This window comes from Diaporthe batatas, assembly GCF_019321695.1.
Source record: "Diaporthe batatas strain CRI 302-4 chromosome Unknown Contig00024, whole genome shotgun sequence".
In the NCBI taxonomy this organism is placed as follows: domain Eukaryota; kingdom Fungi; phylum Ascomycota; class Sordariomycetes; order Diaporthales; family Diaporthaceae; genus Diaporthe; species Diaporthe batatas.
In genome coordinates, this window is record NW_025408571.1 from 315,865 (window position 1) to 372,534 (window position 56,670).

The following is a 56,670-nucleotide window of genomic DNA, read 5'->3' on the forward strand; positions in this document are numbered from 1 at the left end:
TCAACTGTCAGTCCGCCCAGCACGCACCAGAGCAGACTACTGATGAGGCTTTGCGCTGCGGCCTCGCTCTAACCACCTGGGCACACAAACCTCGTCACGGAACACGCAGCCTCTTGTCAAAACGTGAAACTTGTGGGATGTTGTCTGTCCGAGGTTTACGTGGCCCTCTTTTGCGAGTGAGCCATTTTCCCCATAGGGACTAATTCTTTTCATTCCATTCCGTGTGCACGCCTGCTGCAGGTCACGGGTAATTTCCTCTGCATGTAGCTTGTTGAGTAGACATGAGTCTGGCCGCAGCAATGTGCAGACCACAGACAAGCATCATCCTTCTCGAGGGCAATCTGTGTGAGGAACTGGTGGTCCTGCAGTTACAGTACTGAATGTCCATGAAACTGTGGGAAAATTCAACGGGCTGGGCTGGGCTGGGCTGGGCCACCGACGGGCCCCACCCGCAATGTCCGTTTTGAGACGGTCCGTTTGGGGCCAGAAGTTCTGGCCCAGAACTAGAAACTGCGACGGGCCCCTTCTGGCAGCTGCAAGCATGCTCGGCGCATACTGTACAAAGCGAATACTACATGGTAAGTAACAGGGAGGCATGAACAAAGCACGGAGTCACTGTACGGAGCATGCAGTGCAGTGCCAGTGCAGTGCCAGTGCAGTGCCAGTGCAGTGCACCCATTGCGCATGTACGGAGTATGTACATCTGTACACAAATTTAGTAGGAGCACTCACTGCTTTGGGTAGGTGCTCTACCTGGGCCACCGACGGGGAGGAGGATCAAATCCAAATCCTAATCCTCTTTGCGCAGTCGTCGGCAGTGTCACAGGTTCAGGCAGTCGGGATTGATTGAGCACAATAAACCCCGCTGCCAGAGGTAAACCCCCTGGTCGCAAAGGAACAGACCCGATAATTGCATCTCAAGCCTCTCCGACCCACCTGCTCACCCCGTCAGGCCGGTCCGTGTGTCTGGGATTGCAACTGTCTCAGTACGCACTGCCAGGAGACCCCTGGCACTGCCCCTCCTCGCCCTGGCGAGCTGGGCGCGCACCAGAATGCTACCTGGGTACGTGGGTACGTACTCCGCAGGTACGTACCCGCCGCCAAGATGGTGTCTGGACCGGCGTCGAAAAAGGTACGTACCTGCCGTCCCCTGCCCTCCCTCCCCATTTCTAGTTCCTGCTCTGCCGATCTCCCATGTTCTAATCCTGTGCCCGGATGTACACCAGATTTCTCGATCCATAAGACCCTCCCACGGCCCCCTTCCTTCTTTGACTGCTTTATCACTTGGCCTTCCCACACCCTTCACGACCAAGCTCTGCGAAACTGCTACAATCCAGCACAGCACAAACAGCACAAAACTCTACCACACCCATCAGAAGCACCCCGTGTCTTCAGCAGCCCAGCTCAACTACCGGCCATCGGCAACATCCACCTCAGCCCCAGCACTCTCAAAGTTGTCGACCTTTCGAACAGAGTCAACAGGCAGTGGGCCTTCCTTGACCAGCAACGCAGCAACAGCAGCCGCAATGATGGTGTCTCCGGTACGGCCCTCAAAGAAGCACTACGACAGCTCCTCGTCAGCGTCCTCCTACGGCTCCTTCTCCTCGTCAGACTCGGATGTCTCAGCAAGCTCCGTACGAGCAAGCATGGAGCGCCCCATCGCCTCGATCGAGATCATCCGCTGTCTCCGCTGCGCTCGCTGCGTCGAGATGACAACAACCGACGACGCCAGCATGTACGGCATGATCAGGGTCGGCACTGGCATCTACTACTGCGACAGGTGCGCGAGGATGACCGGCTACGGCAAGTGAGCGACAGCATGAGCTGCAGTACCTCAGCACTGCGTCGCCGCCAACCACCACCACTACCAGGACCACTACTCCATACCCAGACGACACACGCTGGACAGGACCACCCCTCGGCACTCTTGGACCGCCCCACTCTGCACCTCGTCTAACACCCCTCCGCTGAAGTCCTCAGGCCCGTGCGTGTGGAGTTGAAGGATTCAATGGTGAGGTCGCCAAGGCCACTGCCCCAGATACAGCCGTGGCCTGATCGACCTGAGGTCGTTATTTCGACGACAGATTCTCCAGAGAAAGTGGCCGCCACGCACCTGGTATCAGTGCTGCTGATCCTGGTTGGCGCCCTGCCGTGCCTTTCTTTTGCAGGTTGGGGAGGCATTGCAAGGGGCTCGGCTAGCAGGAGGGAGCCTGCGGTTAAGGTTCGTCTAGTCGATCGCGATCTGCCGACAGGACAGGGCAAGATTTACCCCAACTGGCCACGGACCACACAACCACACGAGGGCGAACCACACAGCGGCGACGAGACGGAGGCTTCCTGAAGTGTGTCGCCCAAAGCCGACCCGCCCCGGAAAGCTTGACCATTTGTGCGGCTGCACTCTACTACGGATGGGACAGCAAAGCAAGCCTGCACGGGATCGACGAATGGCTGCCACCTATCTCAGTCAGTAGCCGCGCTGCGACCCGCCCGCCCTTACCCGCTGCATGACTGCGACGAGACAACTGCCTGCAGCTCGACTCAATTGCAGCACATTGGACGACAATTGAGTTCTTCTGGAAAGCCTAACACCCTGTCCTACCTACACTACTGGTGTGTAGCCAGACAGGTTGCATCGGCTCTGCGCTAGATACCACGGGTGAATTGTCCAATGGGAGACGACACCTGATTCATTCCCGCACACGCATGCTGAATCGCGGAGTCTCCATGCCCAGAAGTGATCAGCACGCCCTGCATCTTGGATCTGGCATCATCTCACCTGGGGGGTCCGAAAGCCTTCATTTTCTTCGCTTCATCTCAGCGTCGCCCCCACAGCGCAGGCATCACCCGGAGAATACGACTTTGGATCAGCGTCTTCCCGACTCGGACCCAACTGGCAGCCCTTCCAGGATGCCACGGGTCGAAGAACACTTCACTCGGCCTTGCAGTGACTTCATCGTCATCTCCCATCGATGGAACAAGACATTCCGCGGCTGGCTTCGACGAATCAATCGTCCACCCCGGGCTGCCAAGCAACCAATTCCGGCCTCCACCCATACCGAGGCGTCGGGATTCAGCGGCTCCACTGGACCCCCTTGATTAGGATCAAAAAGCCCACAGTCTCATTCGATTTTCCAATCCTGGTGTGGCCTGTCTTGTCTGAGGATCTTTTGCCCATCCACGACCCAGCTCTGACGTCTGTATGACATCCTTCGCTGGCAGTTGCGGGTGGGCTGCAAACCACGCGCGGTGGTGGGGTCGTCCCCCATCTCACATCTTCATCACCTGTCACACACACACTGACACAAACTCAATTGCCGGGGCTGGATCTCATCTGCAACGTTGTGGGACGGAAATGAAAAAAATTTGTTCATATTACACAGCGGGTCTTGTACTATCTATCTTCTTCTTGTTCTACCTCTTACTTCCTTGTTCTTGACGACGCACAATGTTTGGTCTTTTGGCTGGCGAATACCCCCTCATTGCGACTGTGGAGACTCCAAAACGGAGGAACCTTGTGGACAGACTGTTGTACCGAGCAAGGCGTTTTGCATTTTACTTGTTACCTGCGTTTTGTTGTGTGAGGAATGGAGGACAGGACTCTCCCGAGTACATAAGCATGCACAGAAGAAGAAGCATTTTGCCATTTCCAAACCTCAACTGCGAATCATCATAGCATACGGAGTACATCATTGAGAGACAAGGCATAGATATACGATTTGCCCAGGCAAAATAAGATATTGCACACACATACACACACCACATACAAAGTAACCAACCAATTTTGAGCAAGTGACAAGCGGAATGTGAAGGTGCGCATACAGCTGGTGCGGTTGAAGGGGGACTGGCTTCTGCGTATGACAGACAGCCTGACCCCGTCCGTCAGCACTCACCCACTGGACCTCGGGACCAGCACGAGCCAGTTCGTAGTAGTAGTTGGTGAGACACCGACCCGGGACCACTACACAAGATCCAAGCTCGTCTCACACGGGGACCCCCCAAGACATAAATCAGGCTTCGATGCATACATAGTCTACATTGTCTCTGAAATTGCCCGAGGCCGGCACGGTAGGGGCGATAAAAAGACAGAAATTCCTGTCAGCTCCAGCTGCTCAGGCGGGTGGTTTGTTTGTCTTGTGTTACTCTCAAACAAGCTGAGGAATGCTGTGGGAGCACCCAGCCAACCCGTCGTGGTGAGGCGGGCCAACCGGGCGTGCGCCCGCCAAGAGCACCTGAGAGACAACAGACAACAACAAAAAACCCTTGATCGATCTCGGGTCGGGATCTTGAAAAATATGTATTTTATTTATTTACTTTTTCCCGATCGTGTCTCAGCCTCTAACCTGCTGTTCTATAGATCTCTGTCTTCTGAGACATGATGGCTAGGTGGCTTGCCCGCGTGGCGTCGCGGACCTTTGGCAGATGTGTGTGCGGATGGATGCGAGGTCGGCGGTGCCGGCAGGGCCAAGGAGTCCCAGCAGGCAGGCAGGCAGGCAAGGCATCGACGAGGAGGGGGAGGGGAGGGGAGGGGAGGGGAATGGATGAGTGAACAGAGAAAGTTTCATCCCCGGCCTCATGCTGTGATCCCGTCAGGCAGCGAGCGCCACCGCCGCCGCCGCCGCCGCCGCAGCGTCAGGCGTCGATGTGTAACTCAAAACTGTCGGTAGTGTCTAGATAGCAGGCGCGAGTGTGTGAGGCGGGTTACACGGCGGCTGCTGCTGCTGGTTGCTGCTCGGGCAGCCAGCCAGCCAGCCAGCGTGGCAGTCGGCCGGATGTATGTAAGTGGGCTGGCATGCTTGTTTGTTGGGCGCCGCTGGGGACGAGAGTGGGATTGATCGAGTACAGCAAAAGCACAGAGACATGGGATGTTGATGCCCGCCCCTACGTCGGTCGGCCGGTTGGGTTGGGTTGGCGGGAGTATGTACTAATGCGATCGATGCCTCTCCCAATAGACCCTCTCTCCCTCCCTCCCTCGTCCCTGTCGAACGAGCCTCGGAACCCAGGCCAGCACGTGCTGTCGCGCCGCGCCTCGTACCGCCCAGGCCCAAAAGTTCACCCCAGGGGGGCCCACCTGCCTGTCTGTTCTATCTACGTCCTGCCCGCGACTCGGACGTCGTGATCGAGGTGGTCGAGGGAGTACTAGCGCGATCAGGGAGGAAGGGCCCGGGGGAGATATGCTATAGTAGTAGGCATATCCATATCCGATGCCACAGGCCGGGCCAGAACCTTGCGGGCAGGTGGGTGGGCTGAGCATGAATCTCGTCGGACGGACAGACAGACAGACAGCAATGGGCAGAGCTGAAAGAAAGAGGAGAGGGGAGAGGAAAAAAAAAACTCCACATCGGCGCCTGGCAAGGAGTTGGTGATCGAGCCCGTCGCTGGCTGGATCGCTCATCGCTCGCCAGCACCGAGGGCCAAGCCTCCCTCCCGCCGGATTTCACCCACCGGGCCAAGGGGCGCACGGGTGGGTTTCGTTGCCCGTTCATGCACCGAGGGTATAGTGCAGAGGGAGAGGAGATTATTGATCACGATGCTTCTTCTTGTTGTTGTTTTTCGCGCCGGGAGTGCTTCGGCAGATACCAGCAGGAGGGGCCTGGACACCTCAAGAATTCCCCGAGGGGAGAGCGTAGGGAGGGGTTGCCTGCCTGCCTGCCTGCCTCCTGCCTGCCTGCCTCCTCGTGAGCTGTCAGGCACGTGCGGTCGCGCGGCGCATGTGTGATCTGCCGTTTCCATCCGGCCGCTGGGTACACGTAACTTCCCCCTCCCCCAAAAGAGGGCACCGAGGGCAGGCCAGGCCAGGCCAGGCCGGCAGGCGAGGAGGGAGGAGGGAAGGAAGCAAGCTCAAGCTCAAGCTCCCGCTCCCGTCGCAGGTGGCGAGAGGGGGGGGGGAGGAGGAAGTCTGGGGCAGATAGGCTACCCCAGCAGCACCAGCCAGCCCTGCAGGCAAGGCAGGGCAGGTGGTCTAGACCCGTCTGTTCTGGTGATCATGCTTCGGGTATCAGGTATGTGCCCACCTGTGCCCAGGTGTGGGGACGGACTCGGAGGGCCTGCCAGCCCCAGCCCAAGCCCGTCAACAAAGCGAGCACGCCCCGGAGACAGCTGTCTGTTCGGGGGCAGGAGGATGGGCTGGATGGATGGATTGGGACGGGTTTTGGCAGAAAAATGCGACGCTCAGAGTTTGGGTGTTGGGTGGGACTCCCGGTGGACTGGTCCAGATCCCCGTGGAGCCTCCCTTCTGCCCGCTTTGGGAAGTTTGACGGCGAGCGCAGGCTGGCAGGGCATGGCGTGGCGACGGCGAGGAGGCTCGGACAAGACCAGGGCAGGGCAGGGCAGGGCAGGAGACATGCGTGACCTACAACGGTTTATGTGCATGCGTCTTTGCGTGGCTTGCAGAGTGAGCCTGCACGTCCGTCTCAATCCAGATGTTCATAGACTATTACTCCGTACTATTCCCCCAACCGGCACCACGTACATGTAATGTGCACATACAGTCAGACAGTCAGACAAAGTCAGACAGAAATGTCCGCCAAGTACAGGTACTGGCAGACTGACTAATAATAATAATAAACGGCAAGTTGTGGCTCCCTTTTCTCTCGTGTCTGCATAGGCATTACTCAAAGGACCAGAGGCTGCCCCAACCTGCACCTTGGCCCCAGTTGCGGTTGGTGGTGGTCCATTTGTACGGAGTACAGCACTACACAGTATATGTATGTCCTCGGCCTGCAGATGGGCTGGCTGCCATGCGAGAAGACGGATTCGTTGGAACCGACTTTGATGACTTGATGACTTTATGACGGGCCTGTTTTCTCCTCTTTTCCCCAGCCCCCCTTTCTCCGTCCGGCCGCCGAAAACCGTCGATTGATATTTTCGCGCCGAGACGCACGAGGTTTGCCGACTTGGACAACGTGCTCGGCCGGCTGTCCCGGCTCGAAACCCCTGTGCCGTGCCATCATCACGTTGTGACTGCTTGGTGACTCAACCCATGCATGCATGCACGAGCAGAGGAGGCCATTCCAAGGTTCCTCAGGCCTGGACGGCAGCTTGAGCTTGGCCTGGTGTTCCAGACCCCTTGACGCCCATCAGTCCTGCCCGGGTCCAAGAACAGGGCACACGACAAAACCTCGACCTTTTTCCGGGATATGCAATCTGTCGGGGCGGTGGTGGGCGGCATCAACACATTTCCAGCCAATTTCATCTATTGCTGCAGTCCTGCAACATGCACGCAAACTTGGAAGTTGTACCACCACCATCCCCCTCTTCCCCCCAACCAGACACCACAACGCTTTGAGGCCATGTTCCCGTCTGCCGGTTCCAAGGCGCTGCAAGCCTGCCTCTGAATCGACACCAGCGCACGACGACATCATACCCCAAGGGCCCCAAGGGGTCCAGAACACCAGCTCTGGCCCCTGGCGCAGCCTGATGTAAGATGGCTGCTGCGTGGGTGTTTCAATGTTCCCTTTCCATCCACATCTCCGCAGCGTCTCTTCTTTCTTGTCTATCCATCTGCTATGGCCAGCCCGGCCCATGTCACTGTTGCACTTTTTTCGTTTCTTCCCCCATGCCGGCGGACAGAAGTCGTGCAACGGTGCCCCCCCCCCATCTCCATCCTATCCCCATCCAGCCACGGTGGACGGATGGGATGTGCGGCAGCCGGCAGATGGGTGAGGCTCCGCCATGCCCTCTATGTAATCTAGCCCGACTCGCACCGGCGTCCAAGCCCAACACGAAGCCATGGAACGGCGTGCGCACTGCCTCTCCACCTGCTGGCCGGTCGGTGAAGGGGGGACAAGTTTCGTCGTCTCGTCTCGGCCGACAGCCCCGACCTCTGGCACCCGCCCCCATTGGGCTGCCGGCGCACGGGATCGTCCTGATCGCCAAACCTTATTGGGCCCATTGTTCGTCACCCGTGGGGACGTCTTGACTACTGTGCCTACTCCCACCGCCAGTGCCAGTGACCACGTCGTTTCTGTTTCGACTGATGGGGCCCGCGGCGCCGCTGCCGCCCGGCCCGTCGATGAGACGACCGCCGCTTTCCCGGCCGAGTCAACACAGACGACAGCGAGGGACATTGGATGAGGCCATCACCGAGCCCGCGAATCAGGGGACCGGTGACGCTATGTGCTCCTAGCGCGGGTAATGCCCGTCGCTGGCAGGGCCGCTGACCTCATCGTGCAGCGAGCTAGTGGCCCGTGGCACCGCGATGGCTTCAAGCCACCCCCCCGGATGAAGAAGCTGGCCTGGAGCAGGGTGCCCATACCTACCTGCCACACGTAGGTAAGCAGGCCGTCTGCTGCCAAGTTTCCTAGGGGGGCTTCTTGCCTGGGAAAAGAAGGCTGCGCAAGCAAGCAAGCAGAGAGTGGGCAGGAAAGGAAAGGGGTTCTTTCTATCTTTGGCAGCTCTTGGGGGTCCCGTCCAGCTTGATTGATGCATGCGCCCGCCCGTCCTTCCGTATTGCTTCCAAGTTTCCCACAGGCGATCCAAGATTCCAGCCCGCACCGCACCCACCACAACCAGGCAGAGGGGAGGGCAGAGCCACAACAACTATTGATTATTGCAGCAGCAGCAGCAACACCACGACAGATCTGCACGATACCCCCCTCGTGTCGCTGCCGATGAAAAGAGACCAAAATAGCTTCGATCCCCGTTGGGATCCAAGGGTCCATCCAGCCCAGCCGCCCGATCGGGCCACGGTGCTGCTGCTAATGACGCAGGGTCCGGTCCCCTGAGGTGTGAGACGTAGCCCTGGTGGCTTTTTCTGTCCTTGGCGGGTGGCTTCCCGCGGGGAGACAGACGGACAGACATGCGGCGCCCGTCATAGCTGTCGTAGTGCGGCGGCTGATCAGAGGCGGTGACTACATGGTACGGTGTGATGCTGTGTCGTGTCGTGTCGTAGACCTACCAACTAGTAGATAGGCCTGACTAGTAGAGTTGATCTGGATAATTGCACATTGTCCTTTCGAGGGACCAGACAGACCTGGCACTGACCCCCGGGGGAGCTGGTGTTGATACGGTGAGGGTATTCAGAGAACCTACCTCGGCGGTGGGGATGCCCTCATGTGACCCAGCCAGACCCTTCCCTACATCATGCGTTGCGAAACGGTCGGTTCTGGTGGTTTCTACGACGAATTGGAAAACGGAGCACCAGGAACAGCAATTGGCGGAAGTGCTCCTGCGGAGAAATATGTCCGCCCATCCACGTGCTGCGCTGCTGCGGCCTGCAAATCAGCCAGCCAGCCAGCCAGCTGCTCGACTCCGCAAGGCCTCAGTAGGCATCTCGGCTCGAACCGATCTCCTCGGCAATAAGCTCCGACTGCCAGGACGACCCTGACAATTCCATTGAATTCCACTGCCCAAAACCCTGACCTCATTTGCATGCCGACCAACGCACGTCGTCGGGCCAGTGCCAGTGCCAGTGCCACGAGGCTGGCCCGTAAAGCGAGGGCATTCACAAATTCGACATGACCCGTGGTGTAGTGTACGGCCTCGCCCTGCCTCGTGTTTTGCATTGATCCCCAGACTGGAGAAACCACCGCCTCTGCCTGCTGGTGCGCCGAGCGGGAACATCCCGAGCCCAGCCCACAGGGCTCTTGTTGCTTCTGCTTTTGTGTTCTCGCTCTTGTTCCCGCCGGGCTGGCTGGCCTGGGCGGATTCCTGCATCACATCACATACCTACATACCTACACACCTACATACGTACATACATACTGTGCTGCCGCCGCCCGTGTCACGCCCGCGTCCGCGGTCGCGTGCACCTCGCAAACAACCCCCCATTGCGTGCATCCAACGGACATGGTCTCCTATCCTCTTTCGAGCGGCCGGCCAGCCAGCCCCATAATCAGCCCAGCCCGGCCCCCCCATCCGCCGCATGTGCAGTCAGTCAGTTGTAACCCATCCCCAGGGGGGTTCCGCTGGCCCGCCCTCCCCCGAGGCCCTCCCACATACATACACACACATACATACACGCGATATCAGCCGAGCGGGCACGTCTCTCCGCCGTGGTCTGTTGGGCCAGCACCACGCTGCATCGTTAGCAGCCCCCACTCCCCGCAGGCCGGGTACGCATTCCGGTATCCATCGTCATACCTTATTTCTGCTGCGGGACTGCGGTTGCTTTTTTTTTTTCTCTTTCTTTTCTGTATTTTGGTTTTCCTGCGGAGGGGAGGGGGTTAAGGGGAGCAGAGTGGGTGCCAAGTGCGGTGCACATGTGCAGTGCCAGTGCAGCAGAAAAGTGACCGACCAACCAACAAGTCCTAAACACTCATTCAGCACTCTGCCCGCAGCCTAGCCTAGCCCTGAGAGGTTGGTGTGGTAATGCCGTCGTCGCAGTCATTAGCCGAGTCCCGCAAAAACCCGTGGGTTTGTTCCGGGACGCGTAGTTGTCGTGTCGACCGTGTGCCCACATCGTTACATACCCCCACCCAAAGTCAGACAAGAGATAGAGAGGGGGGGCGGGGCGGGGGAAAGAGAGAGATACGGACCCCTTAATTCCATACAAGGGCTGTTGGTATGTGCCGGGGCTCATGGTGCCATTCTATCGTGCCGAGTTCAAGATGAAAAGGGTGTGGGGATTCTTTTCGTGTCTTTCTTTTACGAGCAGTATGTACTGTGGCAGCCAGGCCCACCAACGACAACTCTTCAGTTATCTGGTTAACCAAGCCAAGGTTCACTCTCATTTACTAACTTGATAAGAGAGGATTCTTAACCATGTTCTCATTAACCTCTATAAGGTTTACTATATCTAGTACTAGGTATATTACTAGGCTCTAAAATCAATATAAAAGGTTACTTAAGTACCTTCTAATTAAGCCTCTAGAGGTATATTCTAAGTAATTATCCACCTCTATACCCTAAAGCCTATATATATAATTAATCTATATTATATATAATCCCTCCTAGGTATAAAGCTAAAAGACTTATAATTATAATTTTCTAACTAATTTTTATTTAACTATTTTATTATACTATAACTTAATTTAATTTCTAACCTTATTTAAACCTCTCTTTAAACCTATTTAATATTTTCCTCTCTAAGTAAGTTAAATTTAAATTAAAACCCTTAAATTTAAGTTTAAAATTCTTATAAATCTTAATATACTTTAAATTAAACTTATAATCCCTTAGCTTCTTTAAAAATATATTAATTATTTTAAATAATAATAACTTCTCTTTAAAATAAAAATCTACCTTTATATAATTATAAACCTAATTATTAATAACTATTTCTTCTTTTATAAAACTATTAAAACTATAAACTTAAATACTATATATAGTAATAAAATATAGTTACCTTACCTAGAGGTTATTTCTTAGTTTAATAGGTTAACTAAGTGACTACTTTTAAGTAGTTTTACTTATAAAGCTAATAGTCTCTTAAGTTCACTAGATAGATATTTACTTAAATAGAGCTAGAACCTATATATATCTCTTAAAGGAATAATAGCTTTTATTTTAAGAATGGAAATTCGCGCACCTAAAATTAAAAGGCGCGCACTTAAATATAACTAAGTAGTATTCATATATATATATAAATTTATTTTAATTAGGGCCCATTATAGTAATTGGTAAAGTTGTTATATATAACTAGTATTTAGTATTATTTTTTTATTAACTAATAAAAAAAAGGTTAAAAATTATGCAAATTGTATATATTAGGGCCTAAATAAATAGTATTTTAAGTACAATTTATACTTAATTATATATATATTTAAATTTTGGGTTATATACTTTTATTATTGCTAGTAAGATTATTTATAATTAGGTTTATTTATAGCAACTAGTTAATAGTCCTTTATACCTTTATATGCTGCTTTTTAGCTATTAGTAGGGCGTTTAAGGATATATTTAGGGAAGCAAATTATTATTTTAACTAATAATTTACTTGCCTTATAAGCCTTGCTGCTAATTATTAGTTTTGCTAAATAGTCCTTTATTAAGTATTATTATTATAAGTATTTTTTTTATTTAGGAATTATAAGGTTAAATTATTTTATTTTTAAGCTAAATTTACTTATTAAAAAGAGGCTATTATTACCTTTATTTTATTTTTTATCTTGTTTTTTAAATTGGTAATTATTAATTTAATTTGCTTGTTTATTATAGCTATTATTTGGTTTGTATTTTATTTAAAAATATTTACCTTATTAGTTGCAAATATAGCTATTTTATAAGGGCGTTTTTTAGTTAATTTAATTTATTTTAGTAAGTGGATTATAAATAAAGGGTTATTAATTAATAAGTTATAATTAAGCCAAAAAAATTTATATATATTAGCCTTTTTAAAAGGCTATTTAGCCTTTTTTTTATTAGTAATTTAATTAATATAAATTAAGCTATATTATATAAATATAGAATAGGTATAGGTTAATTGCAAATAATTGCCCTATATAACTTTACTTTTAAGCATTTATATAGCCTTTTTTTTAATATTTAAAAGAAGATTTAGGGCTGCCTATAAAACTTATATTAAAAGGCTTTTTAGCTATTTTTATTTATTAAACTTTTAAAAAAAGAATATTTTTTAATATGCTTTTTTTAGTTTAAAGTTGTAAGTAATATTCTTTAAAGCCTTATAAATAGCCCTAGTAAAATAAAGAATATTTTTTATTTTATAGCTTAAATAAATTTTAAACTTTTAATATATATTTTTTATTAAAAATATTATATATAAGCTAAAATTAAAAACTTTATAGGTTTTATAGGCCGCCTATTTAGCTATAATTTTCCTTTTTTTATTTATATAATAGGTTTTTAGGTATTAAATTATTACCTATTAATTTAAAAATTTCTTTTATAAATGGTATTAAGTTAAGTTAAAAACTTAATAATTAGTTAAATATTTTATAAATTTAAATAAATTAAATAGGGCCTAGCAAATATAAAGGACTTTATTTAAAATTTTTAATAAAATGGTTGTCTTGCTTTTTATTAGGGCGTTAAATAAGGCTATATTTAAGTTTTTAACCCTTAAATCCTCTTTATTATTAGCTTTTTTTTTTTTTATACTTTATAAGTTTAGTATTTTTTACTATTTTTTTTTAATATTAAAAATAATATTTATATTAATATAAAAAATATAAAGTTAATAGTAGGTATAAGGAAATATATGCTTAATAGCATTAATTAAAGTAGTATTATAATTAATAATAATAACCCTTAAATTTATAGCTTTATATTTTATTAATAGTAATTTAACTTGCTTTAAAAGCTATTAAAAGCTTGGTTTTTTTTTGTTATTAATAATACCTTAAAATAAAAGCAAGTTTTTTTTTATATATATTATAGCTATACCTTAAAAGTATGGCATTTTTTTATTATTAGTTATATAAATATAATTAAGGGAAAAATATTAAATAAAATATTGCTTTTAAATTTATATAATTTATTATTTTTTATATTAAAAAATGCTAATAATACTTTTTTTTTATTTTAAATATAATAATATTAGTAATTTTGCTTTTAAGTTAGTTTAATATTGCTTATATTAGTATATAAATATTTTATTTTTTTTTTTATTTTATTAGCTAAAACTTTATTATATTAGGTTTTAATATAATTATAAAATATTTTTATTAAAATATAAATTTAAGTTTTTTTAGCTTTATTATAAAAGGGTTATAAGCAATTTAAAAAAGGAATTTATATTAATTTATAATTAATTTAACCTAGCCTTGCTTTACCTTAATTACTACTTAAAGCCTATAATGGGTATATTTTCCTTTTTAAATTATAAGCTTCTACTTACCTATTATAGCCTTAATTATATAGGCAACTTTTTGCTAAAAGCAATTAGTTTTAATTATAATAATATTATAAGTAGTTAAAGCTAAGAGTTACTATATATTATAGCTATAAGCTAAAATTTTCTAATTTACCTTAAAATTATAAAAAATTATTAGCTAGCTAGTTAATTTTATGGCTTTATTTAATTTAATTTTAAGTTTTTTATAAATATTATATTTATTATTAAAAAGCTTTAAAAATATAAAAAAATTAGAAAGTACTAAAAAGTAATAATTGGTAATAATAATATTATAATTTTAGTTGTAATAATTAATTTGCTAATATGGCTTAAGCCTAAAATAATTTAATACTTATATTATTAGCTATAATATTTAAAAAATAATATTTAAATAAATATAATAAAAATTTAGTTTTTAATTAATAATTTTTATTATTTAAATAGTTAATTTAACTTATAGTTGGGTGGTAGTTAATAAATATAATTAGGTAGAAAAAGAAGATTTTACTAGGTATATTAAGTAAAATATAAAAAGTATTACTTAAATAGTTTAATAGGTAAAATAAAATCTTCTAATTGGCTGTAGCCCTGCTTAGTTATATTTGGGTGCGTGCCTTTTAATTTTAGGTGCGCGAATTTCTATTCTCTTTATTTTCACCTATTTTAACTAACTTACTTAAATTATATAATAATATTACATATAATACTTAATAGTATTAAGATTAGACAGCTTATAGTTCGTAATAGCTTCAACCTTTAATAGGCTAATAGTACTAGCCTAAATAGACTAGGCACGGCCTAGCGCACTAATGTAGGAAGGTATCTTCTAATAATAAATAGTATTATAAACATAGATTATAAAGTTACTATAAAAAGTTTTATATAGTAAACTTAACTAAGCTAATCTTTAAAAGATATATTATATTTTATTCCTTTAAAACCCTAACTATTTACTTTTAGCTTAGTAGTAGAACTAAAAAAATATAAATAGTCTATATTATATATAATACATACTAGCACTACAAGATCTCTCTTAGTTGGATAACATACATATGTAATGCTTTGGCGCAGTCACGAGCGAGTCATATGTCTCCCTGTTAGCCCGGCTCGTCAGGGACATCAACAAACTCAAACGACCAGACCAACAACGCGAGGACCACGCGCAGCTCGAGATATCCCAGCCTCTTGCCCCAGCCGCCCCTATTCCCAGCAACTAAAGGCCAGGATCGGCCCAGCCGCGCTGTTAAACGAGGGCCCCGCCAGGCTGAGTAAGACGCGCGTGCCGGCGGGGACGCGGTGGTCGAGGACGGTGGTGTGACGGCGGGTCACGACCATGATGTTGACGACGGGCGTGCCGGGGGAAAGACACGGGCGCGTCAACATCAGCGTCCGGGTGGCCCCCGTTTGTTGTTACCACCGGGCACGTCAGGGCCGGCGTGCCTGACGAGCTCCTTGTTCCGGTGCTGGATGTCACCTCCATCCGGCTGCAGGCCTAGGGCAGCGTTGAGGATGTCGTTAAGTGAGAAGTCGCTAATAATGCCGTCTGTTACGTTAAGGGGGCGGCTTTCGGCCATACACGAGCGGCCTTATATGCTATAGCTCTAGGGAGGGATAGACGGTGTCGTAGATATAAGGGCTTACTTGACTATATATAGGAATGAATAATATTATTATTAGGTCCCTAGCTAGGTCCTGGCTACTGTAGAGGTCTGGGTTGGAGGTCTCCGTGGCCGGGAGGGCGTGCGGGAGGATGCCGCGCATATTGCCGTCCACCTCCACACCCCAAAGTCCACGCACGCAATAGGCATATGCTGCATGTGGTGAATGATCCAACAGTGTCTGCCACCGTGGCAAATCTTGAAGAAATGCACTGCTCCATTTTTTCGTGCCCGTGTAAGTACTGTCCAGCGTATTGGATAATACGCTTGCAATGCTGAGCACGAGCATCACGTCAGAGAATTGGTCGGGATGTCGCTCTCTGATTAAGAGCTTCAAGGCAATCATTCCGCGATCCCAAGCGGATATCGAATCAATTTGTTCCTTGGAGCCCCACTCGCCCATGGTGATGGAAACCGGCGAGAAGCTTTGCTAAGCTCTGTGAGCAGTCGTGGGTACGCTTCTTTGAATTCTTGGCGAATCTGTTGCATGCGACAGTTTCCAGCCTCTCTCAGAAGGACTGAAAGTGTTTTCCGTGCTCCAGGGCCGAAGATGGATCAAAGAGTCTGAGTATCCCCAGTCATTGCTGCCTCCCAAATTATGCTAGCATGTCGGAGATGGTCGGAATTTTGAGCTGCGCTCAATAACTGCCGAACAGATCGAGTGTCTTCAACCTTTGCAGCGCGATCAATACATAATCGGAACACATCGGGCTCAAATGAGCTCAACACCTGAAGGGTTGGTTGAAGAGGTCTGTATGCAGAGTGCTGTGCGGCTATGTAGGCGAGTTTTGTCGGATGAGTAGTGGCCCCGGGCATGGTCGATTTCAGCATCCAGTGGCATCTATTTTTTGCTGCTTCGATGACGACAGTCTCAATATTGCCCCACTTGTAAAGCTTGTGGTTCAAGTAGAAGTCAATGAGGGTCTGTCCGGCATCGTGCATGTCCTTCCAGGGCTTGTAGCTCTCCATGATAAGTCGAAGAAATATTCCATCACGGCTGCAGCCATGTCTAAGTCATTGATGTACGAGGTACTCGGACCCAAACTGGACACCGAACGATTCTGAAATTGTCCTGTAAACGCCGTCGCGAATTGTTCTTTCTTCGAGGAGCGGGAAGGCTATGATTGAGCCTGGACCTTTCAGTTCCATCCCCGGCGCTTCTTCTACTATCGCAGTTGCCATTGAACCAACTTCTGCGACATTGCGTTTGCCGCCTGCATGTTCGCTCAAGGTGGTAAGCTTTTCCTCATAGTGTCTTGACACACTGTCGAGCTCGGCCTCATTGAATTCCTGATCCAGCAGCTCAATGTCTTCCAATGCTTGTGACGCCTGGAAACTTTCCCAATGGTTGAAGCTTATGTGTTGTTGCTCATGCAGGAACATATGCCCGAAACTTGTGAAGACCTCCTCGTCATCAAGGAGCCCATACACAAGGAGCCTCATGCTGGAAAGTAAATAGGCGTCTTGGTGGTTCGCCTGTTCTTTCTGGGTAAGGACCAGCAAATCTTCCGCGAGTGCCTCAAAATTACGCAAAAGCGCGAAACCGTCAACCGAAAAACCGTGCAGGTTAGAGACTGATCCCGCAATATCACAGCCCATTATTCCCGCGATTCTCAAGTATACGGAGGCATGGTAGATGATCAAATCAAACTTCTCTTTGGTTTTGTTGGCAAGTAAAACGAAATGTGACCCGGTGCGACCGTGATTTCGGCAAAGGCATCCATCTGGGCAGGCCCGCGTGTCTCTCGCATCAATGTATTGTCCGTCGCCAAACGAGTCACCCATGTAAGGAATGCTATCCGATGTCAGTCTCAACGCACACAGGTTTGGCAACAATCACAACGGAGACAAATGAGTGAATAGAAGAGGGAGAAACTGCTTACCCGTCTGTACCCAAAGCTTCAACAAGACGGATTGAGCCCGAGCCCATCATCACCATCCAAGTATCTTTGGTAAGAGCAATTTGGTTCATACGACGCCGATAGGAGCCCGTCCTCGAGGCATTGCGTGATGGATGGATGCAACGGACCACATGCTCAAGGCACTAACGTGAAATAAGTGTCCATAACGTATTGTTTGGTGGTGAATCAGTCACAGGTAGCTTGAGACACCGAATGGGAAAATGACAGTATTGGGTATTTGTAGTGCTACCACAGAGAGGTCACCGAAAAGTTAAATGGCTTTCAAGAGTAGGCGGATGTGATCTTTATATCATACCATCCCATGTCAGACTCTCGCTAGCACCAGAGCACGGTTTTCCCCAAATCGGTTGCTTCCTGGTAACACAGGTATGGCACATTTCACCGATGTTTCGAGTGGTGTCGCTCTAAAAAAAAGTCAGCCAGGAGGGCAGCAGATCCCAAAATCAAATCAATCCCAGAGCTTCCTAAGATGGACATGGATGCATGTCAGCAACTCCGCCGACCCCATTTGCAAAAGAAGAGGCGCACGATCCCGTTGACTGGATTCCTAGGCTTCAGCCAATAATCGATCGATGGGTGCATCTAGGATTTCCCAAATATCACTTGTTGCCTGTGGTGGAAACTGGGAATTGTGCTACATCAAAGTAAATGGTCATGGCTAGCCACCCACCCTCCTCGACAGGGCGGGTACGCAGGTTGGTTGCTCATCGTGACCTGCAGGCCTCGCTTCTGTTCACCACCTGGGCACAACTTTGAGATGTGCAAGAAGCCCGTTTTCCGAAGCTCTAGCAACTCGGAGTAGACATCTGGGCTTAGGTCCACAAGCAGGGATACTGGGGTGATTCCTGAAATTGGGATTCACATATGAGCTCAGTCCATGGATACATTGAGGACAATGCCAAAGTGTGTTTTATCTTCTCGAAAACCTATCATATCTTTCACAGTGCATGTGTGCCTCATGCAGTTGCAATCACAAGGGTTGTTGGAGTCGAGTTTTATTGTGACTTTGCCCGTTTGACCTAATGACTTATGAAGAGAGCTGAATATTATTTTTCTATTTTGAGTCGCACCTATGATACAAGATAGCCCTAGACTCTGAGTGCAATTTCCACTGTTATAGCTTCAGGTTGTGTCTCTAAAGATCAGGATCTCGTGATGTAACGTTACCTTGCTTGATATACAGCGCAGCGTCTGCATCGAATTTGAGCTGAGACCCGAACTCGGCATCCGACAGTCCCAAGGTCAGCAGAAATGCACAGGGAAACGGGAGAAATAGGCACACAGTATCATAAGGTAAGCGCACTTACATGGCGCTTCGTTTCAAAGTCGTGCAGAGATGTCAGCAGCCAGATTATCACCACATGTGCATCTAGCCTCCATGTCTAGCAGAGCGAACGGTTAAGGAGAACATCACCAAACCACGCTAGCTATGGGTAAGACTTGAGACTTATGTCTTGAGAAGTTGATGTGTGAGTCTGAACTGGTGAGACTGTAAACAGGCCATCGTGACGGTGACACCACTGGGACCCTCGGAAATTGGTGCCCGCGAGCGAGGCCAGCCTTGCAGCTCTTAGGAATATGGTTCCGAAGTCCAGTGCGGTAGCACAATTTTCTGTAGAGCCTCCTCACAAGCCCGAGAACGTTGTGACGTCTTACGGGGTGTTTTGGCAGTCGAGACGAGAAAAGGAACAGCCAGGGTGTAAGGTGAAGTTGCAATTTGCTTGGCATTGCGGGATATCTGAAGGTGGCCACGCTTGAGCGATCACATCTCAAGCATCAATACCTGTCACATAGAATATACTCAAGGGAATGAATAGAATCCTCAAGAGTCTGAAAAGTTTGTAGTCTCACTATCAACATGAAGTTCCCGATCCTGAAAAGCCCAATACCGGCCCATCTGCGCAGCCTTAAAGTTGCAGTTTTGCACTTCCGAAGCCAACACAGGAGATTCGAGGTGGGAGACTCGGTGCAAAAGCCAATGGGTTCTCATGATGCGTTTGGGGTCCACCCAGGCTCAGCAAGCTCAACTCCTGTCGGTATGAACCCAGGAGCAACTGCGTGTCCAAGATCAGCCAAATACTCGCAATGCACAACCTGGACTTATAGAGTGGGGACTGGTTGTCCTACCTGTGGTCCCAACAAGCGTCCACTCCCCCAGGCTCCTCGCCGACTGCCACTCGCCCCTCTGGATCGCGACCTGCGGCGCCTGGTCCGCATCAAACACGTCCGGGCCGAGCATCCGCCGCCGCAGCGGCTGGCCGTCGTCATACGACAGCGAGAGCACGAGCGGCGCCCCGGCGTAGTAGTGCCAGACCTCGGCGGCGTCGACGCGGTGCCAGACCGAGTCGCCCGCGGCGCCTTCGAGCAGGTAGTAGATGGCCGTGCTGGCGGAGCGATTCAGGCTGGTGATGACGAAAGGGTCCTCGAAGGTCTGGATGTAGTATCCCTTCTCCTCGTTCGGAATTAGGCCCAGCTTGTCGATGACCTCCTGCGCCGTGCGCTTGTTGATGGGGGTGTGAGGGCTCGCCTGTGGGTCTGTCTTTCGGCTTGGCGTGCCAAGGACGGCGTGCGGCGCGCATGTGAGCGCAACCAGGCATAGAAATACGAGGGATGCCCTCATTGAAGCCATGATGCTGATGATTGGTGGCTTTCAGGCGGAGACCGGACGGGTTCCGAACTGCCCGAAGCGTATGCAGCGGTTGTAGCGGGTGTAGTTGATTCCAAACTCATGCAGGTGCCCCCGAGTGCCCCCGATGTGGCTCGGTGGATAACGAGCATGAGAGAATAAAAAGATGCGGTTGGGCACCCCCGTTGTTGAGATAGGAGGGATGTCCAATCATTTATTATGGTTCGGAGATCATTCTGTGAACGTCTAGTGCTGACAGCTTTGCACGCCGGGCTGGGCGGTACTAGCACCTACTCGAGTAGGTGAGTGATTAGGTCTTGTAGATCCGTGTGTGTTGGTGAGCGTGGACGGGGAGGCGTACGACGGCCCCTGGCACTGCCCAGGTACCCTTGCCAAACAGTGAAATCCTGCCACAGTATAGCAACTCTGAGTATTGAATGATGATAGCCTCCTTTCTCTTGACAAAAGTTAATGTTGAGGCCACAACCCCGGTTTCTGGATTCCCGAGGAGCACGAATTCAGACCACGCTTCTCATACATTTCATATGAGAGTTGACCAATTGGGTTGGGAAGCAGACGTTAAGGCAACAAGATCATTTAACATCAGTGATTAATGGGTCTTGAGCGTTTACCGCCGTGTGAAGGTGCCATTTATGTCCTCGGACATATACGGAATAGAAGCGAAACCAGATAAGGGCATAATGATTTCAAATGACCCAGCACAACAAGTAACGCTAGATCTTGCACTGCATGTGTGGCTTGCGTCTTGTACAACGTGGAACCTATCACGTTACACATGCATGAAACCCACCCAAAAGAGGAGCCTAATCAACCAGGACCGGCATCGGGATGCTCTCTGTCTCTCAAGGAGGCTCGCTACTTTCCAAACTGGGAATTGATTCCTGCAAAGTTGTAGTATGGCGTCTCGAGACAGGTTGCAGCCATGGGGAAGCATGGAATCAATCGGGGCAGGCAGATACTTGTCGAGGAGACTTATCTGGAGGAGGGGGCAAAACGAGCAAAATTGTCCCCTCAAGTATATTTAAGAGGTATGATAGCTACATGTGTTTTAGACTAGACCTCGATTCTTGGACCTCAACTTCACAATCAACATGTCATTTACGCTCAACTCAGACACGATGTCCCCTTGGCTGCTTATTGTGGGTGCCATTTTACTTGTATCGATACGTTACTCATGGAATAAGTTTTTCGACAGAAGGACACTTCCACCAGGACCAAAAGGGGTGCCACTGATCGGTAATCTGCATCAAGTTCCCAAACAGCGGCAGTTTGATCAATACTACCAATGGAGCAAGGAATACGGACCTATCATGTATTTCAACATGGCAGGGCGACCGTTGGTCGTCCTCTCGTCCCACAAGGCAGCACATGGTCTACTCTCACTCCGGAGCTCTCGCTATTCGGATCGACCTAGGATGGTGATGGCCTCAGACCTGATAACGAAAGGAATGCACATATTAATGAGACCCTACGACGCAGCTTACAGGCTTCATCAGCGCATGCAGGCTCCAGTTCTGAACCCCGGTGCAGCAAGACGGTATGCTCCCTTGCAGGACCTCGAATCTCGTCAGATGCTATTCGATATACTGAAGGAGTCGGACGCTGCCGGCGGAAAGGGCATTTATGCTTCACACCACATGGAACGTTCCATGGCCAGCTTCATCTACAGCCTTTCGTATGGATATCGCCTTCGAACGGGCCATGAGGAGCACTTCGAGGATGCGAAGCGTGTCCAGGTCCAGTTCAAAGAGACTGGTTTGGTGGGCGGCTACATCGTTGATGTCTTGCCCGTATTAAACAACCTGCCTAGCTTTCTTGCGCCCTGGAAGAAGAAGGCCGAGGAGATCTACCAGTTGGAAAAAAGACTCCATACTGGAAATGTGCGAAGAGGCTTGGAAAATCCCGGGTGGAACTTTACAAAGCATTACTTTAATCATTCACCAGAGGCTAAAGGTATGTCTGATGTTGAAATCGCTTATGACTTGGGCGTTATCGCGGATGCCGCCTTGGATACATCAACGGTGACCCTGGCATGGCTCCTTGTGGCATGGGCCACCAGTGATGGGGAATGGGTGGCCAAGGCGCAGCGGCTTCTCGACAATGTGGTCGGCAGGGACCGTATGCCGCGATTCGAGGACCGTGACAAGTTGGCATACATCGATGCCATTGGTATGTTGGTTCAATCGCATAATTCCAAACCAAATTTCTACTGACGCGTTGTTGTAGCCAACGAAACACTTCGCTGGCGACCGGTTTTGGTGGGTGGCGTCCCACACTTCACCAAGACCGAGGACACGTACATGGGGTACAAAATCCCGGCGGGCTCGATCGTCATAGGGACTCACTTCGCTATCACCCAACAAGAGTCGTCATTCGGCGACAGACCGGCGGATTTCATCCCCGAGCGCTGGCTAGCCGAAGATGGCGGCCTGAAAGATCTTCCTCTGACCGGGTTCGGCTTCGGCAGGAGGATCTGTACCGGCAAGCACATCGCCCGCAACAACCTATACATACATATGGCGAAGCTGCTATGGGCTTTCGACATTGAGCTCGGAATCTCGGAGGTGACTGGCGAGCAAGAACGAATCGATGATATGGCTGGCACGGAAGGGCTTGTCTTCTCACCAGCGCCTTTCAAGGCTGTATTTCGGCCCAGGGGCCCTTGGATTCGGGAACTGATCGAGAGGCAAGGGAACACTCATGAGGTTGACCACGCGGAAATACTTGCTGAGATTGGACGTGGCATGATTCCCAAGTCAGGGGCCTAACGATATGTGAAGGCATACCTTGGACATCTTCACACTCTTGGATGACACCCGGTTAATCTGATAGTTCGATCAATACCGAACGATTCTGAAGCAAGATACGTTGCAGATGTGGGATTTGAAGCAGTAGCATTATTGGCGCCTGCTATAACTCGCGTGCTTTTGTGGTCGGACTGAGTTAGGATATCCACATGTAGAGGTCGGGTGGTAGAACAATTTGTCCAAGGCAGGTAATTTTGACCAGTCTTCCATATAGCATTTCAATCTTATGATATGGCGAACTGCGCACACAAGAATGACCCATTGTAGGCCTCCAATCGATTGATCAAAATGAGGCCTATTCTCGCCGTAATAACTATACAAAATGAGTAATAAAATTAGACCCGTCACAATAATAACCCCATATCACCCATGACGACTTTCAGGTACAGCCTCATGAAACCCTCATCCACATCCTGAGTGATCCTGCCCCGTACAACCCAAGGCACGGATATTAGAACATTGCAAGACACTCTCTAGTTTTGCTTGCCCTTGGCGGCACCCTTGGCAGCAGCAGCATCAGCGCCAGCGGCTTTGGCATCCTGAGCGTTAGCATCCTCATCAGCGGCAGCCTCCTCGTCAGCAGCCTCCTCGTCAGCGTTGGCATCTTCCGCATTGGCGTCCTCTTCAGCAGCAGCCTGCTCGTCAGCATTGCCGCCCTTTGCTTTGGCATCACCAGCTTTAGCATCAGCCGCTTTAGCATCAGCCGCTTTAGCATCAGCCGCTTTAGCATCAGCCGCATTCGCATCAGCCGCGTTCGCATCGGCAGCATTGGCGTTGTTGCCGTTGTTCTTGCCAGCGGCGTCGAGCTGCTTCTGGGCCAGGACCTGGCAGGCATTGGGCAGGGCCGGGGATGGGGCATTGAGGCCGGCGGCAGCAGCGGCAGACTGCTGGACGGCGCCCTCCTCAAAGATGGCACCGTTACCGGCGGGAGGGGGGCACCTGATTCCCGTCGCGTGTTAGCCACAAGTGACGAGCATCTGTACGGCATGCATGTGAGGTGGCTTACCGAGCACCGTTGATGGCATCGAGGTTCTTCTGGAGGTTCTGGGGGTTGGTGATGGTGTCGTTGATCGCGGGCCCGATGATGTTGAACTGGTCCTGCAGGGCGGCGGCGGCGGCGAGGCCGGAGGCGTCCAGCTGGACGTCGTTGCCGAGGTCAGTGTTGGAGGTTCCCTCGTCCTGGGCGGCCACGAATGCCTGGGCAGCGGCGTCGCTGATGTCTTGCTCGTTCTGGAGCTGGCCGGCCGTGTCGACGAAGTTGTTCACGGCGGCAATGTCGTTGAGCCAGTTCTGAATGGTGCCAGCCACCTTTTGCTGAGTGGCGGCGTCTACATTTGCATTTGCGTTGTTGCCACCGGCCGCAGCGGCCGCAGCACCTGCAGCATTGTTGCCCTTCTTGGGCATTGGAGTTGCCAGGACAGCGGCGCCCATGGCGAGTATGATACCGGCGGTGCACTTCATCTTGAAATTATTAACGATGTTGTTTGGTGGAATAGGAGACAAGAAGATAAAAATTATTAATGAGTATGTATAATGATGGACTACTGCGCAACCAGTTGCGTCAGATGAAGAACAGATGTAGTATCGAATCTCTCAACGAGAAGCTTGACACAAGAGAATGAATGATAAGACGAGGCTTGCCAAGAACGGGACGATGTTCGGATAAGTCAAAGTGGCAGGGTAAGCTTAAATATCCAGATGAAGGCCATCCTACTCCAGGTCAACTGGTGCCATCTGATGCAAATGATGGTGTTCGTCTAGAGCTAGGTTCAAATGTGGAGTCGAGTCAAGCTTTCCTGACGCTACACCCTATGCAGTTTATGCTTTGACCGGTAACGAATCAGGCATTAACAGATGATGAAGCTTTTGTGTCATCTCTCAGGGGAGGATCATAGCGCAAGCTGTCCAACCTTGGAAGCAAGCCTTCCGTGTAAGTGCCAGGGGTGTTTCATTGCTGCTGATGAAGATGGTTCTTGCTACAGCAGGGAGCCCTGGCGAACACATTTACGGTTCAATACTGCGCGCGAATACTCAAGGTCAAGTCTGAGTACCGGAGGTGCTCAGCCTACCTTAGTCAGGCGGTTTATGTTACACGATAGAGGTTAACTGCGGGTTAGCCGATATGGACCCTTGTACAAAAACCTACTATCACCAAAACGTAGATAGGTACCGAAAGACAAAAAGTAAGCAGATACAGGGCAGCCTTGCAAATGCTTTGGGCACTCGTTGTGGGCGGCATGATGGACTAATACAACGAAAAAGCCTGTACTGGTGCCCAACACTTGAATGAGCGCGCAGAATAAGAAATCAAAATCACATCATTTCAAACCCAAGAGTGAGGGGAGTGTATGCTGTCTACCGCTGGTGGCCGTTGTAATGAATAAGAGCTATAGTGCATAGGACGGCTGTGATCGGGCCCGAAAACTATCTCGGAGTGCATGCCCAGGTGATTCTGGACTGGTAGTGGCCCGCGACGGTGAGGCACCAGGTCTCAGCTGTCGATCGTCAAAGTAAACCTTTACCAACGTGTATGATGTGCAAAACTTTAAATCCTCCGAATCATCTTTTGTCCGGCCGTTTTGGCGGATTAAAGCTGCTAGCTCAGGGGCGGGCCTGCTGCTCCAACGTTTGATCTACCGATGACCCTAGTGCGGCCCGGTTGAGTGGAGCGAGATGGCTCGAGACTTGCATCGCGCCACAAGTTGAAACACTGTGCCCCGGATCCCGGATTTCCATCAACCCCTAGGACATCGACCCCCTCAACAGTGAGTATGAGCATGACTGGTGATCAGCAATTGCCTGAGTAGCTGAGGAGAGGGTCAGCTTTGTAGTAAGGATGTTCTGGGATGAAAAATACGGGCCCGAGTTGCCCCCTACACCTCCCGCCAGCAGTGGGTAAGAGAACCGAAACCCACGGGTAGGCCTAGACTTGACTTGCTTGTAGGGTGCACGTTGGCTACTGGGGACGATAACGGGAGCACTGTCTAGCCTAGATAGGGAAAGATACATACTACTATACCACGCACTGGGGGGTATATGTATACAATCTCTAGACTATTCCCTTCAGCTTGAAAATAATACTCCAAATAGTTCCTTATGTGGTATCGCTTCTATTCCGTATACATCTAAGGACATACATGGTGCCTTCATACAGTGGTAAGCACTCAAGACCTAGGGCTTGGAAAGAACACGGTGTGGATAACTATAGTTAAAACATGATGGGTGACCTTTATATTACATAGGAGGTTTGAGTGACGTGTCTGCTGCTCACTTCTTAAGGATCAAAGAAGTATAGTGGACGTCCTTGCCTCTTCCTGTCAGGCTCCAGCTCCATTATCCTTTTCTTGTGATAATCCCAGAGCCTAGATGTCGGAGTAACCTGTCGGTTTGTTTCCATAGCTGCAGTCAAAAAGGTCTCATCGAAAGGCTCCCCTGCCTCTTTCTTTACCAACTCTCTTCTAATTTTAATCTCTTCGGTTATTTCCGGCCAGTCGTAGCCGCTGATGACGTCCTTTGCGCGCGGGCGTGGTCCTTCAGGGATCTCGTAGCGATTTCGCCAAATGTGGTGCTTAACCCTGCCATCATAAGGATGCCAACGCCACCTGTTATCTGGGGTAACCTCGATGGGAAATGGACAATGACTGTGGTCCGGTGTTGGGGATAATAGATAATGTACCAAGCCGTCGAACTGCTCTTTTGTGGGCGGTGCAATGGTGATGCCAGTGCGTCCTCCACGGCCGCTGTGCAGATACATGCCGTTGCACTGTCCGTCAGATTAGCATGGTATTTAGTGAAGGTGCGCAGAAATTAATATTACTCACCTCTTCTTCACTCTCGCCACGATCAAAAAGAACAACGCCACCAAAGATTTGCGTCTCTGCCCAGTATCCAACCATGTCGGCAACTCCACTGGGATATCGAGACGACTCTATATACCTACCATTCCAGAAGAGCGTAGGCGGAGGCAAGGCTTTCCGGTCAAGAGACTTTTCCGGGAGACTTGCAAGCTTTGCAGAAAGCCATTCTTCATGCTCCCGATGTTTATGGACCCCAGCATCCATCTGATATAGGTAAATAGCTATGTTATGACAAGCACCAGCAACTAGTTCAAGAAGCCGCAGCTTCCACGCTGTAGATCTTGGCAGGGTTTCTTGATATGCTTGCAAAGTCTGTATTGATGTAATCAGATTGTGAAAATTGGTAAATTTTCAGTTGGGAATACTAACATTAGGGTTAAAAGTTAGATCAAGAACGTTGAAGTCTGAGCGAAACGCCCTCGCCTTCTCCAGAGAGCCAGGACATAGTGCCTCATGGTCTGAGACGGCCAGACCTTCTCTGAAATGATGATCGGCGGCGTAGACGTTGCTTGTAGGCTGCCCATCGATGATCTGAGCATACGTAAACTCGCTGATCGGCGCGGAAAGGAAATTGATCAAGGCTCGGCGCAATGGCTCAAGATGCTCGATTCCGAGATGCTCTGGTGATTGCATGGCGCACGGTCAACTTGGAACTCCAAAGGGAGATATGCAGGCAAAAGAGGTGTTGAGTGTAAGTTCAATGAAGCTTGCGTGTTGATCAGTGATGGTAGAATGAAGGTACCTAGGTAGGTGGTGAGATGGCCGGGCCAATGCCGAGGGTTGATGATGTATGTTGTTGGTTTAGGAACATTGAAAGTTCACATCGGCTGCCAACAGGTTGTTGGCATTATTTCTAGTAAGCAGTGGAACTCAAGCAGACAGTGGGCCAATTGCGGCTCAGGAAACCAGGGACCCTTGTCCTGTGCAAACGATATCTCCATCCAGGAGCTAATACATAGCCCGGAGGATTATCTACCTGTCCCTTTGGCCCCCTCATGTGGCCTGTAGAGTGGCCGAGTTTCTCCACTTCTCTCTAGATCGTGCAGAGAACTGCACGACTTTATGGATATCCAACAATTGAGCATTGACTTGGCGCGGCCCAGCCGGCCGTACGGCCGAAGAGGCCAGGCCCGACCAACGCCCCCTTGGTACCGTCCTGGACAACAACGGAGTGGGAGATATCATAGGCCTTGTGCAATTCATCCCCACTTTGGACAACTGGTCTGGCAGTTGTGAACACTTGATTGGCATCGCTTATTCCTCAGTATGGCCTCAGTCCTGCAGTCTTCCTGGTCTGAGACAGGCCGCCATCTATTTCAAGATGTTTTCGACCAAGTCTTCAATCCAAAGAGTCTCATTCTCAAGGCATTTCAAAAGTATAAGATCAGAACTCAGTCCATCCTTTACACGAAATATCATCGACTACAAATCATTCAGCATTCCACACCGTCCTTCCACTCCATCGATCAACAATTAGTATCTTCTGGTAAGATAAGACGAGTAATAAGACGACTGGAATCATTATTTCAAAAGATTCTCTAAACAATCTCCTGCTATCACCAAAATTTCCTTTTCCTTTTTTTTTTTTCCACCTGACGCAACTATATTTTCAAAATGGTGAATCTGCCTACCAGACCTGCGAAGCCTGCTGCTGGACCAGCAAGGACATCACCACCTGCTGGGCCAGCATGACTGGTTAGTATAGCGGCAGGCCTTAGTGCTGACAAGCTGAAATTGCCATCTAATATAATTTCCTATTGAAGGGAGTCCTACTAACATTTGTCTTTTAGCACAGAAAGCGTATACTTCCACATCTACAGATCGATCCGATCTGAGTGGCGTGTCACGCTGATGACCCGGGCAGTAACGGCCCAACCTGTCCACATAAACGCCGTGGCTTCGCCGGCGGCCTTTACTAGTAGTCTTAGTTTTGCCCCTCAAAAATGAACTCATAATCTTGACCAACCTGACCGCGCTGTGACATGGCGTGCGCTACTTGGTTCCCCGATTAGCGAACTATAGATGATATCACAGGCAACCCTGTTCATCACCCTGCAGAATTGTTATTCCTTGACAAAAGTACTTGCGCACGGCTGCCCAGGTGACACGAGGCTAGATGTGCATCAACGACAGAATGTGATTTGTGACAACTCGCGACGACCCAAAGGCATTATGCAAAAGTACGCTTATATAAGCAATTCAGATGTAACATATTTACGGATGTGACCCGAGGCCAGGACCTGTTGGTTCAAAAGCAACCAGCGCCAGACTTTTGAATACCCCTCTTCTTAATCTGAAGTATTTCGGGCAAGCCTCAGTCCGACAACAACTTGCCCAGGTGGACTTTTGGGGATCGATGAGCCGACATGGAATTCAAACTCAGCTGGCAGGCCTTGGGCGGAGCAGTGGTGGTCTACTACCTGACCCTCGTCTTCTACCGCCTCTTCGTCCACCCCTTGGCAAGCTTCCCAGGGCCCAGGCTGGCAGCCATTTCGCGATGGTATGAGGGCTACTACGACGTTATTCTGGACGGGCAGTACACCTCCAAGATTGCAAAGTTGCACAAAGTATACGGTGCGCTCTCACCGGCGACCCCAACTAGCACCCCGACTTGGGCATCTATGGACTTTTGAGTGACCGCCCGTCAAACAGGCCCAATCGTCCGGATCAGCCCACATGAGCTACACGTCAACGACCCGGCCTTCTTCGACACCCTCTACCGCACGGATGGCAGGTGGGACAAGTACTCGTGGGCATACGATGCCTTCGGGGCCAAGAACTCCACCATCTTCTGCTCAGGTACGCATTGCAAGTGTCAATATTATCGGACACACCCTCCAACCACCCGGAAACCACCCAATGACTACAACATAACTTACAACCTACCCCCCAGACCACGACGCCCACAAGGCCCGCCGCCGCGCCATAGCCCCCTACTTCTCCAAGCCCAGCGTCGCCGCCCGGGAGCCCATCGTGCGGCGCAACGCAGAGGCGCTGCGCCGGCGCGCGGACCTCGCCGCCGCAGGTGAGGAGTCGTTCAACCTCGGCGCGGCCGTCAGCGCCCTCACGCGGGACACGGCCAACGAGTTCACCACGGGGAGGCCCCACGGCGACCTCGACAGGCCCGACCTCGGCGCCGGCCTGTCGGCCGCGTCGCAGGGGGCCGGCCCCTTCTGGCGCGTCACCAAGCACGTGCCGTGGTTCGGCCCCGCGGTGAGGGCGCTGCCGGTGGGGTTGGTCATGAGGGTTGCTGATGAGAACACGAGGGCTTTCCTCGGGTCTCTTGCGGTGAGTTTTTTTTGTGTGCCCCTTGCTTGCTCGCTGCTTGTTGGGTGGTTTGCGCTGATGGATGGGGCCTTGGGATATTGTTAGCAATCCGAGCAGGACACGCGGGAGATCCTGGCCGCCGCGTCGTCGTCGTCCCCGCCTCCTCCTGACAAGACAGCAGCAGCAGCAGCAGCGCCGGGCCACCCCACGATGATCCACGCAATAGTAGCATCCGACCTGCCCCCGCGCGAAAAGACCTTCGCCCGCGTCCACGAGGAGGTGATGACCGTGTCGGGCGCCGGCTTCGAGACAACCGCCAGCGCGCTGAGGCTGATCCTGTTCCACGTGTACACCAACGAGGAGATCCTGCACAGCCTGAGGGCAGAGCTCGCCCAGGCCTCCTCCTCCTCCTCCTCCCCCTCCTCCTCCTCCGCCACCAGCCCACCCCCGCTCAGGGCCCTCGAGCAGCTCCCCTACCTCACCGCCGTCCTGACCGAGGGGATGCGCCTCAGCCCCGCGGTCGCGTCGCGCGCGGCCCGCGTCTCGGACAGGGACCTCTTCTACGGCGGCGGGTGGCGGATCCCCGCGGGGACGCCCGTGGGCATGACGGCCCTGCTGATGCACACCGACCCCAACGAGTTCCCGGACCCGATGCGCTTCGACCCGGGGCGGTGGCTGGCCGGGGGCGGGGGCGACACTGGCAAGGCTCGGGCGGGGACCTGGGCGCCGCCCAGGCACTACTACGCGCCCTTCGGGAGGGGCACGAGGGTCTGTCTGGGGATGCAGTGAGTACTCCTCTTGCGTGCTGCACCGCGCGTCCTGTCTGTCTGTCTGAAGGGATTTCCCGCTGACGTGCTGGGGCTCTGCCCTGCTGCGACACAGCCTCGCCTGGGCCGAGATGTACCTCGTCCTGGCGACCCTGGTGCAGCGGTTCGACTTCACGATCGAGGGTGCCACGGCCGGCGACTTCGAGATGGAGAGGGACAACTTTGCGATTGGGACCCGGGCCGGGTGCAACTTGATGGCTCGTGTTAGACTTCACACGGGCTGATGGACCTTGCGCGGCCCACGTTCTCTCAACCTTGGGAGGGTCCTCTCTCCTATATACTCTATATACACTACTCGGTAATACCCTAGGGTAGTTCGGATGGAATGGGGCCGCTGGGCTCCATTATGAGTGGGATAAAAAGTTACCTGGAGTAGTTTAGAGGGCATGTTAAAGTAGTTTTATTTCTAATCCCTATATATTATTTACATAATATATATAACACCTCTATATAGTAGTAAACACTTAAGACCTAGCATTCTCCTTTTAAAAAAGAACTATAATTCTAATATAGTATAGAAAGAATATAATACATCTATAGGTACATAGCCTTGGTACTAGTATATAAAGGTGCCATATATGTCCTCGGACGTATGCGGAATAGAAGCAAAACCAGTTTCCTAATGGCAGCAGAAAATTGGTGCCCTCGTCGACAACCCCAAACTCTTTCTTTCTCTTCCCAAGGAGATCTTGCCGGACAGTGACAAAGTGAAAGTGAGTGACAGTGACGTTGGCACGCTCGCTCACGATGATGACTACTATTGTCACTACTACCAACATCCTCATTGCTAAACTTTTGAAGGCGCTGCGTGTGGCTTCAGACCCTTACGAAATAGAAGCGGAACCACGTCACATTTACTACGTCAAGGCAGTCGCACATTGACAAGCCCTCACTCCTCGTCCTAACAGTCACCGACAGCGTCAAGAAAGAGCACTCTTCCCGTAAATCACAATCAGATTCCTATATTGATTCTCGAGCTACTTTTTGACTCTTCCACGCGTTCCCATACAAGATCCCAGACGACGGGGCAGGAACAAACCGTCTTGGCATGAATGAAGCCTTCCTTGCGTTGCGTCAGCGGCATATAAACAAGGGCAGATCCAACTCGGATCCGAGAGACATCACAATTGAACGCAGCAAAGCAGAGGCCCGGAAACAACAAGACTATGAGCCGTGTGACCTGCACTGCAGAGACACACAGGACAGAAAAAGACAACCCACCCCACCTACCTTACCTACCTTACCTACCTACCTACCTCGGCGTCGACAAGAGGGAGACAAGCCATGCTCGCGTATCCCATATGCGCCGAGCGATAGATAGCCCAGCAAGGCCCGACAGCTCACGGGACAGCCAGCATGGCTCCCCAGATGGACGAGGGGGGTGCAGCCCTCCAAGCCTACACAAGAGATCGGACACCGGGGGAGGGGGGCGGGCAAGAAAACAGCAAGGCGTGTGACTGACACCTCATTGAGGACCGCCCCGTGGACCTTCGTTGTTCGAGCAGCAGTGCCCGCGGCGGCCCCCTCAACAAAGGAGCCGCGGTGCTCTGCTCGCCTCGCCAGGGGCCCCAGCGGTAGGTTGGTTGGTTGGCCAGTTGGCCCCATGGACAACCACCAATGAGGCAACAACCCGCACAGCCCTGCTTGCTGTCGTGCAAGTCAAGCCTGTGTAGCCAGCCAGCCAGCCAGCCAGCCAGGCGTGCATGAAAGAGAAACAGGGCGCGTTGGCCCCCTGAGGTCTGGGTGGGTGTTTTGGAGGAGGGGAGGGGGGAGGGGGAAGGGTCAGCTGCGCACCTTGTGTACGAGGCGAGGAGAGGCGAGGCAAGGCCACATCTCTCCTCTCTCTCTCTCAAGAAAAGAGGCCAACCGACGCCACGTAGGGGAACGGCTCTAATTGCACCGAAACATGCAGGCCATGTTTCAGCCAGCCCGATGATGAGTCTGTTGCCGACGCCGAGCCTTTGTTCTGCCGTCCGCATCTGAATCTGATTTTGTTGCAAAACCCCCCAAACCCCCCCCCCTGCGATCAAGAGGCGCGGTAGGTAGGTACACTGAACCTTGGGGGGGGGGGGGCTTGACGCCACATTCCAGTACCTGGTAGAGTCCATCCAGTGTGTGCCGCCAAAAAATTGTGGTTTTGTGTGTTTGCCCTGGACTGTGAACGAGAAACAAGACTCATCAGCTAGCTACAGGAATGGTCGGTCACTCGGCTCTTTGGGGTTTACCTTTGTCGTCCTGTGGTGGTGGTGGTGGTGCAGCATGCATCGCCCGTGTGTGTCTCCTGCCGTCCTCAAGACAAACAAAGCACGCTCTCCCACCCCGCGGGAAACGAGGCAACGTGCTTTGTCTGCAAACGGACTGACAGGTGCGGGTCTATGTAGCTCAGGAGATAGGTGCCGTGATTGCTGCGTGGGTTTTGACGCAGCAGCGCAAAATCGCGTAACGTTTTCAAAGGTTGGCACATTTTGCGTAAAGCGGCAGGGCGAGAGCGGGTACAAAGGCAAGTTGGGTGTGGACATGCTGACTGGGTCGTGGCATAATTTGTTGCACCTTTTAGGAAGTTTTCTCCCGTTGTTCATGTTGACATTCAAATCGTGAGTTGGCAGGCACAGTGGTTGTTAGGAGAGTTCTGCTGAGCTCCGAGTCAAGTTTGGCGCTATCTGTTGACGACGTCCCTCTCCCTGTAATTTTCGAAGGGTGTTGTTACCCGCTAAAAGCCGTACCGAATCCGTTCAGAGGCTGTGATGGGGGAATGACGAGAACTGATATTCGTACAGGTGCAGGTGAAGAAAACGTTGGTGAAGTCTGGTGTCATGTGCAAGGCCCGAATGTCCCCGATCTGCTCCGCATACAGACGACTGCTGGGAAACCCCCACATTTCGCGTCGCTTTCCGAATGAATGATTTGAGACCAGCATGTCGGCCGTTCCGGTCTCGACGCGAAATCCCCGGTAATTAAATCGCAACTCATTTGCAATAAACACAGAAGGCCCAGGTGCAGAGTGCCTAACTAGTGGTGTGCCGTGCAAAACTCCTCGGTGGCAAATTGTTCTTTTGATATCCGACCCACTCCCCTTCCCATGAACGAAGAAAATGAACAAGGCGTGCAGACCCTACAGGACCGCAGCAGGCGATTCAACCTACCATGCATGATGAAAACGTGGCGGCTGACCAGGTGGAGAGGTCTAGCGCGCAGGACGGTCGGCACCTAGAAAGTTCAGTCACGGCCACAGCGGTGCAAGGACTAGTCACGCGTACCCTCGCCGTAGCCGCCGGGCGCGGGCGCATCGCGAGGAGGGCGGTCGAATCGCGGGCCTCCTCCACCGCCGCCGCCGTAGCGGTCATCACGTCCCGAGGAGGCGTAGCGGTCGATCCTGCCACCGCCCTCAAAGTCTCGGTCTCGGCGGTCGTAGCCTCCACGGTCATCGCGGTAGCCGCGGTCGTAGCCACCACCTCCACGGTCGTCACGGTATCCACGGTCGTAGCCACCTCCGCGGTCGTCACGGTAGCCGCGGTCGTAGCCACCTCCGCGGTCGTCGCGGTCGCGGTAGCCACGGTAGCCACGGTCCTCGTAGCGACCTCCGCGGCCGCCACCACCGCCGCCGTATCCGCGCCTGTCGTCTCCATAACGGTCTCCTCCGAAACGGCCTCGGGGCGGGCCACCCTCTGGTATTATGTGAGCATGACAAAGCAATGGTTACGAGTGTACAGGGGGCCAGTTACATACCACGCTTGGGGGGTCCAAAGTACTTGCCGGGGGTCGGGGTGCGAGGGCGGGAGCGACGAGCCTTCTCGATGCTCAGGGTGCGTCCCTCGAGCTCCTTGCCCTGGAGACCATCCCTGGCGGCGTCGGCCTCGTCGGAGGTCATGAAGTTGACAAAGCCAAAGCCACGAGACTCCTTGGTGTGGGGGTCACGCATGATCTGGCACTTCTCGACGTTTCCGTACTTAGAGAAGAGTCGGGTGACCTCATCCTCGCTCAGCCTGGGGTGGATACCGGTGACGAAAAGGTTGGAGCCGGAGTTGATAGCACCCTCGCCGTCCCTGGAGCCACCGCCTTCGTCCTTGACCGGGCCGCTACAAGCAGAATGGTGTTAGGAATATATGGTTTGTGCTTGTACGAACGTGAATGTGGTTTGTTTGGTCGGGGCTGAGGGTTTGGATGAGTTGGAGGCGGTTGTTGAGGTTGGCTTACCGGTCGCCACCAGCAGCAGGGGAAGCGGAACGGCGACGAGCGCTATCGTGGCCGTTGTCGCTTCGAGGGGAGGCGCTGCGGTTGTCACCACGGTCATAACGAGGTCCCTCGTCTGTTAAGGCATAAACAAGTCAGTATTAGGTTGGCTCCTGGTGTGAAGTTGGCGGCGCGTCTGGCGCAGCGTGGCGCAGCGCGTCGCAGCTGGGCAAGAGAAAAAAAAAGCAAAACGTGGAAAACTGACCCTCGAAACGATCTCCTCCAGGGTTCTCATAATCCATTGCAGTAGTCGCCATGGTGACGAGCGGGTTGGTGAGGCTGGGTGTGTGAGTGTGTCGATGAAAGATTTTGGAGTTGTGCAAGGCTGCTGGGCAGGACAGGACGTAAGCAGTCGGGAAGGAAAGAAGGCGGCAATGCAGTGGGCGGAATCGGGCTGGGCTTTGAGTCACCAGGCCAGATCTTTGCTGGGGAGGAAAGGGCGCCTCTCTACGTCAAAAGACGTTTGGAAGGGTAGGCCAGCGGACAAAGAAATGCAAGTAAACTCGACTGCACTGCGCGGACCATGCAAAGGGAAGGTCCAAATGCCAGGCCTGGGAATGGATGTTGATGGAGGAAGCTGAAAAAAATGGGCCACGCGAGAGAAGAAAGGGAGAAGTCGAAAGCAGCTGGAATTCACTAGCATGACTAAGCAGCAGGGGGTGGGGGGGCCGCATGTGGGGCCCTGCAGCTTCCGAGCATAGCCTGCCCAGTTGCCCAGGTACGGAAGACTCGCCTCAGAGAGTGCCTAGCCTAGGTAGGTACCGAGTACTCCGTACCAGATTCAAACAAGAAAATGCACAGGCATTACGAAGTTACTCCGTAGTCCCATCTTCACCCTGGCTCTCGGCAGCCCAGCTCTGGGGGGAGCCCAAAAAGGGATGATAGGACGTGGTCAATAGTCTACTCTTCAAATGGTCTGCACCTGCTTGTGGCATAAACAAACCCGTCTGAACCCCAAATCCATGGCTATTCTGCGTTTCGAATCATCACTTGCGCCAGGCCCACCCTCGAGAAGGCAGCCTTCGCATCGATGATGAACGGATGGGTGGATGGATGGATGGGTGAGCGCTTCGGAATCCGTAGGCCAGTAAGCCGGCCGGAAGCACACGGCCTGCATGCCTGCATGCCTGCCCTTGTCCACTTCGCTGCAGGCCAGTGGATCGCCCTGCAGCCTCACCTAGACCGATTAGGTTGGACGCCTGACTACAATACGCAGTAGGACCGCATGCAGGCCAGACATGCCCGCACTCGCTCACTCACGGTTCGCAGTGTCATCAAGGCCTCATGATCCGCTCTCCCCACACTCTGTCGACTCTGGCTAGACTCTATACCCACTAGCACAGACTGCGGGAAGGTCCCGTCGACGACCTCTCGAAGCCTAGGCCTTCCTGCGGGTTCAGCACACACATACACACACACTCATACATGCATCGCGCATATGGTGACGTACGTGCGTACCTTGAGACCATGTAGTCTGGTAGTCTGCCTAGGGTGTGACCTCTCTTGTCATTTGCAATCTGGCCCGTTCCCTCTCACAATCACCGGCAGCAAACACTCTCCCGCCAATCACCTGCGGAGCCAAGATGATTGGCGAAGGGTCTGATTCCTGCCACTGCTTACATACACGCAATCAAACCCTATGCGCCGCCCTACAGCTCCATTTCTGCGTTCTGGGCCATGCCAAAGACTCTGTCCTCCTCGAGGACAGCCATCACGTCCAGCATCTTGGGCTCTGCAGCATCGAGGAAGCTCAAGCCCTCGGTTGCTTTGCCGCCACAGGCACGCTCCAGGGCGAGGAAGGCAAAGTGACCCCCTACCACGGGTCTGGCCTTGAATTCGAGACCGCCGGGGTAACCTCCTTCTCCCTCGGTTTCGTAGAGATCGGTAAACGGCTTGTCTGTTTTGTCAGGTTAGTGCATGGTCGTTTCTCTATTCATTCATCGGTGGTCATTACCTGTCACGGTCTCATTGAGCCACTTGGCCACCAGCGTGAGGATCTCCGTCCGTGTCGACTTGCTGGTAACCGCCGCAGCGAAGAATTCCCAATCGCTCTTGGTGTACAAGTGACGGCTATCCAGCGGTAGGCCATACCGCTGCATCACGTTGTAGTACCAGTCGCTTGCTAGCTGGTAAACATAATCCGGAATGAAGGTGTCCGGCTTCTTCTTCTCGTCAGAGACGGGCACCTGCTCTCGCCACTTCGCAGACGTGGAGATGCTCGAGTCCTCAGGGAGATGGAAGCAGAGGAGGGAATCTGCAAACAGGTTGTAGATAGTCGTCCACGATCCATACCACTCATACGAGAGCTTGGGGAATTTCTTGTCCCTGGAGAGGGCAAAACCCTGCCACTTGTCGATGTAGTCATCCGCAATCTCGCGGTAGTACTTGGCATCCTTGGCTTCGCCCAGGATGTTTGAGATCTCACTCATGGCCCGGATGCCAATGATACCCTTCAGGGCCAGGTTGCTCTGCAGCGAGAGCCAGCCCGCAAAGTCATCCGTGGACAGCTGATTCTTAGGCTCCAGTGCCTCTTCGATGAGGTAAACAGTCCACTGCTTCCACAGTTTGTACGACTTCTGCACCCACTTCTGGGCTTGTTTGAGATCACTAGTCGCTACATCACCGTAACCCCATGCACGGTCCATGCCGTATTCATCGACAATCGAGGTCCCTTGGACCTTAAGCAGGCTGGCGGCAGCCGCGGATGAAACGTTCAGGAACGCCGGCTGGGTATCGTACTTGTACGCATTGACCAAGGCGAGTCCCATGATCAGCATGTTGCCACACTCCTCCAGCGGCATATACTCGTCATTACCATCGCCATGTCCTGTGGCGTTGGGGAAGTGGTAGCCAAGGTCATGCATGCTGTACTTGTTGGGGTACTGACCGCTGCCCATGTGCTCCAAGAGGGGCTCCAGTAGGTAGGCCAGCCACCTGGGGTTGGTGTATAGGAAGAAGGGGAAAGATGGGAAGATGACGTCCACGGTCTGGAAGTTGCCATTGGACGAGATCTCCTTCAGGAACAAGATTGGGTTGTCCGGGGTACCTGAGAACTGGGTAGCACCAAGGACTTGACGTGCAGAGAGGGCGGCAATGTCTCGGTAGTCAGACGAGCCTGAAGCATAGGCATCAATGTCGAGCTGCCGGGAGTAGTTGCCAGCCAGATCACTCGCGGTGTCAAAGTCGGTATAGTGGTAGTCGACCATTGCCTCAGCGGTCGGGAAGTAGGTAGCCCAGAATGGGCGCATAAATGTCAGACCCCTGGCACTAGCAAACTGGACCACTGGGTCTTGGGCCAGAGCAAAGGTGAACCTCACGCTGTCGCTCTGGGAGCTAGCCTTGGTGTCTGCGCTGGGCGACGAGCCCAGCTTGAAAGACTTGGAGAAGGCAAAAACAGGTTCCTCGTCCATTATCTTGCGGAATTTGTCATCATTTGCGTTCCTCAGCTCGCCCCTAGCGGAGAAGTGCTTGCGCAGGACGGCCGAAACACCGCTCTCGTGGTGAACGTCTTCCGGGGCGGAAAAGAAGAGGGTCCCCCACTCGGCCCGGTCATCGAACTCGGTGAGGAGCTGTTGGGTGCGGCGGTTGATCTTCCATGTCTTTATTCCGGAGGGGCCTCTCGACTCGTCGGCGAAGTCGGATTGTTGAAGCCTCCACTCGATGTCGTTGTCCCTGTTTCCGGTGATCCATTCCCCGTTCAGGTCGATGTACACGTTGACATCGAAGGACCCTTCGGCATGGACGGTCAAATACGCAGCTGGCAACGACTGTCTGAGGGTAGATGTGGGGGTGATCGGGGAGAGGAAGGACAAGGTGAGCAAGACAGACTCATCCTTGCCTTTGGGGCCGGCAATCAAGTAGGTGAGGTTCGTAGTGGAAGCATCGAAGGTCGCGCCGAGGTAGTCGGGGAAGGTCACGTTGTAATCATTGCTAGAGCCCCCGAGCGAGTCCTGGGGTCGGCCGAGTAGTGGATAGACGTCGCCCGAGCCGGGCACCGCGGCCAGGACGGAAAAGCCGACCTGAAGGGCCAACAACAGTCAGCATTGATCGACACGAACAAGACCTGTTTTAGCTCGGAAGTGAACGACGCCAGGCTCTGTAGTCTTCACGGTGAAGCTACTACGTTGACAGGAGCTTGACCGTGTCTGGACTCACCGTGCGCCCAGTCCAGAAAATGGGCCAACTTTCCCAGGGCGCATGGCGCGAAGGGACCCACGTGCTGAGGTATGGGTTTCGGACCACTAGAGGCAGGATCGGGGGCGTGAGGGTCGAGGCGCTCGCGAGAGCAGCCGCGGCGGCCTGGCCCAGCAGGCTCCAACGCATACTGGCAACAATAATCTGAAAAAAATATGGGGGAGCTTCGTCAGGTGTCAAGGGAAGCAAAAGCAATCAAAAACCACGTGAACGACCAGGAACATGCGCGGACAGAACAGGATGACCGAAGCCGTTCAGGTCGGAAGCATAAGACAGGCGGAGGAAGAAGGGTAGGTAGGGTGTGGGTGGAGAGCTCGGGGGAAGGTGGTGAGCGTGGCTGTTTCAAGCCCGGCGAGGGAAAAATGTATCTGGCGGTGCCCCTCGTCCCCTGAGTCGATCTTGGGTCCAAGCTGATGAAGGAGGACGGAGTTCTTGTTGGTCACGTCAGCCGTCAGCCGTTCTTGCCCGTGCTCTGCTTTGCTGTACATACACAGTACAGGGACACGAAGGGAAACAGCAGCCCACAGTGGCAGCTGCGGGTGGACCGACCGACTCGGGAACTCCCTATGACGTGTGACCTCCTGGGACCCTAGGAGGTCAGGCGCAGTCAGAGGTGCTCCCCCAAGGCCGAAGTGGGTTCCTCCCACGAACCCCGGTCGTTTCATCACTTGACCTGTCCTCTGCTTCACCAAGAAAAAAGAGAACGGAAATTCGCGTACCCAAAATCGGAAGGCGCGTACCCTCCCTACTATTCAGCCAATCAGAACATAGAGCCTTAAAGTCTCTATAACTTCACGAAATAAGTTCTTCACAACTTTAAGGGCCACAAACAGGGCGGGTTGGTCCTCTAGGAACTCGGGTCGTGCCTACCGGCCCTACTTACGGCCCTCCGCTATGCTTCGCGCTCCGGGGCTCGCCCCCTTCGCCCCAGCCGGCCCTTTCGCGTAAGAGAAGTCTTGTATAAGCTACTTGCTTAGTCAGCCAAGGTACGCGCCTTCCGATTTTGGGTACACGAATTTCCGTTCTCAGAAAAAAAAGCTGCCGTCTCGACATCGTCCAGCCGCGACCCGGTAGTGTAGTTCCCTCCTTCCAAGGTCGTAGGCGACCTCGGCAGGCGGGATATGCACGCTTGTAAGCTTTTGGGCCAGCTGTGACCTGGTCATGCGCCCTGCTAGGGCTGGAGTTACGTCAAGGCCGGCCAAAAGGGTGACCTGCCTGCCTGCATAGCATTGGACGGCTGCCCGTTTTGTCACCAGGCACAGGATGCAACCCATCCCCTCCATCCTGTCCTTGTCTGGTTGGTCTGCTTTGTTAGTCTGGTCCAGCGAACTGGGACGCCGGCTGGCCGGGCGGTGACTGATGGTGCAACCAGGCCAAGACCAGCATTGTCGAGTCAGCTGTGAGGGGGGGGGGTTCCATGGGCCGAAGCCGCACCCGCCCCCCCCCCCCCCGCCTGCGACCAGCGGCCCCTCCCTCCTTTTGGTGGGGAACCCTCAAAATCCGGGGAAGCACATTTGACCCTTGCTGGCCTGTTGGCTGGGGAAGAATAATAAGCCGCGCCTCCCACTTCACATACTCCTTCTGATCTGCCTCACCATGGAACAGGAGATAGTCTTCAGCAAGAAACTATCCAAGGCAGACACCTGGATCCTCAAGCACCTCGAGGCCGATGTCAAGGATGCAGCAACAAGGCCTCACACACCCAATGGCCACACCGACACCAGGGCCAATGAGGCCTTTGCTGCCTGGCATAAAATCGCAGGTCTGGTTACGTACTTGACGGGTGGTTTACCCTGCAATTTATACTTATATCTTTCCAACAGATCTTAGGGTAAAGGTTCTATAAACACTTATAATATATTACCTAGTGATGTATCAGCGCGATCCTGCTTATGCAATTTCCACAATCCGGCGTATTCGATTAGTTCAACAAAGACTAGCTGATGCTCACCCGCCCATCTCAGGCTATTTACATTTGCCAACTGCCACCCGTTGACAGAAATTAGGCACGCCAACTTTGTGACATACACTAACCAGGACACAAAACTTCAAGATATTTCCACTTTTCATTGGACTGCGCCCTAGGACACGCGTCAGTGTCACCCGTTATCCGTACTCAAGTAACTGTGTGACCAACATGGCCACTCTACTTGTGCCTCCCCTCTTACACGAAGAGTTTGCATGCTTCAGAATTATAAGCCTTTGTAAGTGAGGGGGAAGGGCTGTATATAAGGACGATTAATTGAGAAATGATCGTGGGCATATCAAGTGAGCTTTCCCTGCACGGCTATTTTATGCAGGAATGTCAAGTGTCTCATCCAAAGCAACTGAGACGGATCTCTGCAGTACTGCGCAAAGACGCCCCGGCCAAAAGACCACAATTCCAAGTTACCCAGACTTGGAATCCAGCACTCATAAGACCCGTACCGTCACAGTGACTGAGCGCAAAGGCCCCATTCACTCAAGTCTAGGCTTGACATTCACTCTAAAGTCCTTGATGCCCACGAACCAAGCAGTATATGAAGGTAGCCCCGGCATCTTGCTCAGGGGCTCAACCAAGCTGGCGTCAAACTTCCTCACCAGGTGCGGGATCACCTTGGAGATCTCCAGCAGGCTGATGTTCTTGCCAATGCAGGTGCGGCTCCCGAGGCCAAAGGGCATGTACATGGCGTTCATGGCCCTGAGCCTCTCCTCGGGCGCCTCGAGCCACCTCTCGGGGCGGAACTCGTCGGCGTCCTCGCCCCAGACCTCCCTGTTGCGGTGGGCCACCCAGCAGTTGACCCCGACGTTGGTCCCCGCGGGGAAGTACCGCCCGCACAGCGTCGCCCCGCCGGCGGGGACGGCCCTCCACAGGCAGAGGCCGACGGCCGGGTGCACCCGCAGCGCCTCCTTCAGCACGGCCTGCAGGTACGGCAGGGCCTGGGTCTCGGCGAAGCTGGGGGGCTCGCTCAGGGCGCCGCGGGCGTGGGCCCCGTCCAGCTCGGCCCGCAGCCTGGCCTGCACCCTGGGGTGCTTGATGATGTTGTAGTAGGTCGCGTTGAGCGAGATGGAGGTGGTGTCGCTGCCGGCGAAGACGTTGCCGGAGCACGCGCCCATGACCAGCTGGATCGGCTCGATGCCCCCGTCCAGGCCCTTGTCGCCGCGCTGGGCCGCCTCGGCCTGGGCGAGGAGCTTGGAGGCGAAGTCGGGCTGCGTCGCGGCCTGGCGCTCCGGGTCGTCGTAGCCGTTGAGGCTGTCCTTCTTGGACTGCTCGATGCGCTCCATGGTGAAGGCTGCGAGCTTCCCGACGCCCTCCGTGGTGTCTCGCCGCGCCAGGAACCTCGTCAGCGCGACGAGGGGTCTGAAGAAGCCGGCTGCGTGACTCCACTCCAGAACGCCACTTATTGTCTTGATCATTCCAAACATATCTATGCCTTTCTCCAAGAAGCCAAAGCGCTTGGAATACTAGAAGTTTGAGGTCAGCTTCTGCTACCACAGTCGAGACTCGGTTAAAGGCATCAGCATGTTGACTCGTTGAGACTCACCGTAATCTCGCCAATGACATCAAAAGCGTAGTACTGGAACCATTTTGAAAGGTCGATTGACTCCCCCGACTTCGTGCACATTCGCAGTCTGCTGGTGAATATGTCGATGCAGTTATTCACGTACGGCTCGTAGCTGACCAGACTCGACATGGCGTACACATTCGAATAGTGTCGGCGCATGGTGGAGTGGCGCTTGATATCTCTTAACGCGAAGAGGTTTGTACTGTGCATGTCGGGTCGTGTGTTCCAAATCTCATACCACTCCGACTTCTGATATTGGGTGCCGTGGCCGTAGATGGTCTTCACGGCCGAAGGGTCGTCGAAGCTGTAGTAATTTGGACCAAGGCGCACAATTTTTCCTGTTTCGTGATGCGGTCAGTGACAGTACATAAATCTATAGACGTGCAGACAGCTGGAACGAGGTTGTGTTGCGCACCATATTTCTTGTGAAGCTCGACGTTCTCAATCTGAAAATCCCCTTTGATCTGCCTGGACGCCAACCACAGGTCCGTGAATCTCGCGAGGAACGGGCCGGGTGCTCTGGGGCCGCTGGCCCAAAAACGGTATGCCAGAAGGACAACGAGAGCCAAGCCTGCCACGACTGGCCAGCTTGCTATTGGTATTCTTTCGAACATTATGGCTGGTGGTGGTATCTCTTTCCCCGTGACAGTACTGTCTCATGTGCTGTTAATGTCAACGAGTGAGAATTGTGGTAGGGCCTAGGGTGCGACCGCTCTTATATTCATAAAGACAGACACCTGAGAGTAGATCTACGTCGTATTGCGGGGTCTCTTAGGTTTAGTCGTGCTTCCAGACCTGATGCTTGTCACCCTGGCCCAATATGTTCGGAATCCAAACCGGCGGCATTTCCGCGATCTGACGTCTTGTCGCACAGGTTAAAAAGCCGACTATGATCCAGGACCCACCTCTCCTTCATCTTTAGGACTTTGGCCGTAGATTTGATTGTCATTCCACCTGTAGAAAGTTGTGCTTTATGTATCAACTCGTTCTTTGTAAAAATTGGATTCGATTGATATTAATGTTTTCTCCCCAAGCCAACCCAGCGAGGTGGTGCCGTGGCATTATAAGAGCACCCGCGAGAGCACGGCGGTAGGGCGCCAAGCGTCAATATGCTTGTCAAGTTGTGAGACAGCTCGTCGATGACTACAGTAATGGGCTGGTGTGAAGAGCGCCCAGCACAACCTCTCGACAATGGGACTTGGATCTGCCCAGCTAGTCGCTGCGGATCGTATGCGAATCCGAGCTCTGGGGCCCGCCCTGAACGAGCAGTTGCCCTCGGGGCGAACGGAGGAATTGGGCGCGTTTTACCGGGCGCCAGATGACAGCGTTGAATACATTGTCCAAGGATAATCCACAAGATATTTCCGAACCCCCGAGTGTCCATGTCTGTTTGGGTAGGGCCTTGCTCAGGTGACACAACTACCGGACATCTCATTCGACCCGAGTACCGGCCGAGCGCCCACCTGGCCGAGCGCCCACCTGCCCGGGCGGACACTAGCCGTCTCTGAATAGACCCTATGTCACGGAATCGAGCCTACGGCATAGCGGAATCGAAGTTGATTTAGAAGAAGCTTTCCGGGCGGGGTAGACCTACCCGGGGATACTATATATACGGGAATAGTGGGTCTTATCTCGACACCCTAGCTCCGATCTGCCGCTGTAGTAGCACGTGGAAACAAAGTTGGTCTCCTGCTATTCGGGATCATACATTCACATTGTGCTGGGGGCTGAGCACTGGCCACAATTATATACATGATCCTAGCTGCAGGGGCCTTGGAGCTCACCAGGCACGACCACTGGATCGAAGCAACTGCGGCTTCAACGTTACTGTCACAAACAGGCACCTCGTAACGTTGGTTCAACGGCATCTGCGCACGGGAGTTGACGAGGTGGCATCATTGTGACTTGCAACGGGATCCGCGGTGTGTTTTCAAAAGACCAATAAATTTCAATTTCTCTCCAGCATTCTCTGCAATGTCATCTGCTGTTCTTGAGTTATTCGCTTCGAAATTCAGCTCTGTATCTGCGTCCGGCGTGGATCAACCTCAGGACCATGAACGTCTCCGATGACACACTTGTACTTTGGCCTAACTAGAATTTCCCCCGGATTCTTCCCAGAGCCATCAAGCATTCTGGGACATGAATTTCCGATAAATCAGGAATTGGCTGAGGTTAAGTTACCGAGTATAGCAGAACGAGGTATTTTGTCTTTGTAGATGCTATATCCGGACGATTGTTTATGTAGGTAGCTACCGCTAAACAGAGTTTTCGAGGGAATATGTCTCGGTAAGAATAATACTGAGCTATTTGACTTGGGAATTTGGTCTGCCTTTTTTCATTCATCTCCGGGAAAGTGAAATGCTAAAGGCGGCATGAAGTTATTTGCTGTTTGTTGAAGTCCCCGAAGCGTCTTGCGAGCCTTTGATGAACCAAGTTCGATCTTCCACGATGCAGGACTCATGACCACCCACCTCCGTATGCATTGCAGGTCTCTGATCTTTTGAAAAACAGGGGTACTTGAAACAAAGCCTGTTTAACTCCATTGGTGCCTATATCAGGGGTGCTTCACAGGGTTTTAAGCCGAGCGAACGGCCCATTTAGCATGGGCAGGCTTTCAAGCTGAGCAACTGCATGGCATCACCGATGATGTTGTCCGAGCGCACTCCCTTGGTTCTGACTTTTTGAAATACCCTGGACTCCAGTGAGAATTTTCCAATGGAATCATATCATTACTGTTCCGTTGCTACCTTAATTTGCATTCCAACAACTATGAACTACTTGTATATTTTAAGTTCCTCTTTAAGCTGGAAGCAAACAGTCCCAGTCCCAGAGGGACAAGGCACAATGTATCTTTCAAGATCAGCTCAGTTAATTTTGCCATGCAGGACTTTTCGCAGTGACTTCGCAATCTTCTGCAATGCCGTCTGTTGTCAGAAGACGCCTTCCTATATCAACAACTATGGGTGGCCCCAAGGGGACTGCAGATGTGAAGCACTTGAGCCCCAGCCGAGGGCTTCTCCCCTAAGCTCTCCTGAGTGACACAAGAGGTCGCGTTTGCAACGAGCGTTTGGGCAGCTTTGCAGCAATTGATGGATCCCACTGCATTTCCAAAAAGTGACTTCAATGGATACATTTACCAAGTACCTAACAGCCCAGTCTGGCCCCACCAAACACCGACAAAACGCAAGACCTGCCCAGGTGTGCAATTCCCTGAAGTCTGCTATTTTTTCCAGGCATCTCACTGCTTGCTTTCCCTTCTTCTTAATCAACCCACCCATTGACTATCCCACATGTCTTCAAGGAGATATCGAGACCGGAGTCGGTCTCCTCCCCCCGCTTCTGACGGGCGGGATCGATCTCCATCCCCAGAAGCCACCGGGCGTTCAGGCAGGCATCGTGCGTACCGTCAGCGCGACGACTACGATCGCGATGACTACGATGGCAACAGCTATGATGGCGGCAGCTACGGTCGCGACGACTATGATCGCGAGGACTACGACCGCGACAGCCACGACCGCGACAGCCACGACCGCGACAGCCACGACGATGAATACGAGCAGCACGGCTACGATAACAACAATCAACCTCGACATGTCTCGCATGACTCCAGCACAGTGATCACCGGGCGGAACCCAACAGTGACTGTCAACTACTTTTTTGAAGGAGCTACTCCACCGGACAATGCTCCAAGGGGCTACATGCCACCTCGGGTTTCTCACATTGGCAACGATGGCAGACACTTCCGCATGTTTCAGTGGGGCCCTGGCTCGTCGATTCAGAGGGGTCAGCCGAAGAAGCAGATCCCAGAGGCAATGAGGGACAAGTGTGGCGCCTGCAGAGAGGACCACGACAGTAAGCAATTTCTGAACACAATGTCGAACCCCTCAAGGAGCACTTGAGACAGTCGTCCCACTTATGGCCTGCGCCTCAAATCACCTGTCCCGTCGCTACCACTTTCTTGGTCCTTTGAAAACTGACTTGCAATGCTGCAGTCCGTTTCTGCCCTTACCCCAACACCGAGGACGGTCGCACAAAGATCTGTCCAATCTGTGACACCTCGAAGCACGCATGGTATCAATGTGTCCACTACGAGGAGGATGATACCCACCTGCAATGGGAGATCTGTTGGGTGAATCGCCGATGCCTTCCAACACTTGTCCACGATCACAGCCTTCATGGAATTTTCTTAAAGAAGCTCAACCTCGAAGACGAGGAGACGCCATTTGAGATTCGCCTTCTTGTACTCAACACCGAGGCCGGACCGTTGAGCCCCGCCTTCGTGAAGAGGCTCCTGCCACCCAATGGCAGCGATTCCTGTGTCCAGCAGCAACTGTGGATTGGCCGACAGCTCCCCTGGCAACTCGACAAGGATATCCTCGAGTCCTCCATGTTTCGACCTGAGTGGGCTATCGAAGACCCAGCCACAAAGGATATGCAGGTTGGGAACTTCATTCCTGACACCAAGACGAGCTACGTTCCTAAGGCCGGCAAACAGGAGTACTTCAAGTCACTGGATCGGAAGAAGCGCAATGGCGAGGACATGTAGACCACCCGCTAGGACTCTCATCTCTCCAGGCACATGACAGGTCTGGAGGTGGCCACGACGAGAGCATAGCCGTCGATCAGCAGTTTCCACTGGAGCTGAGCGTCATGATTGGGACGCGTTCACTTTCTCTCACAGTCTCGCCATATGCCGAGCTGTAGTTTTGTTGGCCACATACAGTCGTGACCCACTTGTGGGCCGATATTGCCTCGGTCGCAATTGTTGCGCAGGATCTCGAGCAAATGATGCAAAAGGAAAAGAACATGGCGGAATTCCAATGCTGCATCCAGCTGGTCAGTCAGAAATGTGTGCTGATCACCAGCATTCTGAACCAAAGTGGCTGTGGTACAAGGCGAGGCGTCACTTCGCCCAGGCCTCCCCACCCGAAGCTACTGTGAACATTCCACGACCACGCAGTTGAGGCGTCTCCACTTTCGCTGAGCTGCGGCGTCTAGAGGTGTCTAGAGGTGTCAACAATGGAATAGATTAATAGCAGTCAGCAGCAGTTGAACCCACACTGAGGTTACCTCGTTCTGCTTTTCTCTTACGAGTGTCATTGGTACTCTACCTTCAAGAACGACTGTTTTGTGTGATGTGGCTGTAGATACCTTGGAGATGAACAGTAACCATAATCTCCTGTGAAGAGTATATTATGATCTTTAGTGCCGGGCTCTCATGTTGAAAAATGTCTCATGTTCTAGCTTTTTGCGTTCTTTGGGCGTTGTGTCAAGCCCTTGACCATCGACACGGATGCAGAGCCACGAGCCTCCCCATCAACATTGAAGTCACAATCATATAGGAGCGATGCAGTGAGACCCACGATGACCTTCCATTTAGTTGTCTACTCAAGTACGTGAGTTTACTGGCTGACAGCTCGGAAGCATGGGAGTGGTGTGGGGGTCAGTATGAGGCGGAGGGTGCTCGATTTCGCTCAACTTACACCTGCGCCTTAGCCTTCCAAGTCTGTGCGTCGCAGGGCTGAGGCCACATGAAATCATCGTGTTTTAACCATTTTTATAGACACAGTATATTTTCTTAATCCCTGTTCCTTATGAGTTTACTATTATATGAAGGCACCATGTATGTTCCCGGACGTATGTGGAATAGAAATGAAACTAATTGGTAAGTGCTAGGCCCCTTTGACGCGCAGACCGCATCCCCGGCTCGCAAGCAGCCCCCCGAATACTCCACAGCGATCTTCTGCTGAAATTCAAAGCGTCCTACGCATTATAAATAAGCCTATGGCAGATATTTATCAAGTAAAAGAGCGGAAAGTTCCTCACAGGAAATGAAAAAGTCAGAAAGCAACACAATCTGCGAGCTGGTCAAATAACCTTACAGTCGTGAGAGGCTTATATCAGCATATTGGTGATAGCTATTGAACCTCTGCTGACCTACTTCTTATTGCGGCCTATTGGTTAAATGTTACACGAATCTCAGGTCACATGGAAAACCCCGCCTTTCACAGCCTTGTTATCAACAGCAGAGTCTCTCAAGGTCAATCCTACACGACTCTGCTTCTCCATGTAGGACAGAGCCAACACGCATGAATATGTCGCCACATCGACCCCTGACGCCTGATCATGGACCTCCCATGGAGCTGCATGGGTTGGGAGATTCTTCGTATCGCCTCGAAGACGTCGAGATGGACGCGGACCAATTGACTGCTGGCCTGGCTGAACAGTCCGACGTGGAACGTCATACCGCCGGATCCACACCACCTCTGTTAAACAAGGATAGCAAGAGAGTGCCCGGAAGACCAAACAACATAAGACACCATGCGGCCGAATGGTGGAATCAATGGATGCTAGAGGTGCTTTCCGGTGTCCTGAGCATCGTTGCCCTTGTTGCGACCGTCATCACTCTCGAGCCTAATCAAGGGAAGCCCTTACCTGACTGGCCTTTCGACATTTCAATCAACGCCCTCCTCTCGATCTACTCGGTCGTGTTCAAGACATGCATGATATTTGTCATCCAATCATGCATTGGCCAGCAGCAGTGGGTCTGGTTTGCATCCGAGAGGCGGCTGTACGACGTCGCGCTCTTCGATTCTGCTAGGCAGGGACCGTACGGGTCCGCCGTATGGATCTGGGTTCACCGTCTGCGACAGCCTCTGACAACACTCGGTGCTGTCATCTTAATCCTTTCAGTCGCTGTAGACCCCTTCTACCAGCAACTCCTGGATTATGTCGACTGCGATACGACCCTCCAAGACACCGCATGGGCGGCCCGCTCAAACTACTTCGATGCCGGCGCGCATCTTTTTGTTGAGGCAGGAAGCCCAGAGAGGATGCTTCCTGACGCCCAGTCGGCTCTGCGGTCTGGCGTCTTCTCAAGACCGGATGCGATGCAGCCACACTGCTCCTCGGGAAACTGCACATTTGAGACGTACTCCACCGTCGGCTACTGCAATGAGTGTCAGGATGTCTCCGAAGACCTGAAGTTCACGGCTGTTCCTGTGGAAGACCAGGAATACTACGGCTGCGGGGCTCCTCCCGGTTTTCAGAACTACATCTTCACCTCATACCTGCCATCCAATTTCAGCATGATATGGAACACTTCCGATTTCGACGGTACGCAAGTGCTGTCCAGCACGGCTGGTCTAGAAGATCCGGTCGTGTTTGAGATCATAGCTGGGAAGACAACCTTGTCAGACTTGACGCTCGATCCCACAACTGGAGAGAATCTCACCTGGTGTGATGATCCAATTGGTTCTGATGATGATTGGCGTTGCCGAGGATATGGGGCAGCAAGATGCTCGTTATTTCCTTGCGTCCGGACATATAACACAACTGTCGATGCCGGCAGCGTCACCGAAGACCTTATAGAGCACACCACGCTCGAGACACTCCGGGATCAACCGTTTTGGGACCTCGCTTCAGGAGAGTATATGGAATACCCAGGTGATGCTCTCGTTCTGGTGAACACAAGCTGTATATCATCGGAAGATGAGCAGCAACTCCTGAAAACGGGCCACCGAATCGATTCTAAATGGTTGGTCTACACGGCGCCAGATGACTTCGATCTTGACATTCTGTATCCACCCGACGCAGGCTTCCCCGGTTCCATGGTATCCCGCGGCTGCACATATGCGTTCGATGATTTTATGCTGGACTACGGTCTATGGAATTTCTTCAGCACGAGCGGTTTCTTGACAGGCAACACAACCGGATCTCTCTCGTGCCCAGACGCCCACTTGCTCTCCTTCAGCGGGCCAAGTGAGCTGCAAGTTCTGTACAACTCGTCCAATGTCTCTTTCCGGGGCTTACAGGACACATTTGACAACATGGCCACCTCCTTCACAAATTACATGCGTGCCAACGGACACGAGAACTACAGCGCCCCTGCACACGGCACTGTCTCCCACTATGCCACATGCCTCGAGGTCAGATGGGCCTGGATCGCATTTCCAGCTGTCCTGGTCGCTATGACTGTGTTTGTACTGCTCCCACTGACAGTACATGTGACGCTGCGGGCAGACGTACCGACTTGGAAGGATGGTCTGCTACCCCTCGTCTTCCGCGGTCCTCTCGTCTACCGGGACCGGGAAGAGACGAGACAGTCCGATGATGAAGATGAGGAGCGTGCGCCTGTTTGCACGGGAAACAGTGTCGAAGAAATGGAAGAGAGATCAAAACTCATGAGAGTGCGTCTCAGTCGTGTTGGTCAGGAAACAAGACAACTAGGGCTCATCTGAGCCAGAGAGACTTAAATACTAAGTATGCATCTAGAGCACAGATATGGTAATCTCTGAGAGAAGCCCTTTTGACAAATCATTGATTCCAGAAGATTACCAGGAAGCGAATCAATATATAGTCACCAGCAGCCGGGCTGCTATAGATTGTCCCGTCCTCTAAATTTAGACCCGGCCTCGGATGATGGGAACCCTGTTTCGAAAGCTGATTTAAACAGGAGGCTGTAGCCCAGACTCGAGTGATTTCACGCCAGATGGCCTCATATGGAGTCATTGAGGCTCAAGTTCAGCTATATCACACTAGCATATCATGTAGCGCTGCCCCGCCGCCCTCCCATCACATACTGTCCGAACCAGACATATCCATCGCCTAGTAGAGCAAATTCCGAGGACATCCATCCTGAATCTATCGTATTATAACTATTGTTATCGGCATCGTGTTCTTTCCAAGCGCTGGGTCTTGAGTGCTTACCACCGTATGAAGGCGCCATGTATGTCCTCGGACGTATACGGAATAGAAGCGAAACCACATCCATCCTGAATACCATCATCACCAGAGGCGGCCGCCGAAGCTGGCGCCAGGACCGCCTCACCCAGTTGGAATCACATCTATCCGCACAGATATCATCACTTTATACCCACCTACGGCTTCAACCACACTATGATTTTCCTTTATACTATATAACTATTTTTTTATTTAACTGTTTATTTCTTCCTCCTTAAGCTTATATATAAAGTTTTTTATAGTTTTATATATATTCTTATAATTCCTTTATATAAAAGTTTTAAGTCTTTTTTATTATAATTATTTTATATTATTAAAAGCTAATAATTATTATTAATAATAATTTAATTTTAAAGAGAATTTTTATATTTATTTTAATTTTTATATAAATTATTTTTTAAAACCTTATAATAATTTTATTATAAAACTTTTAAATATAATATATTATAAATTATTTTCTTAATTTAAACATTTTTTAATTTTATTATATATTTAAATATAAATTATTAAATTTATTTAATAAAGCTTTATATATATATATATATATATATAAGTTTAAAACTTTTTTAAAATATAAAATTAAAGACTTATAATTATAATTTTTATTACTTTTATTTAATTAGTTAATTTTATTAGAATTTCATTTAATTTAATATAAGTTTCTTTTAAGTTTTTAAATCTTTTATTCTTTAATAAAATAAAAGCTTTAAGCTTTTAAATTTAAAATTAAAATTCTTATAAATTTTAATTTTATTATAAACTAAACTTATAATCCTTTAGTTTATTTAAAAATAATTCTATTATTTTAAATAATAATAACTTATTTTTAAAAAAGTTTATTTTATAAAATTATAAACTTAATTATTAATAGTTATTTCTTTACTTTTTATAATAAAGCTATTAAAACTATAAATTTATATATTATATATAATAAAAATATAATTCTTTTATTTAATTATATCTCGATTTAATTAAATAATAACTTTTAAATAAATTTATATTAACTTATTTTAATTAATATATATTTAAAAACTTTAATTTATATAATAAATTTAATACTTTTATATAATATTTATTAATATTAAATTAAGTTAATAACTTATAATTTATAATAACTTTAACTTTTAATGAATTAATTTATATTAAATTTAATAATATTAATTTAAAATTATTAAGTATAATTTAATATATTAATATAGAAAGATATCTTTTAATAATAAATAATATTATAAATAATTATAAAGTTACTATAAAAGCTTTATATAATAAATTTTATTAAGTTAATTTTAAAAGATATATTATATTTTATTTCTAAAAAACTTTAATTATTTACTTTTAGTTTAATAATAATATTAAAAAATATAAATAATTTTTATAAGTTTAAAAAAACCTTTTTAATTAAATTTCTTTTATATAATTATTTTTAATGTTATCTATATATTATAAATAATTATTAATCTATTATTAATCTATTATTAATATAAACTATATATAATACGAAAATAATAATAATAACATAAAGCCCCCCTGGAGCGGGTATTATAGGACGCGAGATGGAACATTGAATGGCATATAGTTGGCCTATACAACATGAGGACTGGCTGTAGGTCAGTTGACAGACTTATTGGAGGCAATATAAGAGGCGAGGGACCAACTTGCGGGCCATGTATTATGATCAATGGATGTCGGGCATGTGCTGTTTTCCTATTCACCCGCTATCTGTACCTTTCAGAAGGAGATTTTTATATCTATTTTAAGCTCCAGTGTCCAACCTGAAGTTAAGCTACCCCAGGGTAATCTGTCGAGGCAAAAAAAGATGGAACCGTCTATAAAAAGTGTGCATATGGACTTGGTGTGCTTATCCGCTTCATCATCACAATGCTAAGATCTTGACCGGTACACTGTAAGAGGAAAGTGTGTCGTGAGGCAGACATCGTGCTGCGCCATGCGCCGCCTCAAATTGTGGCATTGGCGCATGATGTTTAACAACATTAGGCAGTGGCGTGCTTGTGCAAAATCGCCTGGAATTGGGTCATCAGGCCACGAGTCATATTCGAGATTCTGCAGCCTAAAGGATCAAAGAGCAGTTCCAGCATGTCACAGTTATGTTAGAGTGGCAGAGTTTTCAATGACTTACCCACCACAGCATCATTGCTGGTTGCGCCAGTCAGACTTGTTCCTACTGTTATTGGATGAACTTGCAAGCTGAACAGCCTTCAGCCCAAGAGGCAGCCCAAGAGGGTGGGGGAGGGGGTCAGAAATGACAATTCAAGTTATTTATAAGAACATTTCAGAGCCCAAAATCCGAGAGAACGGAAGTCCGAACGGTCAAAGGGACTGCCAAATTCCACGACTCAATAATTCTTGCCATCCATGGTCTGTAGTGAAACAATCCTTGACCACGACGATAACATGGAGGAACCGGCTGCGAACACTGACGCCACTTTTTCCCAGAATCAAGTCGTTGACAGCGACCCAGAATTACGGTCGCACGAGCGTTCACATGCCGAGAAGTCCGATCTCAAGACTGCCCGCGACGACCTGTCCCATCTGCATGAATTACTCGCAAGAATGAAGGATAACGATGAAGATGCCAGCGGGGGAGTTGAGAAGCTCCGGGCAATGCTGAAAGGAAGTAGCGAGGCGCTTGTCAACTCCAAAGGCCCAGGAGGATTTACCGCCCTCCACATTGCTGCCAAACGGGGGCTTGAAAAGTCTGCCGGGCTACTACTCATCGACGCTCAAGCGGACGTTTTCGCCAAGGATGAGGACTCGATGCAACCTTTACATTACGCCTGTAAGGAGGGGAAGAGCAATATCGCAAAGCTGCTCATAGATAACGGCGCGGATATCGAGGCTAAGGGTCGCTGGAAAGAGACGCCCCTCTACAAAGCATGTAAAGGAGGTCATACAGCGGTCCTGGAACTACTTCTGGAGCGAGGTGCCAACGTTAATGCTCTCGACGACGAGGGCATGACGCCTCTTTTCTTCGCAGCCATGACGGGGCAAGTCCCCGTAGTGAAACTTCTCCTGGAAAGGGGCAAACCGAACATCGATCATGCCGTGCGAAAACACAAGGGGTTCACTGCAATACACGCTGCCGTCTATGAAGGCTTCGAGGAAATAGTGGCCATCCTACGCACACAACAAGCGAGACTGGATCTTCGCGATGACGACGGGCGGACCCCATTAATGCTGGCTACAATCGAGAAACAGGTCGGCCCAATGAGACAACTGCTTTGCAAAAGAGAAGATCATGAAGATAGACAGCTTGATACATGGGATAAGGAGGGGAATGCGCCACTCACATGGGCAGCCGGTCATGGATTTTCGGTCGGTGTCCGCCTCTTGATAAAGCATGGCGCCGACTGCAATGTACGGGACAAGTTCTCAAGGACACCGATCATCCTGGCGAGTCGCTGGCGCAACCTAGATGTTGTTCTGGATCTACTACAACACAAGCAGCCCACAGATATCAATGCTCAAGACGGGAAAGGCCAGACCGCCTTGCATAAGGCCGCCTCCAGGGGTTACGCCCAGGTCCTTAAGCTCCTACTGGAACATCATGCCGATACTAAAGTCCGGGATGTTAGAGGACGACAAGCCTTACATCTGGCCTGCTTTCAAGGGAGTTTGGGCATTGTGATAATGCTTTTGAAAACCACGGCTGACCGGCAGTTGGAAAGTCGTGATGAGGACGGCATGACGGCCCTCCACATAGCCTGCAAAGCTGGCGATCGCGACGTGCAGCATGCCCCTCCTCACGGTTTGGGCCCAGAAGATTTTACTGCTGTGCAAGAGCCTGAGTTTATTTGCGGAAGACATGGTGCTGTTGTTGAGTTTCTACTGGCAAGCGGTGCCGATCCAGATGCTAAGACGGCCGATGGGAAGACAGTTCTTGGTCTTGCACTCCAAAGTCAATATGGCAAAGACGAAAAGGTCCAACACCTCCTCAAAAACATGAAGGTGGACGATGAGGAAGCTCCACTTTGCTCGACCTTGAACACTTTCGGCTCTGTTGCAAGCAGTACAGACTACAATGACTTGTTACTCTGGGCAGCTAGCGACTCCGAGAGGCATTCTGTCGCGAGGTCACTTATCAGGAAACGCCCCACGAGCGCAGCTCCTCCCCCGTCGAACAAAAGAAGCGCAATTGGGTGGGCCGCTTGGGCGGATCTGCCTGGGGTGCTCTGGCTGCTCATTGCCAATACTCCGTGGACTGAGAAGACTTTGAAGGAGATCAAATCGCTGGAATGCCCAGAGAATGCGGCTCCAGACGTTAGTTCCGGACAAAAAGGGACCGAACAAGCCCACAACGGCCACGATACAGACTCTCAGATGGAGGATCGCTTAACAGTTCAAGACATCATCCGGGACCCCCCTCTTGCATTGCTGCGTGACATGCATGCAGACAGCCAGGACTTTGGGCTGCCGACAATGGGCGCCAACTCGGAGTCGGATTCCGAAATCCTTCAAGACTTCGAAGCAGCAGTCTTGCAATTTTACAAGGGTCAAAGTCGCTTCGGAAGCATCCGGAGATACAGGAGCGTGCAAGAAGTCATTTACAGCAAGGGCCCACAGAATATTAATGAGGTGATGATGAAGGATGTAAAGCGCCATATCAAGGATCTGGAACCGACCTTCACATGGGTTCACCTGCCATCTACCAATGTAAGGCTCACCGTCTATTGATTTTACAAGAGAGGACCTGACGCTGACGAACGACAACTCTTGGGAACACAGATGGATTGGATGAATGTGAGACTTTCCTTTTTTATGCCGATTGATCATATCTTGACAACAGTTCACAAACTTTGAAGAGCCTACTATCTCCCCCTTTCCCTTTTTTTCCCCAGCTGATCATTCCCAGGACTTACTGCAGGCAATCATGAAGAGGGAGCGCTATAATGCCAGCCAGTTCCGGCAGGTCAAAGCATTCCTGAACTCCAGCTGGGTTGAGGTCCCTGACAAAACATCTGTATCGAGGATTATGCGGCCTCGATTCGCAACAAGGGATCATGTGCAAGAAAACGACAATGAAACCATTCAAAATGGTGCTCTGAAACGAGGAAGTCGCCCAACAGGCCCCCTTGAACATGTACGAGGTCGTCTTCCGCCAGACAGGGAGTGCCCAGAAGCCAACTTGGGTCGCCCTTATTATATTGATCACAGCACTCCAACCCCTGAGACCAGATCCAGTTCCAGTTGGGTGGCCACCGAGCCGCAAAGCGGCGCGAAA

The 56,670-nt window shown here is 50.7% G+C and overlaps 11 protein-coding genes across 11 annotated transcripts; 5 read left to right on the forward strand and 6 right to left on the reverse strand.

Moving 5' to 3' along the window:
• Positions 1 to 1,105: 1,105 nt before the first annotated feature.
• KVR01_013190 (uncharacterized protein) lies at positions 1,106 to 1,811 on the forward strand (the record flags this gene model as incomplete). The annotated part of the gene is made up of 2 exons (XM_044786924.1): positions 1,106 to 1,132; positions 1,377 to 1,811. The coding sequence occupies 2 exons, from the start codon at positions 1,106 to 1,108 to the stop codon at positions 1,809 to 1,811; spliced, it is 462 nt and encodes a 153-aa protein (XP_044637835.1).
• Positions 1,812 to 19,173: 17,362 nt separating this feature from the next.
• On the reverse strand, positions 19,174 to 20,418 carry KVR01_013178 (uncharacterized protein). The gene is made up of 3 exons (XM_044794946.1): positions 20,303 to 20,418; positions 19,443 to 20,231; positions 19,174 to 19,369 (listed from the first exon to the last, which is right to left on the reverse strand). The coding sequence occupies exons 2-3, from the start codon at positions 19,942 to 19,944 to the stop codon at positions 19,302 to 19,304; spliced, it is 570 nt and encodes a 189-aa protein (XP_044637823.1). The 5' UTR covers positions 19,945 to 20,231; positions 20,303 to 20,418; the 3' UTR covers positions 19,174 to 19,301.
• Positions 20,419 to 21,053: 635 nt separating this feature from the next.
• KVR01_013155 (uncharacterized protein) lies at positions 21,054 to 22,730 on the forward strand (the record flags this gene model as incomplete). The annotated part of the gene is made up of 3 exons (XM_044792443.1): positions 21,054 to 21,473; positions 21,516 to 22,131; positions 22,189 to 22,730. The coding sequence occupies 3 exons, from the start codon at positions 21,054 to 21,056 to the stop codon at positions 22,728 to 22,730; spliced, it is 1,578 nt and encodes a 525-aa protein (XP_044637800.1).
• Positions 22,731 to 23,242: 512 nt separating this feature from the next.
• On the reverse strand, positions 23,243 to 24,230 carry KVR01_013233 (uncharacterized protein; the record flags this gene model as incomplete). The annotated part of the gene is made up of 2 exons (XM_044790714.1): positions 23,243 to 23,708; positions 23,776 to 24,230. The coding sequence occupies 2 exons, from the start codon at positions 24,228 to 24,230 to the stop codon at positions 23,243 to 23,245; spliced, it is 921 nt and encodes a 306-aa protein (XP_044637878.1).
• Positions 24,231 to 26,043: 1,813 nt separating this feature from the next.
• KVR01_013182 (uncharacterized protein) lies at positions 26,044 to 27,259 on the reverse strand (the record flags this gene model as incomplete). Its single annotated transcript, XM_044791093.1, has 3 exons — positions 26,044 to 26,532; positions 26,591 to 26,938; positions 26,996 to 27,259. 3 exons carry the CDS (start codon positions 27,257 to 27,259, stop codon positions 26,044 to 26,046), a joined length of 1,101 nt encoding a protein of 366 aa, XP_044637827.1.
• Positions 27,260 to 28,895: 1,636 nt separating this feature from the next.
• Positions 28,896 to 31,106, forward strand: KVR01_013139 (uncharacterized protein). Its single transcript, XM_044787641.1, has 5 exons — positions 28,896 to 29,200; positions 29,279 to 29,425; positions 29,520 to 29,914; positions 29,999 to 30,678; positions 30,776 to 31,106. The coding sequence occupies exons 1-5, from the start codon at positions 28,993 to 28,995 to the stop codon at positions 30,942 to 30,944; spliced, it is 1,599 nt and encodes a 532-aa protein (XP_044637784.1). The 5' UTR covers positions 28,896 to 28,992; the 3' UTR covers positions 30,945 to 31,106.
• A 278-nt stretch (positions 31,107 to 31,384) lies between these two features.
• On the reverse strand, positions 31,385 to 35,523 carry KVR01_013146 (uncharacterized protein). Its single transcript, XM_044789956.1, has 6 exons — positions 35,156 to 35,523; positions 34,915 to 35,026; positions 34,447 to 34,796; positions 33,978 to 34,385; positions 32,946 to 33,927; positions 31,385 to 32,875 (listed from the first exon to the last, which is right to left on the reverse strand). The coding sequence occupies exons 1-5, from the start codon at positions 35,205 to 35,207 to the stop codon at positions 33,905 to 33,907; spliced, it is 945 nt and encodes a 314-aa protein (XP_044637791.1). The 5' UTR covers positions 35,208 to 35,523; the 3' UTR covers positions 31,385 to 32,875; positions 32,946 to 33,904.
• An 813-nt stretch (positions 35,524 to 36,336) lies between these two features.
• On the reverse strand, positions 36,337 to 39,781 carry KVR01_013168 (uncharacterized protein). Its single transcript, XM_044788287.1, has 3 exons — positions 39,106 to 39,781; positions 36,905 to 38,969; positions 36,337 to 36,847 (listed from the first exon to the last, which is right to left on the reverse strand). The coding sequence occupies exons 1-3, from the start codon at positions 39,271 to 39,273 to the stop codon at positions 36,600 to 36,602; spliced, it is 2,481 nt and encodes an 826-aa protein (XP_044637813.1). The 5' UTR covers positions 39,274 to 39,781; the 3' UTR covers positions 36,337 to 36,599.
• Positions 39,782 to 41,601: 1,820 nt separating this feature from the next.
• On the reverse strand, positions 41,602 to 43,303 carry KVR01_013223 (uncharacterized protein; the record flags this gene model as incomplete). The annotated part of the gene is made up of 3 exons (XM_044793132.1): positions 41,602 to 42,588; positions 42,669 to 43,027; positions 43,105 to 43,303. 3 exons carry the CDS (start codon positions 43,301 to 43,303, stop codon positions 41,602 to 41,604), a joined length of 1,545 nt encoding a protein of 514 aa, XP_044637868.1.
• A 2,676-nt stretch (positions 43,304 to 45,979) lies between these two features.
• On the forward strand, positions 45,980 to 47,235 carry KVR01_013218 (uncharacterized protein; the record flags this gene model as incomplete). The annotated part of the gene is made up of 2 exons (XM_044789463.1): positions 45,980 to 46,541; positions 46,682 to 47,235. 2 exons carry the CDS (start codon positions 45,980 to 45,982, stop codon positions 47,233 to 47,235), a joined length of 1,116 nt encoding a protein of 371 aa, XP_044637863.1.
• A 1,642-nt stretch (positions 47,236 to 48,877) lies between these two features.
• On the forward strand, positions 48,878 to 50,876 carry KVR01_013228 (uncharacterized protein; the record flags this gene model as incomplete). Its single annotated transcript, XM_044789542.1, has 2 exons — positions 48,878 to 50,816; positions 50,842 to 50,876. The coding sequence occupies 2 exons, from the start codon at positions 48,878 to 48,880 to the stop codon at positions 50,874 to 50,876; spliced, it is 1,974 nt and encodes a 657-aa protein (XP_044637873.1).
• Between the last annotated feature and the right edge of the window lie 5,794 nt (positions 50,877 to 56,670).

Coding starts and splice junctions, on each gene's coding strand:
- KVR01_013178 (XM_044794946.1), bottom strand. CDS start 19,944: ATGGCTTCAATGAGGGCATCCCTCGTATTTCTATGCCTGGTTGCGCTC. Junction 19,370..19,442: donor GACGCTTGTTGGGACCACAG/GTAGGACAACCA, acceptor TTGGACACGCAG/TTGCTCCTGGGTTCATACCG.
- KVR01_013139 (XM_044787641.1), top strand. CDS start 28,993: ATGGAATTCAAACTCAGCTGGCAGGCCTTGGGCGGAGCAGTGGTGGTC. Junction 29,915..29,998: donor CTTTCCTCGGGTCTCTTGCG/GTGAGTTTTTTT, acceptor GGATATTGTTAG/CAATCCGAGCAGGACACGCG. Junction 30,679..30,775: donor AGGGTCTGTCTGGGGATGCA/GTGAGTACTCCT, acceptor GCTGCGACACAG/CCTCGCCTGGGCCGAGATGT.
- KVR01_013146 (XM_044789956.1), bottom strand. CDS start 35,207: ATGGCGACTACTGCAATGGATTATGAGAACCCTGGAGGAGATCGTTTC. Junction 34,797..34,914: donor CCTGCTGCTGGTGGCGACCG/GTAAGCCAACCT, acceptor TTCTGCTTGTAG/CGGCCCGGTCAAGGACGAAG. Junction 34,386..34,446: donor CTTTGGACCCCCCAAGCGTG/GTATGTAACTGG, acceptor ACATAATACCAG/AGGGTGGCCCGCCCCGAGGC.
- KVR01_013168 (XM_044788287.1), bottom strand. CDS start 39,273: ATGCGTTGGAGCCTGCTGGGCCAGGCCGCCGCGGCTGCTCTCGCGAGC. Junction 38,970..39,105: donor TTTTCTGGACTGGGCGCACG/GTGAGTCCAGAC, acceptor TTGGCCCTTCAG/GTCGGCTTTTCCGTCCTGGC. Junction 36,848..36,904: donor GCTCAATGAGACCGTGACAG/GTAATGACCACC, acceptor CTGACAAAACAG/ACAAGCCGTTTACCGATCTC.